Raw genomic sequence first — 56,160 nt, forward strand, 5'->3', positions numbered from 1 at the left:
CCAACAGCAAAGACTTTCTGTGCAGCTTTCCTCAAAATAGGAAAAAAATAGGTAAAACTATGATACAGAAGCTGGGTTTGAGCAGCAATAGAGTATAGCTCTTGAATCTGCTCAACTGAAAGGTCTCTGAATCAGGGTCAGTCACTTCATCTGTGCTTATACACAGATTTATGAAACCTAAATCCTCCACTGATAGTTTCCTACTAAATCACACAATTATTTCACAGTGCTGCTATATTTGAAAGTCAGCTACTGTAACAATAAAGGATAATGCTGTCAGACAGCCTGATGTTAGAACTATTAAAACACAACCTTCTCATTGATAAATATGTGAATTTCACCTTAAAGTTTTCAACTTGGTCAATTATCAAAGTTTCAGGTACATAAAGCAATTACATGAAACCACAGTGGAAACAAGACGTTGCGGTTCTGAAACAAGCTGTAAGACACTAATTAGTAGATGAGGCTGCAGTACAGCCAGACTCACCGCTGAGCTTGCAGCCCAGATACCTGCTGGACTGGGAGCTGGGGCTGGCTGTGGTGTCAGTGCTGGGTCTCCAGCATGGCGCCAGGGTCAGCCTCTCCCTGTGATCATACAGCCGTGACTGCCACCATGTCCCGCTGCACACCCAGTGCTCCGGGAGAACCAGATCTCCACAATTCAAACAGATGGCTTTTTTTTTTTTCATGGCTAGCAAAATAAAGTAATTTTACAAAATCTGAATTTGCTTATCACAAAGAAACCTCTCCAGGATACCATGTCCTCAGCTAGGCATGGTCTTGCCTTGGCCCAGCTGCCCCAGACCTCACTGAGGCTACCCAGCTCCTCTCATCGAGCATGTGGAAAAGCACAGCGGAGCTGGCTGGTGCCTAACAGGCCCCTAAAGAGCTGTTCATAAAGCCACACTACTGGACACATCACCTGAAATGGAGAACAAGATGAAATGTTTCATATTTTGTATCGTACTGCTGCAGTCTGGGGCAAAATGACATCCCATGTTTCACCCGCTGAGACAGGAGAGGACCTGCCTGATAAATGCAGGCTGTCCAATCTCTTGCATTGCATCTAGAAAGCTACAAAAGACAACTAAGAGGCCTCTACTCCAGGGTGTATTAACAGATAAATACTGCACACTTTGTACACTATATACATGCCATAACAGGTTTCCTTGGTCATTTGTGATGAGCTGTCCTCAGCTGTCCTAGTCTGCCTGTTAAAAAAAAAAAAGACAGAATATTTAAAGTCTGCTTAGGTCTTCTCACACACCACTGGTGTAAGAATATTAAACTCATCCCTTCAGTCTTGTATTACACATTCTTTGCCAGTTTATTTTTTAATTGTTTTTGTGTGCGTGCACAAATCCCAAGGCACATGTGCAAATTAGGATTCCTGTCCCATGCCAGTCTGGGCACATGCCTTGTTTGCATGCTCATTTAAAAATGTGAGACTTGTCGTTTCAATCTGTTACAGTAATTTAGCTCTAATGTAGAACCGGTGCCAGGGTTTTGAAGGGTTATTTTAGCTCTCCCTGGACAAACTGCTATACTGGAGTGGTTACATTCCTACTTAATGGCATGAAGCCACTTAAAAGAGTTAACCTTCTCTATGCAAATGTTAACAATTTTCTGCTAATACTATTCTACTTAAAATAAAATAGAAAATCAACTGCTGCTGTTACTGAAATACAACGGTACTCTGAACCACGGCATGATGGCAGAGAGCGCTCTTCAGTTTGCATCTATGTCATGGAAAAATGCTGACCATAGGCTCTGAAATAACCAGATTGCTCTGGATATGTTTGCAAGTAAAATGAGCTTACTGTAAGCTCCATGTAATTCTCTCTCACAGCATTCTCAATTCTCTTCCTTTCGTATAGTGTTACAGACAACAACACAGGAATCAAGCACTATCCACCATGGATAAAAGAGCATCAGCCTTGAAGACAGGTAGGCAGCTCTGAGGCCAAAGCAGAGGCCCGAAGCACGCCAGAGGGTAAGAAATGTGCTGGCAACCTGTTGCCATGTCTGGAAATCTAAATTCTGAGACGTGGAAATCTAAATTCTGAGACGTGGAAACCTTAATTCTGAGATGTATAACTTCATCTTGCAGATGCTGAGTTGAGTGGCCAGAGCAGTTGTCTTCAATTATGGTGAGTGCCAAAGGGTGGAGAGAAACAAAGATGGTAACAAGAACTAGATGCTGTTCTGCCAGCTCCTGAAAGATTATATGTTTATTCATTTAGTTAGTTACCAAAACACGAAGTTTTTTCAAGAGAAATCTAGACTTTGTATATGTCTCTGTGCAACACAAGTGCACAAACTAATCTGCATCCAAGATGGTAGTTAGATACAGTGGATGGTAACAATACTGATGTTTACTATTTATAATACCCTCTTGGTCAAAATCCAGGAATCTGACATGTGTACTGAGGCATTCTGAATTTCCCAAAAACTATCATCACAAGTAACTCAGATTATTAGCTGCAGAGCACCCAAGTATGTGGTTGGTAGCACACACTGTCCTTGTCTTAAATGCTAATATTCCAGTTCTATATGTCACTTGTCAGGAGAGAGGACTTCTAGACTGAAAAGGCTTAAGGTCAGAAATTACATGATTTATGGCAGAAAGATCATAAGTCTACTCAGCAGAGCTTGGCTCCCCTTTAGGAAATATTGATTAGATGGTGAAATGCTTAGCTTTCTTCTTTATGGAACAATTCACTTTGCCTAGGCTATTCACACCGAATTATATTGTATATGAAGGAAATGACAGGAAGAGAATGTTGACTCAGACTCAGAGGAGTCTCACCATCTCCTGCTTTCAGCATTGCCTTAAGCCATGCAAAACGTCCCTTCAAGGCACCATCAGTGCCGCCACAAATTAAAAGTTAGATCTGATTTAGCTCTGGCCGTCTCAACATCTGATGCCATTCACTGCTCCCCTTTCTATGCTGCTTCAGGTTTAAGCACAACTTATTCCCAAGACTGTGGCTCTCCCTGTTGATAGATTTTGTCACAGGGCATCACGCCTCTCTCCTGTCCATCACCTGGTGTGGGTCTGAGCCACCTTTCCAGAGGTGCTCTGCCACCACTTTCCTCAGTACAGCACTACCAGAAGACCACCTGCTGCTCAGGGAATACCAAGGAGTCAGCCCAAAGCAAAGCTGCGTCAGCCCATGTGATTTGTCTTACCTTGCAAGGGCAAGTTCCACTGCTGGAGCTCAAGCTTCTTGTGATTGATGTTTTTCCCTTTACTGTATCAGGTCTGGTTTAAGTTGTAGATGTTAATAGTTGACACTGCCCTTTTACTTCTACTCTAAGCCACCGTGAAAACTCTGGGTGGCATTAAATAACAAAGTAAAGTATGTGCAATAAAATAAATGCATTGTATATACTAGTAGGATAACATTCTTCAGATGGCTGGAATCCCAAATAAAGCATCAATAAGGAGTAGCATAACACCTTCAGAGAGAACAAATCTGAACCAGCCAGACTCTGGGTTCTTGGCTTTTCAGCATGTAAGAAATCAGTAATTTTATTTATTATCATTTACAACAGGTTTTGAATGTTTCTCTGCTTCCTTGGCTAAAAGAATAAATCCATAAAACTCATGGTGTCATATGCAAATGGAAATACTACCAGTTCAAAACAGAGAGAATACAGCTTAAGGCCTCTGTCTCTTACATTTTAAACTTTTAAATGTGGGGGCAGGAAAAAAAAAAAAGGACTAATATGATTAACTTTGCTACCAGATCCAGGAAAAAAATGGAGGTAATAGATTACAGCAAAGAGAAATCTATGGAGCCTATACCTGGATATCCATCAAATGCTGTAGGCAGCAGCGCTGCAAACTGTGCCCACAAGGTCACACCCTTCTGGTGGATTGAGGGTCTTTTGTTAAGCCTTCGAAGTTTCAAAACATGCTGTTCCAAAGGCCACAGCCTTTTGAATCAATGGTTTGTGAAAATAATTCACCAACACACACAATGGTTCAAAAGCTATGGTATATAACACAGAGTACATATCAGTCACAATCTTGGTGTTCAGGATACTGTGGGTTTTGTATAAATTGTTTAGCAAGGAGAACAGTTCCTGGAAAGAAAAGAGGTTGCATAGATTAAAGTTTTTCTTCCAGGTCAATGAATGCCTTAAGTTTGAAGGTTACTACTACCACCAAATTGTTCACATCTGCAGGGCTACATTTAAAAAAGAGACACCATTGGATTTCAAGAGGTATTAAAAAAAGCAAGAGGCAAAATCCTAGCCAAAATGATATTTTATCTTTGTAAAGACAGAACTTGGTAAAACAACTTTCACATTTTCATCAACTGATTTCTGTGCTGCTGATTGAATACGCAGATGATAAGAAACACAACAGATTGTTCAAAAGATGTCTGTCAAAGACACTTATTTTTCTGCAAACATAAATGCAGCCTGTGATTTGGCAAATGAACACAACATTTTTATGTTTTGATGGTTGATTTTTCTAACTCTGACCATGATGAAAACTTCAAACAAACCATGTATAAGTTATACCTGCTTAACGTAAGAGTGATTTGCTAGAACTAGACCTGTTAACTAGAAACAGCATTTATTTCTCCTTCTATCTCCTTCCTATCCTGTTTACAATCTGATAATCTGTTTTAGAATAGTTAGCTTATAGATTTATAAGTCATATGTGGTCAAAGAACACACCCTTCAAAAATATATTTGAAGTATTGTCCCAAAATAATAAGTTATGTTTATTTACCTAAAATCTATCTCACACATGCAAAGTATCAAGAATCATTTGAAACTTAAAGATCCATAATAAAATTCTGAACAAGAAAAATAAAGGCTCTGAATGTACGCTTACAAGCACTCTGTAATTATCAACAAGGCTTTCTTTATGAAACTCTTGTTTCTCTTAGTTGCTGCTTTAGTTAAATCCACACAGGCCTACAGAAAGGGAAACATCTCAGTTCCTGTATAAAATACAATCTTTTCCCTTGATGGCAAGAGGAAAATCATGATGCATAAGAATTCTTTAATATGTTTGCCTTTAGAGTTTATTGACTTTACTTCTACTGGTATTTTACCATGTAGGAATAACATTTAGTTACCAAAACTGAATCCTTGCTAATTTAAAACCCCATCCATTCAACTACATTTTTGAACAAGTTGAGTTAATCTAAGCAGCGCAAACCTAGCTGGGCAGAGAGAGCTAGGTCAACCACCTATATTTTAAAGGTTTTATTTCTTAAAAAAAACAATCAAGTCTAAAAATGAACAGCATAAATCAGGATTCAGTGACTTAAAGGTGGAGCAAATATCCCTCTGGGATAATAAATCAAGTTAGTACTTGAATTTGTATCATCTGAGGACATCTTTCAAATTTATTTATTAGGTAGCTGAATGATTTTATCTTATCCATGTGTAGTCATCTAGTTCTGCCTGTATCAAGCTGTTCCAGACTGCATCTCCCTGAGCAGTAGCCTGTGCTGTGTTGGAAAGAGGCTACCATTGATGAATATGGTTTTGATTTTGGAAAAGTGAGCTGTCTGTCTTTATCATGGATTAAGGTATCATTCGAAGGTACACAGTACGCTCGGCTCGGAGCGGGCCAAGGTTGTCTCCATGCTTGCCAGCCCTCCAGCCAGGCTCTCCATCTGGTTCTCATAATGCTCCACAGCTACATTTCATCTCGTAAGCTGAGGAGACGACGCTCGATTAAAAGCAGGCCCAGCAGCGATAGGCTTCAGAAGTCAGGGCAGGTATTCTAATTATGTAACACATGTAGTCATTTCTGGTACATAAATTGGCTTCTTACCAGTACGTATTTTATTGGTACCGATTTCTTCAAGAATGAGCACTTTAAGGTAAGTTACATCACCCTCTACCAACACACTGGGGTAAGGAAAACTTCTGCTTGTGTTTTGCCTCTTTAGTCCACTTTCAACTACCTTAAACCACTAGAACACAGGTAAATACCAAGTAGCCTGAAACCCTTCATAAAGATGTCCCTCCCTGAGCAGGAGGTGCTGCAAGAAGGCTCACATTTTCTGGAGTCTGTTTTGTCACTGCATTTTCAACACCGCAGCCTCCAGCTCGCAACAAAACTCACCCCAGTGCAGATCCTCAAGCTCACACAAAGCCCCCGGAGTTCATTGGGATTCGGGGGCTGTGAGCTTCCGAAGTGGCTGGTCCTGTTGCAGCACCAGGGACAATTGTACCAAAAAATCTGATTTACAGTTACCATAAGTACTATTTCAAGAGCAGCATACAAAGCCACACAGCAAGCATTACACTTGCTCAGCGATATCCTTCTGAATACTGGTTGAGGTTATTTCCATTGTTTCTGAAATAAAAGAGATTTATTTAGGCCCACATTCAGGAAAGCATTCAAGTATAAGTTTAAATAAAAGAGCTAGAAGTATAATAAAATATATCGTCTAAAGTACACTAAAATATCTGGCATGGAAATTTTCTGAACCCTTTCTAGCAGATTTTTGACATAGAACAGAATTCATGAACATCCTATTGCAAGGAATCACGTGTTTCTCTAGTAAATAAAAGGTAAATAGCCTCTCTGGGTTGAAAACCAACAATTTAAAAACACAACCCCTCCAAAATGAAAACAAAATCACTTTGCTGAACGTGTTCCAAGCCAGAGGTGACTGCGTAAGCTATTTCTCTACGCTAATGAAACAAGTATCAAACCTTTATGTGTTCAGCAGGTGACTGAATTTATCAAGCAAATTGCTGAATTTCTATTGATTTTGCTGTAGCAAAAGCCACCACCTAGTGCTAGTGTCAAGTCAGGATCACAGGAACAGTTACATTGTTCCATAGACATGGTGGCACATACTGCTGCAAGGCAACCTATTCAAAAGCTATTGATGAGCTCCACAACTTCTTTTTCCCCCAGCTCATGAACACTCAGTGAACTAGCAAACTGCTTTGATATACAGCAGTCTTGAAAAATCCCCAAGTTACCTCCAGCTACTAGGGACGTTTCAGTAGATATCTTGGATTTGTTACTCTTACCTAAACCAGTGTGTCAATAAACAGAAAATACCTTCATGCTTGGTATGAGTCTCTTATTTCTCCTGAACTGTCCTGGAATCCTAAACTTCCACCTGTCCAACATGAAGGGAGCATCTCACAGAATTTACTGCTTAGTGGAATTTACCCCACAGGATGCTTTTCTTTTTTTCTTATCCCACAGGAGGGTAAGGCTCCAAGACTGTTGAAAAAGTTCAGCAGAGGCCAGCATTATACAACCTCTGTGTGCATTGTGGCCCTATATTTAAGAACACATTTAGTTACAATTTATTTCCATGGCCTGATTTATTTTTTAGCAGCCCATGCGAATTCTTCCAGGATGACATTAAATCATTCAGCTGCACCCATGGTGTTGGATTCAGTACAGACTGGACCAAAGAATATATAGGCTGAATGCCACTCTGTCTCTTAGGAATTACATGCTTGCTAGAAGTAAATTATGGTGTATTATAATACAAAAACATCGTTGTGAGTTATTTGTGGCTAAACACCAAAACAAAGGAATATGTGGCAACATCTGATACACAACTGACTTAAAGCCATTTGCTCCAAGGAATTAGTTACTAACCAAAATTATTGCCATTAACTTGTTCTGTAACAAAACTTTGCACAAAAGAAAAACAAAAGCCCTTCATGTGGCCACAGAAAGCCCCATTTTTAGGATAATGCTCAGCTAGATGTTGGGCCATCCCTCTTAGGCTCATCCGTTCCACCTAAACTGAATTAACTGGACATTTTACTTTAAACTTGGTCCTCCCCATCCAGGCTCCAGCTCTCTGTTGATCTGTTCCTGCACTTGGTGCTGCAAGCCAACTTTGCACACGCAGTGCTCCCCACACACTCTGAACTGCTCTCATTTACTTTTCCTTTTCATTTCACCCAGTTTGTTTCCCCAAGCCCTCCAGAGTCATCCTGATTGGTGTCTCTGGATGCTATCACAGCACAAATAATTTGAGGTGAAAAAGGCTCCATTCTGAAAATGGAAGAAAGTGAACTCCTGGAAAGAATTTGAACATTTCTAGAATAAATAAAACATTTTAAATGTTATTCAAATAACTTGCCTTCACCTCTCTTTTTATTTCCTTAAAGTTAATTGGAAAGAAAGAAAGAAGTCACCAGGACACACATTCCAGGAGTCTCCTTGGTATAAATCAGGCAGCACACACACAGCACACCAGTAACAATGAAGTGACCCCTTAAAATACTGCATTTCTTGCCAAGCACAACTTCTTCGAAGACTTTAAACTTCACCACTGGCCAAAAGTTGAACACTGAAAGTCCTTCTTTTCCTAATTGAAGTTGGGGCACAATTCAGAGAAAGGGAAAGGCAATCCATCTCAGCTGCTATTTTCAGTTGAAAAGCAGGCCCAATAGTTAAGATAGAAACTATCTCAGACTCCAAACCCCCAAATTCTCCTCAGGTACCAGCTTACCGCTCTCCCATCATCACTAATTCAGGTGTATCTCTTTCTCAGAATGCCTGTGGAAACCACTCACACTTGCTGTGTTTGGCCCATTCACTTCCAGACAAGATCCTGACCTGGGGTCCCCCACCAAGACGCAATTTGAACTGTAGGACAGAGGAGCAAGGTCAGAAGTGCCTTGTGATGGACCTTGTTTGCTGTGCTGTAACAACCCATCAACACATGGAAATCAGAATCACGGAAGTTGAACAGTTCAGTTTAAGAACGAATGGAAGGCAAATACCGCAGAGCCTTATTCCTCCCACAAGTTTACAGCTTTGTTCCTGTGACTCCTGTGCACTTGATAGATTGGATACTAATGGGCCACAGGAAACAAAACCAGATGACTAATGTTAGCCAGTAAATCTTAAGCACCAGGAAAAGCCAAAAATAGGCTGTGTTTAACTCCTCCCATGTTATCCAGCTATTCAGAATAAGCACAAACACTGAGAAAGTTATTCATAATTTGCATTTAAATAGAATCTGCTATTAGAGGGTACCACAGCACTTTATGACTATTAAATATTTGTTATTAACAGTATAAGTGCCTGACACTCATCTGCAGTGAAAAACATGTCGAAGAATAGGAGACAAACTGCATATTGCACACACCACTGTGGGTCTCACTCAAAAAAAATGAAAACCTTTAGAAGCAAAAGTGAAAATAGCTGAAATATAAAATCCTTTATGTCAAAAGACTTCAGAAAATAGTTTCTCTCGAAAGTTTTTCCTTCCACTGCTTTCTGTTAGGAGAAAGAAAAAAATCCCTCCACAATCTCCCTCTTCAAAAGAAAACAAATGTTTGATTCAACTGAAAGAGCTCAGTGTCATGAATCAGATCTCCCTTTTTCGAGGACAGAAAATCTAAACAGTTTTTCTACCTCTTCTGCTTACAAAATTCAAGTTGTTTTGGGCAGTTATTAACAAAATAACCACACAACGTGAAACACTTAAAAAAAAAATGCAAAAGATGCCAAGCAACCCTGTTGCTTTCCCTGTATCCTGCACACTTAACCCCTGCAAATGCAAAAAGTGCCATTTGACACTAATAACTCACTTGCACAGTTTGCTTTTAGCATTTGTGCCTGTATTTAGAAAAAGTAAAATCAACACTGCACCCAGCAACAGAAAATGGTTTAGCACATAAAGTAAGGTTCCCAACTGATCTATATGGGGACAATTATAAGGGATATGAACCAAGCAAACAGAGATAAAGCCTATGAAGACTGAATGCCTGTTACGAAGCACTTCCAGCAGATACCCTTTCACATCAGTCTCCCACTCCAGTTCACAAAATAGGCTGCTGCCATCTTATGGAAGAGGCCTTGAAAAGCATTTGATCCAAAAATAATTCAGCTCTTCTTCCTTTGCTGCTTTTCTTCATCCCACTTGCTTCACTCTGCGATTAATAACTTAGAAAAAAAAAATAATGTACTTGCTTGGCAAAGATCTGCCTATTGTGCAAGTTTTTCTTAGCTGAAGTTACTTTCTCACCTCTGATTTTACAGTAACTTTAGAGCATGCAGGAAGTCAGACAGAGCAGCGTACTGAGAAAGGGAACACACCAGCCAGGCTGTGAATCCTGACACCGCCTCAGACAGAGGTTTCTTGTATGATACAACAAAAGCCAGCTGGAGCCATTCAGCCACTACGGGATAAAGTCATCATTTTTGTTCAGTCTTAAGGCAGTCATTCTGTGTGCTCCATCTCTGGCCTTCTCTATATGGCCAGCTTGAACCAGTTTAACTGAAGGTGTAACTGAGGTAAATGCTTACTGAGGTAAATGAAAATATACCATCTTAAGCCTGAAGCCAGAATGTACACAAGGACTCAATTTCTCCATCTGTAAGGCACAAATTGCTGCATTTCCAGAATGTCAGGGAGCTTTGCTGAGAGATTTTGCCTTTGATCCAAAAGGGAAATCCCTCCACAAGTTTCCATGTTGCTGCATGACAGAAATGCAGATTTGAGACAAGGACGGACTGCCCGTGAAAGGAGAGTGGCCAGCAAGGCTGAGATACTGCATTTGTGTGAACGTGGGACTCCCGCAAGTTCACAACTCTTCTTGTCACTTAGGACACAATATTCAACTTGAATATTTAAATCAAAAACAGTTTTGGAAGGAGTATGATCAGCACGAGAAGCAGGATAAATGCATGAGAGAAGTCAGGTGCTCTCCTCACCTCCCACACCAGCAAGCACGGACCCACTACCAGCAAGCCCGAGCTCCCCAGCCCTTCTGGGGCTGACACTAAATGGTAAAATGCAAACCCTGGTCAACCACTTAAGTCTTTTTATCTAACATGGCCTCAGTTCTTCATTTTCCTTCTCACCCTGAAAGGGTTTCCAATTCACTGTTAATTGAGGAGAACATTCAAGAATTCTTGCTGAGAATAAACAGCTCTTAGTGTCTAGATTTTTAAGCAATATTAGCTAGATTTAGGTGACTTGCATCCAAGAATCCTATAAGAGTTAATGAAGAGATATCTAGTCATTTGATAGCTATGTCTAAAAAATACTGAATTCCACTGAAATACCACAAAGGAGAGAAGTTACGGTGCTGTATCAGTATCCAAAAAGGCAAACAAGAAGCTATACAGACATTAATCTGGAGCTGTATAGACATTAATCCCAGACAATGCAGTAGAAAGATTATACAGTATGTCATTAATAAAGAATGAAAGCATATTTCAATCACTGTGCTTCTAGGAGGCATGAACCAGAGAGAACTATGCTAGGGATTGAAAAGATTGCTAAGGGCTTTTACAGCCTCCAGAGCTGCAGGTAGCTGCACAAAACAGGTTGGGTGAGGGACAAATGGCAGCAAGACAAGTCAAGAGCGTAAGTCTTTAAATGAGACTGGCCAGAGGGCAAAATAGCCAGTAAAATTAAACATTTTTAAACACCATTTATTGGAAAAGGGTCTCATCAGAAAAATCTTCTTTTCTTCTTTGAGGCAAACACAAAGGAAGTGGTGAGGAAAATGGCACAGGAGTTTGACACTTCATGATCAGACTTTCTAAAGAAAAAGCCCACACCACATGGTATCTGTAAGCTCCGTGCTCAATAGATTAAACTGACATCACTCAGAAGGCAAATGTCAGCCAGGAGCCTCAGACAGTAGCACGGACGTGACACTGCAGGCACTCCATTTTCATCAAGAGTTTGTAAGAATTGTGAGTCATTGCTAGTAACAGTAAAAAATCCCCAAACTTTGACAGACTGATGAGCAGAAAGGCAAAGAAGCCCTAGAGAGACATCAGGATCTTCTGGTAAGATAAGTCCGTTGAAACAGCACATACATCCAGCATATTATTCTTTCCAAGAGCAAAATCATAACTGAAATCAGCTCTAATCCAGAGGAAGTATAACGGTGTCCTCTCTCTCTCACCCAAAGCCATAGGGCTACAGCAACCTGGCTCCTGGGTCAGGCCATAACCTCTATTTCCCCATACTCCCAGTGCACCTAAGCAAAGCTTATAGATAGGATCACTGAACTACTACAAGCAAGGTATGACTTCTGTACTATGGGGAAAGAAATGGTTGGGGTGAAGAACATGAGCTGGGAACTCAGGCATGCTAGTTCAAGCTGTGGGTTTCTGTCTCCTTGTGGGATTTTTCACAAATAATCTGTGCCCACATACCCAAAGGGAATTTGCTACCTAAATGCTTCCACAGAAATCAAGACCCATCTTGCAGTGACTCAGGGAGCCCATCTCAAAGCACTGCAGAGGGCTTATGATTGCAGAGAGTTCACATGCCCTGGTAATAGATAGCCACAGGTACCCAAGGCAAACAGACTGCCTTCTTTCATATCAGCTTGCAGAGTCTCATTTAGCAGCATTTCTTAGTTATGCCTGCAAATATCTTATTATAATGTTCACATTGGCCTTTAAATAAAAATTCCAGCACTTTCATGGCCCCTTATTAACTGAGAGATATAAAATTTCAGTAAGGAAAGAAATTGTGGTTTCAAGGGTCCACTTAGTCTCTAATCAGAGCATTAAAAAAAGACCTTTTAAAAAATATGTACTGAAGATATGAAAATCAAACTGCCTTTTGTGCTTTTATTTCTTTTACTTTTTTACTTTCCTGAATGGCTCCTCCAAACAGCTGCGTTTCAAATGGCCTTTCTACAGTGCCTGGTGTTTTCTTTGGCAAATTTGGAGAGCTGGGTTTTGGGATAAACTAAATTGCACCAAAAGACCAAAACAGGATTAGGAGATTCGACAGGACTTCATAAAAATCAGTTGCGTGGGGGCAAAGAAGGAATTTTTCAATAGGTCACTTTAAAGATAAAAGCTCTGGAGGAAAGAGTTGTGCTTGGTGGCAAACTCCTCTAACCCTTGCAAAGCCTACAGGAGAGCCTGCAGGGGAGGCAGGGGTTACAGAGCACGAAAACACAAACGCTCACATTTTAAAGTTATTTTACAAAGAATTGGGTATCATTTTTCAAACAATGCACACATGCACTTGATCAACAGCATAGTCCTAAAGATGGACCTTTCTGTCAATCTGTCTTGCAGGCATTTTGAGGCTTGGGGAGGCAGAAAGGAGCCAATTCTCTCTTTAATATTCACAGGCCTACATTTTTATTTCCCTGCCACCTCCTAATTTGCTGCCTTACTTCCCCACATCAGTTATGCTGTAAATATACCTAGGGATCAATGGAAATAAAGTGTATGCTACCTGCAAGGGTAGATGCAGGAGACTTTGCCCCCGCTACAGGTGTCGGTCAAACTGCAGAGCTCTATCACCAACAGCTCCAGCAGCGCAGGATGGGAACTGCAGGAGGAGACATGACACTCCTTCAACACAATGCACGTTTCTAGAGCATGTTTCGAGCAGTGAAACACTCAGAAGATACATAACCCCTTGCTAATAGATGGCAACTGCTTTATTTAATAGTTACTCCATTAGAGATATCGAAGTAACCCCTCTAGCAATGTGGGCAGTGTTTGCAAGTAATTGCAAAATATCGTGTTATGCTTCAGGATAAGCTACCACTAAACTATGCTGCTGTCTCAGCACCATATAATTTTTTTCCTTTCCAATTTCAGCCATGCCTGTAAGATTGAACATCCCTAAAATATTTCCAATCTAATCTCCTTTTATTGCTAAAATAACATCAGATCTAGAACTCTCCACCAAGTATAAGGAAACCACACTAACGTTAATCACTTACACGTGGTCACTAACACATTAATAGCAGTCGCTCTAAGAGATTTCAAGCACACAGTGCTGCCAGTGCTTAACAGAGCAGGAAAGTGCACAGAGCCATCAAACACTGGCCTGAGTCAAGAGAGAAGAATAAGCATAGAGCAAATGAAAGAACGTGATTTTAAATTACTGAAACAACACTCAATTGTATTATTTACCTAGAGACAGAAAAACACACTCAAACACTATCTGCCAGAAAAATTAGGGGGTCTTCAGCATTTGTTTTCATGTGTTTCCAGGTCCGCTGACTTGACTCGTGCCGCTGCAGCCAGGCACAGCGGGGGCTGATCACCCCCAAGGATTTGTCTCAGCTCAGGAGCAGCTACTTGAAACACCACAGCTTTTTAGCACTCGTCTAGGAGGCAAAACTCCAAGCAGACATTCTGACATATGTAGACTACCACAGGATCATTAAACTAAAAACCCGGGTTTTAGTGAACAAGGAAAGGCTCAGAGGTGTTTTCCTGTACACAAATAGAGACACAGAGCACTTAAGCTGCTTTCCTCAGAGCCACACTGAGAGCTAAGTCTATTACTACATTTAAGCTTTTTGATATGGTTCACTTCCACAGACACTGATACATTAAAAAAAGAGGTACAGGCTCAGAGAGGGATTTCATTACTAGTTCCATACTGTATTACTGAAAAAGGGAAAAAAAAATTGAAAAGGCATCACTTTACAATGAGCAGCCTTCCTGTCCAGCAGGAAATGCAACTGCTTCTTTATTTTACACATCATAAATGAAACAATCTTCAGCTTGGTTCCATTAGGCACACAGGCATCACCTGGCAAATACAGGTTTCAGTAGAACCCCCAGCTAAGGAAGCATGTTCTCATTACAGCAAAGGAAATAAAGATTAAACAGAAGGACAAGCTTTCCATTACTAAGGTTCCAAAAACACTGAAAAAGGTTGTCTGCGGAGGCAATAAAATCTTTGTTTGGTTTCTTGTAAGAATATTTTAAATACATGAATGGTTTGAGTGTACTTGATTGTTTTGCAGGGTAGAGAGAAAGACTACTGTGGTGTCTTAAAGCCCTTTCCTGCTCTGTTTTCCCAGACTAAGTCTGCAAACAAAGGATGTATTCAGACTTGAATCTAGTACAATAAAATGTTCCAATCTGTTTACTGTCAAATAATTTTGATTTCTCTGGAGGGCACAGCAAATGCATTTCAAGGACTTTATTGCTTCTCACTACTACTGTGAAATATGTAGCAAATCATTTCCACTAAGCTCAGGAGACTGCTACTCATATTTTGAGGATCACAAGAGAAAGGAAGGGCATCATTGCAGTCCTCCAGGTGTCACTGGTCTCTAGCTGCAACTTACAGGAGAAACTTCATTGCACATCATTCTGATTGTTTCAGCGTCACACAGTTTGCTTCTCCTCTCCAGGCAAAAGGAAATTACAAGACTAAAATATGGCTTTTTCTTACAGTTCAAAGGGAGGAGAGAAGCAGCCCAGATATTTCCAGAGTGAAACTCACCTGCTGGCTCAGTCCATAGATTTTCTGTAAGCCTGCCCATCATATTTCATCATGTTTGCCTGTGAAACAACAGAAGTTTCCTTCATTCCATTTGCCAGCGAGCGTGCAATCCTACCAGAAAGCAGGAGTGTGGTAGGAAGGTGCTCCTGCCTTTGGAGCAATATCAGACAGTTAAACCTCACAGCTGGAGCAGGTCCGTTCCCAAATATGCTCCCTATGGCACCAAAGCAGAGAAGACCCAGGAAGCAGCCTGCTTTCTGGAGGAGTACATTCAGCTATTGAGCTCTGTGTTGATTCAGCCAGACTGCCATCAGTATCTGAACTACCTCCTGCTTCTGCACCTCATTAACAGGTTATTGATGCCTTCTACACCCTTACTCACTCACCACCCTTCTACCTGGACTGCTAAATATACAGAGGAAGGCACAGGCATTCAGACCTGACACAAAAGGGTGCTGCTGTGTCTTTTGGTTCACACCAAGTAACAGAAACGTGCTGTGATAACAGCATTATCGCAGCCATTTTGTGGACCTGAAAAAAGACCTCTGCGCCTTAACACTCGTCTCTTCCAAACAGATCTGCTAATTTAGTAAGTCCTCTCCTACAAGCTTTGAGTCACTGTGAGTTACAAAAGGGCCTGTATAAATAACACCTGCAGTCTTGAAAACCAACAATTCGTTAATTCAAACACAATTGCGAAAGCTTGAATGCTGTCAGTGCTCCAGCAGATTGCATTGGAAACTGAAAGACCATTAACACTTCACTAAAAACCATAAGGTCCTGTACTGAGTACAGGGTTGGCTCTGCAATTTTCTGGACTCTTCCCTATGGCCACATTTAAACTCTGCTACCTGTGAGGGCATTTTAGCACCTGTGTCCATACAGCCCAGCCGCCCTCTGGGATGAAGCCTGTGCCTTGTGCCAGTGATCCCACTGGAAGGACACCAGGGTGTGCAGGCCAGACAGGAGCCGAATACCATCCCTGTTATCTCCTCAAGGGAGTAGCTGGTGGAGCAAGACCCCAGCACAAGCTGTGGGACAGACCTTCTCCACATCTTCAAGGCACACGCGCAGGGTCCCTTAGAGCACAGCTTAAAGCACTAGAGGAAGGGAAAGGAAGCTGCTCTCTGTCGAACTCTGTACTAGGAGAGGTGATCTGCTGCTGCTAATGAAAGTACATTTTTCTCTTCCTACCAGTTCTAATCCCTCCAAAAGAAAACTGTTCAAGCTCATTCTAAAACAAGTACCCACACATCTTCCAATGCTTATACAGCTCAGTTATAGGAGGATTTGCCAACAAGATTGTCAGCAGCACTCAAAAGCACAACCTTGCAGAGATTAACCTTCCTAAAAGCAGTTCAACCATTTTCAAGCAAACATTTTGTTGTATTTGCTTTTGGTGGATTTGCTTTACCAAACAAACAAAAAAGGCTAAGGTATTAAAAGACAGTTTTCTTCTGTCAGGAAACCAGACATAACCAGGTACAGATTCACTAGCTGAAGAGAACTCGGCTCCTGTCATGTTTCTCAGTATTTCATAGCCTTTGGTGTCCATCAATACACAAGGGCATACAGAGTAAAAGGCCCCACCTTTTCCTGGCTGGTGAAGGACAGTGAAAAATACATATGCCCGCTACAAACTGAAGTTAACAGTGGTTTCTCTGAGGTAGTGCACCTTCAAAACACAAATCCACAAGTTTCACCATGAAATCTTTACTGTTCATTAAGACCTGCCCAAGAGGGACATCATCTCCAACCCCCAGTTCCCAGACACAGTGAAAGCTCTGCAGTCAGCATCTCAGATGTCTCTCAGTCCATGTTCTGAAGTTTATCTGTGTTTTGCTTTAATTGCATTAACATTTACAGCCACACAGGTTTTTGGACTTCTTATGGCCATGCCCATGAGCACAAAAAGCACATGGCTACTGCAGGGCCTTTCTATAGCTTTGGCTAGAGAAGCAGGACTGCTAACCCACCTTGAAGTCCCAGCAGATGGCCTAGAGTGACGTGACCCCAAGCCCTCCTCTACGGAGGGAGGAACACCTACTTCTTCAAATCAAAAGAATCTCATTTTCACACCACACAGGAGCTAATAGCATTTCTTCCTCTCCCCACATCTCTTACAGCATTCTGACACAATAACACATCAGGTTTGTCACAGCAAGGTGTCAGCAGTACCAGTTGTCACTGTCCAACACATAGATGCACCACCATCAGCAGTTATCAAACACAATCAGGAATTCAGCTCTTCTGAAAAAAATGAAATACTGCACATCAGTCTCTGTGGCGCAATCGGTTAGCGCGTTCGGCTGTTAACCGAAAGGTTGGTGGTTCGAGCCCACCCAGGGACGAGCTCCCTTTTAAGGACCAAAAGGAACTTCATTAAGTCCGACAAGGGAGAGTGCCAAGTCCTGCCCCTGGACATGAACCACCCCCCGCACCAGTAGATGCTGGGGCCTACCCCACCAGAAAGCAGCTTGGCCAAAAAACACCTGGGTATTCTGGTAGGCACCAGAATAAACAAACCAGCAAAGTACCCTGGCAGCCAACAGTCTCCCGGGATGCGTTAGGAGGGGCATTGCCAGCAGGTGAAGGGAGGCGATCCTTCTACTCTCTGCAGCACTGGGGGGGGCACATCTGGAGTGCAGTGTCTAGTTTTGGGCTCCACAGTACAAGAGAGACATGGACATACTGAAGCGAGTCCAAAGAAGGGCCAGAAAGATGATTAAGGGACCGGAGCATCCAGCCTATGCAGAAAGGCTGGAATTGTGAAGTCTGGAGAAGGCTCAGGGGGTATCTTGTCAATATATATAAATACCTGAAGGGAGAGCGCAAAGAGCATGGAGCCAGGCTCTTCTCTGTAGTGCAAAGTGACAGGACCAAGGCCATGGGCACAGAATGAAACAGAATGTTTCATCTGAATATCAGGAGGCACTTTTTCCACTGTGACAGTGACCAAGCACTGGAACAGGTTTCCCAGGGAGGATGTGAGTCTCACCTCCTTGAAGACATTCAAAAGCTATCTGGACACAGTCCCAGGCAACCAGCTCTAGGTGTCCTGACTTGAGCAAGGAGGTTGGACCAGATGACCTCCAGATGCCCCTTCCAACCTCAACCGTTCTGTGATCCAGGATACTGCTCAGGAGAAAAATCTAAGTCAAATCAAATTCAGGCAAATGTGATCTCTGACCTCTGGCACCCTGAGAACCCAAGATAGCACATATGGGCTACATGCAGCACCTTGAACATTTATATCAAACCTCCATAGCTAAATAGCAGTAACCTGTGTAGATCACAAGCTGCCCAAGTTTCCCAGGTGTGTGAAAAAAAATGCATCCAGTTCAGCCTCTAAACATAGAATTATTACACTAAGCTAAGGGGCAAGATCAGCAGGATTACCGTAGTTCACTACACATCCTCAGGTCACTGGCAAGCAAGGGAACTAACAAAACAAAGCATACAGAGCAGCTGGCACCATGGTATGTGATGGCAGTGAGAACACCGCTGCTTCCCGAAGTCATGCCAAGGTTGATGAGGCAGTCACTGGTATTATTCAGGGACTTACTGAACCCATGTTTTTCATTTAGTTAAGACTTAATTTGAGCAAGCTGCTGATCTCATTATTGCAGTACAATAGGAAAAGTGATGCTGTAGTTTGGATAAAAGCCCCACTAGCAATAAAAAATAATAATTAAAAAAATCATGAAATCTCCAGCAGAAGCCTGTCCCACCTCCCTTTTTAAAACTGCCAAAAAATCCAAGACAAAGCCACACCACCACTTAGTAGTACTGTTCCATGCTAGTGTAAAGGCTATGGAAACAACTTCAATTTTCACCATCTTTCATGATCATGTAAGACTTCTCACTTATCTCATTCTGGTTTAGTATTTCCTAATAAAACTATCTGCTACAGAAATGGATACATTCTCATCACACGATGAAGAGCAAACAACAGCTATCCCCATTACCCTTCAGCTACCTACTGAGGTAGACTGGAGGATCTCTCCTGCACACTTCTCCAACTGCAATGCTCAATATTGCACATAGACATAGGCTTAGGTCAGCATTAAGCAGAGGTTACAACAGAGCTTGCAGTATCTTCAGATATGATTGCTTTACAGCTACAACAGCGAGAGTACGCTTAGAGGTAACGGTGACACAACTCTGACCTGCAAAGAGGAAAGTCAACTTTGAAAGTACACAACCAGTCTTATTTGAAGGGGCAGGTTCCCCCACCCAACCTCTCCCCTGAAAAAAAAGAGAGAAGGAGAAGTAAAAAATTAAAAAAAAGTAGCAAAGCAAATTTGCTCCAACAAATACTGGAAGGACAGTGATCCAGTCCTCCAGTACACAGCTTCTTGACAGAGCAATGAGGAAAGGACGTGAGACTCCAGGAAAAGCCATTCCTCAGGGATGTAACCAAATATGCCTAAACGACAAAGACAGAAAAAGCTAGTTGCAAGTCAACTGGCTCTCAGTCTCACTAAATACGCTCTTTCAGGCTCCTCTGTCCCCAGAAACATTCTGCAGGGAAAGAAGGCGAAAGTGACTTGCTTCTTTTGCAGAACAATACCCACTATTCAGAGTACCCTGCAGTTCCTCCCTTTGACAAGAGCTGTCAGATCTCGCAAAGGCAGAATGAAAGATGAATCCAAGTCCTGTGATAAAAGGAACTTTTGTGAGAAATTGAAAATTAAACTTCTTCCCAACATAGGGATACACCCAAACTAGGGGGAAAAGAGGTATGGAAATTAATTACAGGCACCTGCCAGCATTATGATACCTGCCCAATATTACCAAAATAATTAAGTTATTCAGAGTTTTAATGCTCCTACAAGTTTCCTCTATTGTTAGACTACAAAAACCAGAAATCCTTTGACCTCAATGCCAAGAAACAGGATTTGCTGAGCCCATATATTCTGCATGGAAGAGTAACGCAAATCTAACATCTTCATACAATATGTTCATGTTTAATATTACATATATTTAAATTAACCTACTACATTAATAATACTACAGATACAATATTTTGTAAAAACAATTAGCACAGTTAAGTCTTCAAATGTTGGTATTGTTTTCTAGCAAGTGTAAAACAGAATAGAAAACAAAGTTTGTGTGAAGAATAAAGTGTATTTTAACAGAAGCAGCCAAGACCTGCTGCAAAATACAGATCATGTATGCTGACATTTACACAAAACCTTGCAGTTACAAAAGGTACTGTCATTCACTATATTTACAAGAAACCGCCCAATAGTTCAGTTATCAATTGCACTATAGTGATTATTAAAAAAAAAAAAAACAAACAAAAAAAAACAAAAAAGAAAACCCAAACCACAGCATCCTTGTCCTTCACAAACAATTTGTCTGTAAGAAGTGACCTTAGAAAATATACAACTCTACAACAGGAAGAGGTTAGAAAAGTTGAATACTGTGGAAAAAAAATTTATTGGTCTATACAAGTCTTCTGAAACAAACCATTGGCTTTGATACAATAAATTCAAGTGAATGCTCATTGCAATAGTGTTTATCCATACAGAGATCAAGAAGCCCTATAGCTTCTCATTTAGTGTCTGTGACATGAAGTTTTATTTCTGAACAGGTAGTCGCACAAAGCAGACGTGATAGAGATCTTCACAGCCACAGTGAGCTATAGTTTGAGATATATTACAAACATTTAGGAAAATGAGGCATCTGTACCAAAGTGTGGCAAATTTATTCACAATGAAAGAACAAAGATGTCATTGAAACTCCTTGCCAAAAACGAAGACTTTCTACAGCAAGTCCAGAGTAGATTGCATCATAAAAACCTAGAGTGCAAGACTACCACAAATTTAGTATATAAATATCACAGGATTAAAACTCCAGTTAAGCCATCAACTGAAGTGATGTTTAAAAAGAAAAAAGGGCATCCCTCAGCTTTGCAAAGGAAGCTTTCAAAGCATCTCTTCAAGAAGGTGCTGAAGCAACTATGGCCTGGACCAACTTGTATTTTAGACAGCTCTGCTGGAAGACAAAAACTTAGCAGATTTGTCTAAGAACTGTACCATCTTATTGTTTTTAGGGCCATAAAAAAGCATTTACTAGAAGAGATGAAATGTAACATTTACAGCTCACACTGTTTTCAAGATCTGTGCACACTATATAGTTCTATAATTTCAAGAGTATTTAAAAAGAAGACAAAGAGCAGACAATGCAGTAATGTATTTTTGTTAGATGGATTTGTTTAGAATAGTTACATGATGAATGTCTACAGTCATAAAATTTTTAGTGCATTTGTTCTTGCACATTATTGAATGCTACTTATAAAAACCCAAAGATTGCAAATTGGGCATGCTTACCATAACATTTTCAAACTGGGAAAGCTGCACAACATTTTTCCTACCAGTGTTCACTGCCATGATACAAAACAAATTGTGCAAACTGCAAGGTCCCTAAAAATAGCATTTAATGAATTTATATACAGAAAGATGTCATTATCTGTTTAAATATGCAAAGAATAAGCTTCCCAAAGTTTATAACATAGAACAATATCCACCACATGCTCCTCCTCCTCCATGTCCATCGTCCCTGTTTGATAACTTTACACCTCTGTTTTGGCTCTCACTCTCCCACAGTCCAGGAGTCTGAATGATCTTTTCAACAAGTTCTTCAAAGGCACACTGTACACCATCGCATGTTTTTGCACTTGCCTCTGGAGAAGGGACACAAGAAGTCAAGTGTTAGCATAGCTTCTAGTAACATTTCTCTTTCGGTTAAGTCTCAACTTACAAACTAGACTTCCAACTTCTACAATATATTCTACAATATATTCTGCAACAACACAGTGGAGTCAAAATTAGCAGGTATGTAGAATTCTGTCACCACATGAGGCAGCACCTCGAGAGACTCTTAACAGAAGAGCTTCCAAGTTGAACATAACTTGAATATCTGGAGACAACTATAGCTTAGCCTTGTTTTTCTATGGAAAGCACTTCGGCAGGAAGAAAGAAGGGTTCTACTACAGATGTCTGATAAAGCTGGTAGTTGTTCTGTATTTCAGTTCGGTACATTAGTAAAAACTGCAGTACCAACATACTGTAAGAAGCAAGGATCCATATGGTACACTTCTGGATCATGACACAACTCATCTGATTAAAAGTTATCAGGGATTTCATTTCTTCTGCAGTTAGCAGAATTCCAGGTAATTCCACTCAGGAGCATTACTTGGGCTAAGCCCAAGAAATCTGCTCACAGGGTGTATTATGAGAGTAACAGATACCATCTGAAACTGTTCAGTCCCACTGAGGCTGGCACTGCTCTTCTACACAGCCATGCAGATACTTAGCACATGCAGCATGTATATATATATATATTTATAGTTTAAGTTTTAAGTTTCTTTTAATCTTCCATGCATTTAAGATCTTGTGCCTCAATTTTGAACTTCTTTTTCCACATCTCACACTGAAGCCAAAACCAAACACAGTAAGGTACCACACAATGGCACGCCATTAGTCAGAGATGGGAACATATGTCTAAGCACAGGACATGTCAATGAACTGCTTTGCTACTGGACTCATCCTATAAAGCAGGATGATTCTTAAATGAAACATGTAATAAACTTATACATAAACAATCATTTCACCACCCAATTTATCATCACGAGACTTCATCTACAAGACCCATCTCATTTTGCAGCAAGATGAGACCAACATATTTGCTGCAGTCATTATTATGTAATCATTCACTCCCACCCACCACTTCTAAGGTAATTATATTCCTGCTTATTTGTACATCCCAGTTCTAACACAGATTTCTGTCAAGTACCAGCACTTTTGCTATGCTGAAAGCTGGCCACTAGTACCTCTTTCATTTTGCTTCTGTTATTAATTTAGCAAATTGGCTAGGAAAAGAAACCAAACAAAACTTGAAACCTAAAACAGGTTTTGTAAGACTACAGTAGAGTCTGTATTCCACCCTTAATCCTTAGGCATTTCAGTATACTCATACACAGTTAAAACAGATACCTGGACATATTTAGGGACAATTTTAAAAAATATGTGAATACCTATTATCTTTGTACCTACCGCAGCTGAGGAATATCATTAATTGAATTACATGTATAAAGACTAATCAGGCCTACAGAAGTGGAACTTTTCATTATGTAACAAAAATCAAGTAACAACCCTGCAAATTTCTATAACATACCTATGAACAACATGGAATGTTTTCTTGCAAATTTGAGACCTTCATTTCTGTCAACTTCACGGTTTTCCTATAATAAGACATAGCATTAATATGCATTGTTAGCAAAATACACCAACAGATTACTTACTGCAGTTAAATTCAGTTTACCTTATCAATCTTGTTTCCAACTAACATTTTCACTATGTCATTTCTTGTGCAGTATGTTTCCAGTTCATTTAACCAGTTATCCAGCTTGGCAAAAGTATCTCTTCTCGTGACATCATAAACTGAAAGACATTAGTAATATTATTTCCACAATATTTTTTACAAGAAATGCAGCTTGTGTTACGAAAGGAGCAAAAATTATGACTTTTTGAATTAGAAAACTGAAGGAGTCCCAAGGATTCCAATTTACTTGCTACAGTAAGATAATAATGAGAAGAAAGACTTGAACATCCACCAGCTCAAATCACTGATATTATACTAACACAGAGCAACTCTAAGATTCAGTCACCTGCTACTCTCAGACTATTTTATTTTGAGACCTCCTAGTTCCCAGGCTAGAGACTATAATTCTCCTTTTTACTAATTAAATTAATGTACACTCTGAGGAGTCCGGTTGGGATTTTTTTTCTGTTTGTGTCTCCGTACTGATGAGATGTTACACAGTCAGAATCACTTGAAAAAGTATCAGTCTGCTCTGTGTAGGAGAAACCCAGGGCAAAACCCATAATTGCAACTTCGCAGTGAAGTCTCTCTTGCTTTTCTTTCATATATGGAAACCTGTTAACTAAGCACTGAGCTCTGACGTGCTGCTTCTGCACTGCTAGAAGTGAGGAGCTAACCAAATTAAGGGTGAGGAAGGAAGTAACAGAGAAAGCTGATACAGAAGGAATACACTGAGAAGAGAAAAATCTTTTGACTCTGGGCTTAGTGAGCACAGGCAAAACCCAAAAGTAATAAATAAAAGGCAAACTGGCAGCACAGGGACAGCTCCACCCTATCTCTTCAAATAGCAGTAGCTTTTAATCTCATACCTAAATAAATAAATAAATAAATAAATCAGTGGTTCTCAGGCTGGTGAGACTGACTACATCAGAAGAGGCCAGAATACAACAAATTCAAGATCCTTTTAATATTAGAGTTGTTCAACATGGATACAATGATTTTTAATATCAATTAGATATTACAGAAAGGTTATATGAGTTTGTGTAACTCCAATGCACAAGAAAATCACAAACTTCTTCAAAATTGCACACAAAGCTACACTTACCTAGAATAACACCTTGTGCACCTCTGTAGTAACTGGGTGTTAATGTTCTGAACCGCTCCTGACCTGCAGTATCCTAAAAAGCCATTCAGAAAGTTCCATTATTCAGAAGTTGAACAGAATCTAGTTTAGCTCTCTGGTATTCTGCTTCTAACAAACACACAAAATAAGATTCAAAGTGTACTCAACTACCAGATTAACTGAGTTTATATCCTACTGTTTCACTGCACATTAACTTTGAGATTTTATGTAGTCTGCCCCATGAAATACCTTTAACCTGTTAGGTGTAGTGAAGAGCTGGAAAATACAGCAGTAAGATAGCCATTTCTGCTGAAGCATTTGTTCTGCAGCTAGTACAGCAGCAACTGGCAAGAAAAAAGTATAGCTGCAACACTAAGATTTTGTAACAAGCATAAAACCCATGGCAACAGAACTAGTTCCTTCACTTCAATCACCTTGGTCCAATTAAATTTGATTCAGTGCCAGGGTAAATGCATTTAACTTGCTATGAGAGAGCAGAAACAGAAATAATTCAGAGGCTTTTCTGGTTTTAAGTACAGTTGAATTTACATCCTCAAATTTAAAGTGTCAACAGCTCTGCAAAAAACCTAAATTTTAAAACGCTGTTTTCTTATCAGAAATCAAGTTATAGCGCACACTTATTCCAGAATTTATACATAGAATATTTAAATAACTTCATCCGAGTCACCCCAGGTTAGAAGCAACACATGAAACACTGTGGATTCAAAACAATTCCCTACCAAAGAACCTGGACAGCTCAACTGGACTTTCCAACATTCTACAAGCCACTCAGTCAATCCCACACATTTCAAACTGTTTTTGTCACAATACACCCTTCTAAAGTTTTTGTTTCCATTTTACCTCAGAATTATTTATTCACCTTCACCAATATGAATGAATATAAATGCTAAGGTAATCCTATGTAACATTTTTCCAACCCATGATCACTCATTGTTCTGTTATCAGTCTGGTTCTCCTCCTATAGCTGCTGCAGTTATTTTCCTTGTCAAATCCATTTATTTTAGCAATTATTACTGTTGTCACACTAAGACATAAGTCCTGTTTGTTTGTTGAGATATGTAACACCATCAAAGCAACAGAAGTATATATATTTAGTGTTTCACTATTGCTTCCCAAGGAAGTAAAGGTCAGGTATCTTTCTTATATGAGAAACAAGGTTTTATTCCTGCTTGCTACAAGAAGTCACAATTGAGCCTGAATATTCAAAAGGTGCTTCAGGTCACAAGTTTGCAGGCTGTTTTGCAGGATGTTTTAAAAAAGAGCTTGGAAGTACTACCTTTTCCTTCCTCGCTTGCCATGAATTTAAGAGTTCTGCTTTTAACTAGAGTAGATGTTGAACACTAAGGCTAAGATTACAAACACTGCCTGTCCTTCCTTCAGCTGCATCTGCTACAAATAACACTAACCTCAAGCCTATGAAAGTCTCTTTGTATGAGGGCTATGAAGTTTTTTAGGCTAAAAACTGTTTTGAGAGGTAACATTTCAGCATAAATTGAGCATACAACAATAATTCTTAACCTATTAATACATTTCTGGATTTTGTCTAAAACATTCAGGTTAACTGCACCCTTTTAAAAACCTGTCAAGTACATACAAGAAAAACACATGCAGGGAAGTCTCAGATTGGCAAGGGCTAACTTCAGCAGTTAAACAATGAATTACACATTAAAACAAAAATAAAATTAGTAATGGCCCAAATCACAGTTTTAAAGTCTGATTGATTTAGTGTCATTTTATTTCTCCTTTTCTCTACTCCTACCCCAACGAGACCTGGAATCAGTGCTGCAGAAGCAGCTCACAGACAACAGAATTGCTCCATTAGCCATTGGTCACACAGTTCATTCCACCTTCTGAATGGTTCAATATTAACCTCCTGCTCCTCCAAATCACCTTCATATCAAGAAGGATTCTATACAAACTGTACATTATACAACTATCACTATTCCTAAAGCAAAGCAATACACTAAGAATTTAGGCAAGACTTACCCATATTGCCAGTTTAGTTTTGTTTCCATCAACTGAAATAGTTTTCACCTTGAAGTCCACACCTAGAGGAGGAAAAATATTTTAGTTCTTCAAACATACTACAGCTATTTTTGAAAGAGAAAGCAAAGAGGAAAGAAAAAAAAAAAAAAAAAATCAAACTCAGAAAACACGTTGGGTTTTGGCAGGAGCAGAAGAGTGAGTTTCATTGGCTGTTTATGAAACTTACTCTCAAAACTCAAGGTTTTGTCCCTGCAGGGCTTTTGCAAAAGGTTAAGGGCCTGAAAATATTTTACGGTGAGGCATATACTACATTTCCTGTATTGATGCACATATTCCAGAACAAATATTGAAGTTTATAATTCAAATACATTAACTTTCTATTCACTACTCACATGTGTTCTTCTTGAGTACATCAGTGGTCTTGAAGAACAATATGCTTTCAAAATAGAGAAGGAATCTGCATCCAAGTAGCTAATTGTTCTGTTTGTTTCCCTATCCCAATCTTACCAAGTCCTGTCAAGGTGGTTATGCAAAGATAAACTGACAGAGACACTCATCTACTACACAGTCGATATCCTGTGAGAAATAACTTTAGATGTCAGTAATTCCTCTAACATGTCAAGCTTTGGATGATTTGAACATGCAGCATATCTCTTACAGGATTCTGACAAACTCAGGGACTCACTGATACCATGCTCAGCGACCAAGAAAAAAACTTGACAATATGGTAACAGTTCTGCTGTTGATAACAGTTCTTCCTCTCCCTCAACATCTGACAATTTTTTTTTTTTTTTTCCCCCCCCAATATACAGGAACTAGCAACCTATCACTTTCCCAAGAACAACCTGCATAAAACTCAAGCCAAGGAGGACAAGATCTTAATGACTGTGCAAATTTAAAGTATACAGCAACACACATCAATTTGAAATGCTGGGTACAGTTATGATCCATTTTACTGCAGTTTAATCATTCGGTTACCAATCGCAAGTAACTGGAAGCAGGTTTAAATTATTTTGGAATGACTCCCACTCCCCACCAGGCAGAAGCCCTGCAATGATGTAGCAATGTGGAAAGTTGATACCTTTATATGAACAACTTTCAAGGTTAACAGCAAACGTTTTGCACTTTGACTTAAAATGACAGTCATCATACTTACTACAAGAATAAGAATTTCTCTTTCAACTATTCTAACACAAAATGTTTAAGTAGGGCCTCATGATAAGTGTGCTGGACTTTATTTCCAACGACCTGCAGGTTACAAACAAGCTCAAATAGCTGCCACAATACATTCAACTTACAAAGCCACAGAGGGTATATAAGAAACTGCACGTTGCAAGCAGATTTACAACTTCACTACAACTGAGGTTTAAGAGCTTTATTTAAACAAATACACACACACAAAATTTTTATTCAACTATTTCACAGCTTCAGCTCACTAGTATTCCCTGAAGCGTCAAGTGATTTTCAGACTACACTCTACACTGGACAAAGCCTATACCCTTTATTTCAAGCAAAATTTTGTCAAAGTAAATTAACTTTTGCAGCAACTGAACTCAGTGTTTTCAGGGACTATGAGTCCCTAACACAGCAGTAATATAATGCTCTGTGCCATGCACAAGGATGGTACATTATTCAAGAGTTACATTCACAGAGCAATCATTATTAACTTTGTTTTAAACACCTGTTCTTAGAACTTTACCTAGTTCACCGAAGACTGCTACGCTAGCAAGTTGACTCAAATTGATTCTAAAGAACATCTTGTCCTGCCAAATTTTCAGCACTGAGCAGTAACCTTTAGACTAACAGAACATCTTCTTCCACTGTAATTGCGTATTTCTTTCCCTAAACTGTAAAAATCACCATTGCTCAGCCAGGATGCCCAACAGCTCACAGTGCATTCTTCTATCCATTCTTCTGACATCAAAACCTGTAACTCTGGATATTACAAGTTGATGACATACTTTACGTAACAAGCCAAAAGTATGTAATAGTAGTTTCAAGAAGGAAAACACTTTTTCCTTAGGACAAACATAGTAGGTGTATTTTAAAGCCACAGTATCCTTCTCCCATCCAGTAAACAGATCCAGTATCTTGTCCCTGCATAGTTCTGCAGTTTTCATTTAACAGAAAGTGAATATATACCTTTATGTTTGCCTTGCTGTTTGCTTAAAATTAAAAGATAATGCTTTAAATTCTGCATGAGAGATGCAAGTAAATTAAGAAACTAAAAAGAGATGTGAGATGTGCGCAATCCATTGTTTCACTTATGAAATACAGATTGCACTGAACACCTATCTAGTACCTCTCATACAAAGAGCAAGCAAGTAAAGACAAGTATTAGTAGCAAGAACAACAAAAAATACTGGGGAATATATAGTCTGATAAGATCCATGTGATGGAGCGCAGTGAATGAGTTAGACTCAAGAACACAAGGAGAACAGGCTTCACATACCATGCTATCGGACTTCCATAGGAGGGGTCACAGTAGCTCTACTGCACAACCCTACTACAAATGTCAGCTAGAGAGGTCTAACAGCCAGGCTGATCTAGGCCAGCATTTGTTCAGCCTCCAGAAACTTCCTTTTTCTGCCAAATATAATTTTTATTCTGGATTTACATATTTGTTTCAGATCTCAAACTCTATTCAAAGTAATGTTCATACTATTATTCCTTTTTTTACACATACGAAACATAGGAGGGTAGGATCTGACAGTAGTAAACCTTGAGTTGTTGCTATTTAACAGCCAACAATTAAGCTACGACACATGCTGTTACGCATTTTGACAAATCCAAAAGAGGAAGAATGACTTCAGGAAATAATTCCTTAGTTTGCCAAATAGTGCACTGCTGTCAGTTTCTGACATTGGTAAATATTATTAGATAGGAACAGCTGAATGAAAAAAAATAAACACCACACCACAATCAAGTTGCCCACACTAAGACTGAACTAGTCTGTTGGTATCTAAAATGTCATGAAATCTAAAGTACCTAATCTGCACTGATTTACTGGCCCACATGGTAGACATATCAAGAAAGTTATGTGACTTGAAGTATACACAGTGCCATCTTCACCGCCTGATATATTTCATTCCTGCTACCCTTTCCTCCCTCATTAACTGAGGTAGGGTTATTTGTACAAGTTTGTTTTTTTACAAGAAATAGAATTAACAAAAATAGGCCACATTCCTCCCCTCAGCTGCTCAATGCTTTGCATTGAACAGTACTCCTGTATGTTATTAACATGACTGAAAAATAACCAATTACACAGAGGTGGCTTTGTTTACCAACAGCTGAACTTAAAAAAAAAAAAACAACAACGGATACAAGTCCTTAACCAGAATTCTAAAATGCGCTGTGTGGAAAAGTCATCTCTATTTCCCATTACTTCAGTTATTAATTTGGCACAGAGCTGCATCACATGCTTAGAAGTTTCATTTTGCTTCCCCTTCGACAACCCTCTAGGTAGTATATCCTGCATTCTGGTTCACTGTCCTCCAGCACAACTGACTTCACTGTTGGTGCATATCACACCAACATAGCAATGACACATCACTGCTTTTTTTGCCAGCAGCTCTGGATTCTTGGCTCTCTTTGATTTTTCTCAGGAGTCTAGCTGCCAATGGACTGATTACTCAGTAGAAGAGAAAAAGCCACATTGTAATTTCCTCCCTATAGAGCAAAAGCAGAAACCACACAGAGCCCAGGACACGCTAGTATTGTCAGGAGTTGCAAGAGCTAACATCCCCTATTAAAGTGGGTCTTAAGTCTTCTTAAGACAGCTACCAAGTATCATATCACAAAGAACGCAAGTTCTGGACAGCAATATTACTATTCAAAAAACTTGACAGCTATCTTGCACAGATAAATTGTTAAGAGACATAACAGTAGATCTTACATTTCACTTTTAGCCTGAAATGCCTGCAAACAGTGAGCAGCAGATTGTTCCACTAGCACTTTTCACTGCCTGTAGCAATGATTTCCATCTTCATGGCGAAGGGTGACATTTTTATCTGTTTTCCTAGCTACAGATATATTTTTGTATAAAGGGGACAACTACAGACCAGGCAATGCTTTACACCAATGAGCACTACATGCTAAAACTGCATCCACATAGTTCTTTTCTTACAGAGAAGAAGATGTTTAAATTTCACAACCGGTTAGGCAAGTCTGAACAAACTAGAATTTTGTACTCAAGTTGGTATAAATTTTTCTCAGGTAGAATCAGCACATACTTACCAATTGTTGCTGCAAGTTCCGGGTCAAATGTGTCATCTGTGAACCGCAGCAGAAGGCTGATAGGGAGGGAAGAAAAATAAGAGTTACTATTATTGCAGCATACCCATAGCTTGCCAGGAGCCTATAAATTACAAGTCTGAAAGTAACAGCAAGATCACATAGCTAAATAAAAATACATCTCATTTTTCCACAGTTTCTCTCCTACAAAAAACAAAAAAAAAAAGAACATGCAAAGAATACAGTAGGCATGCTCTGCTAGAAGAGCCCAGCCCTCTTCTCTGCATCTATGACTAAGTATATCTCTGAAAACAAAGTACCACACAAGTTGTCAAATCGGTTGCATGAACAGTCACATGGTCTACTTCTCAAAGCACTTTGCTTCTATCTTATTCTATTTTCGTTCTCCCAGAATTCAGTACAAAAGACTGTTTTGGTTTTATATTGCCTCACATAGTATTTCTGTAAGCTTGAGAAGAAAATTCCAAGTCAGCTTTTCACGCCAGAAATAACTCCTTGAACTGGCACACAGAACAGTAAGGACTACACCCATCAGAAAAACAGATGCAGAGTTTAAAAACAGAATTAGCTCACCATTGTTTTATGATTTTGTATCCTTTTTGCACATAAAGACTTCCAAAAACACACGTTCCCCTATCCTTTGCTACCAATAGAACAGCTACAACTAAGATTTACCAGCACATCACACTACAGTAGCAGGGTCCCTCAAAGAAGTGCCCATAATGCCACAGTACTTGTGTCAAATGTAAATATTTAGGAAAGAGACAAAGAGTCTCAGCATGCAGTTTTTTAAAATCACCAGTCTTATGCATCTGTGGCAAGTCTATATTACCATGTGGCAGACAGCTGTTTGCTATGACTGACAGCTTCTATTCATTTCCAGGGCACAGAAACAAAACAAAGCCCTATTGATTTTTTAGTCTTTTCCCTCCCTGTTTTTTTTCTCCTCTCTTTTTGCATGTGAATTTAGCAGCCGAGTCCTTTTTAGCATTCGGACACAGTCCTGCATTGACAAAAAACTGACTGCTGAAATTCCTTCAGTAATTCTGGGTGACAACTCTGAAGTTAACCACAGACCAACTTTTTTTTTCCTTACTCCAGAACCCCCAAGTAAAATGGGAGCTTTATTTACCAAAGAATAATTTAAAAGAAAGCCCATCAGTTTTTAGTGGTAGCTTGAGACAGTTGAATCAGGATGCTATTTAAGAGCAGCTATTTTTAGTTACAACCAAACCTATTTAAGGTCATAGTAGAAGACTAAGATTACTGTCATAAAACCATCAAAACTTACATGACTAGTGTGGCACTTTCCTGCATTTATATCTCACTTGCTTTACTAAAATCTATGGCACTAACAAAAAAACAGTAATAAAAAAAAAAAACTAAATAACAAAAAAGTAGCTTCGACAAAAGCCATGAAAAGGGCAGGGGGTGGCAGGAAGGGGGCAAATCAACCTGAAAGGACTTAAGAACGAGTGTAGTCAAAAGGATCAGTGGTAGAACTACTTCACGGCCTGCCTTAGGTGCCCGTCTCCCTACACCCAGTGCTGGGTCACTTATGACTCTATATGTACGTATTATGGAGCAGTTTAACACCAGAGCGCTATGGAGATGTACAGGCACTTTACTCTTTACACGACAACAGGCTGTACAGGACACAGGAAGGCCCGGATCCCCCCGGACAGGCCGGCACGGCTCCGTTCGCCTCAGGCAGACACACCAGCTCTCCCCTCGCCGCCGCGGGGCCGGCGTCTGGGGAAGGGCTGGGAGAGACGCGGGCAGCCCCGCGCGGGGACAGCCCTCTCCTGCAGGGGGGCTGGCCGAGAAGGAGCGAGGACGCTCCCCGCGCGGGGCCCAGCCCTCCCCAGGGCAGGCCGCGCCGAGGCCGGGTGTCCAACGCGGCGCCGCGGGGGCCTAGGCCAGGCCTGACCACTGCCCCGCGTCGCGGCAGGAGAGGCTGGGGGTGGCGGGCGCCCCCTCACCTGGACTTGCCGACGCCGCTCTCGCCGATGATAAGGATCTTCAGGGTAGTCAGCACGTCCTCGTCCATCCCGGCACTGCGCCCGGCGCGACCCCGACCGACGCTCCCTGCGCAGCCTACGACGGCCTCACCTGCGCCTGCGCGCCGCGCCGCCCTGTGTCACTCGCCCCCTCGACGCCCGCGCATGCGCCTCAAGTGCACGAGCTGCGGGAGGAGACGGGGAAAAACACCCCCGCCCTGCGCCTAGCGCATGCGCACAAGCGCGGGAGCGGAGCCACCCGGCGTTTGTTTACAGCGGGCGGGGGAGGGCCCGTCCGTGCCGCCAGCGCGCCTGCGCGGCGGCGCGGGGAGCGGGGTGCGGGCGTGTGGGAACAGCGTGTGCGGGACCTGCTCTTGGGTTTTCAGATCCTGAGTCAGGATCGGTGGAGAAAAGAAGCCCAATAAAATTGCAGAGGGGAAGGAGGAGGCTTTAGCCGCACAGCAGTAGCTCACCAGCTGCCTGTGCCCAAGCGGAACAAGCAGTGACCCCTCAAACCTACCGCCAGAAACATGGGCTCAATTGATCACAAACCCCGCTGTGCCCAGTGGCGTAAGCCAGTTGATGTGTGTCACTACATTTCTGCCACCAGAATCATCTATTCCTCGTTGAAAGCCCTACATGTTCTAAAACTAGTGCCAGTGAGAAAACCTCTTTATAACCAATTCAGCTGATGTACTATTCCAGCTCCATACCAACCTCAGACCATGTGTGTGCAAGCACAACCCTTCATGAGGTGCACCACTGATGTGGGTCTGAAGTTGTCCTGGGCCTGTGCTGCAGCCCCTGCGCCAGCCCGGCAGCTCCTGCATCTCCAGAGACTGACTCACACGTGAACGGCCTCAGCCTCTTCCGTGGCCACACCAACTGACAGAGATCAAGCCATGTCAGCAGGTTGCACAAGGCAGGTGTACTCAGGAGACTGGTGTTCTCTGTCAGAATGGTGGCTGCAAATGGCACAGTTCTAGCAGAGTCCTGATTTTGCTGGGCACTTGCCTTCATCTGTATTACAGGGTCGACAGCGAGCATTCTTTTGTGTTTGTGTGGTAAACGTCTCTGGTGCCTTCCCCTTCCGCTTTCTCCTGCCTCTTTTACCTCAGAAAACTGACTCCTGGGCTGAGTACAATAACAATAATTATCCTATTAAATTATGGAGGCATATTCTATAATTTAAAATGTGCTAATGGCTGGCTGTGCTTGTACCAGGACTATGCCCGTTTATTAGTAATAATCTGAGTTTTTTTAAGATGTGATTTGTTTTTTGTGATTTGGATTGTGCTATGCACTCATACAAGAAAGCAATATGTTTATACTCTGTAGTTTTTGTTGGCGTGTATAGGAGCTGTGTGTCTTAGCATGGAACAGGATGAGAATTTGAATAGTGGACACAAACAGCAAAGTATTCTACTGAGGATACTGAATCCCTTGAAGTCAGAGAGTATTTATATTCTAGGATTTGATTTTTTCCATTGTAGCCATAGAATCACAGAATGCTTAGAGTTGGAAGGGACTTTGGAGATCATCTAGTCCAAAGTGTTCAATATGGGTATTAGTATCAGTATGAGTATTATATCAAACTATTCAATATGGGTATTAGTCCTGATTCAGATTGTAATTATATACCTCACTCAACAGGAAGGGTTGGCCAGGACAGCATTCATATACTTGACCTTAATGATGAGCAGATGCAAGAAAGGAAGTAAAATCTGTCCCAAATGAGCAATCCCACAGCTCATGTTTACGGACGTGGTGCTTCAGACCTTCCTGAGCATGCCGTTTGAGAATAGGTGTTTCTCCATGTTGTGGTCCTCCAGGTGGAACTATGTAGTCCTCCTGCTCTGAGATTGGATCTGTCTGCTGCAGTTCACCTGTTTGCTCTCTCTGTATCAGTTTTAACTCTGGAAAGCCAGACCGTGTTGTGCTTTTTCCATTCCTATTACAGGAGCCAGTAGTAACGGATAATTCGAGTAGCTCAGGCCTAGCTCCTTCAAAATCATATTATTTATTCACTGAAAGATGTAGAACAATCAGGGAAAGCTATGAACTTGTTTTCTTATCAAGCTTTTGTAGGGTCTTTTCAGCGAAGCCATCTCTGAGTTGGGAGAGATATCTAGCCTGCTGTAATTCATGGGTATCTGTCTGTTTTCTTTTATGCTTCTCACTACTCATCAGGAGTCCTCGGATACTCCTGGCAACTAGGCAAATCGCTTTCTTTAATAAGGCTGGAGCGCTTTTTGTTCTGTGTTTTTGTTTGGTTGGTTGGGTTTTTTTAATCATTTACTATCCCATTTGATCCCAACCTCAGATGTAGGAGAGTGAAGCCATAACAGCTTGGTTAGACCTCCCTGGTAATTAGTCTTCCTAGAAGAACACTGGAGATATTTTGACTGCTTTTTTTGATGCCATTATGTTTTCTTTTGATTTCTTCCCAGCGATCTAGTTGAATTTCTGGCAGAATAGCATGAAGCAGATCAACTTGTCCATATATAATGTTTGTAAATAATTATGCATATACTTTCCTGATTCTGGTCTGATGGTAGAAAACTAGCATAATTGGTTCCTAGGAAGCTCTCTGCCATGTATGGAGATTTCTATAGGGAGAAGTGAAATTTGCACCTCAGAGTTTCCCCTCCTGCCTTTACAGTCTTGGATGAAGGCCGCCTGGTTCCTGACCTGATACAGGGCTCGGAGAAGTGGAAACATGTCAGCTCCATCCCAGCTGGTGCAGATGTATTCAGTTGGTGTTCCTGAGGTTTTGATTACTTCAGGGTTGTGACAAAAAAGGGAAAACATCTTAACAGTGATAGCTGCTGTAACTGTATTTTCAGCATCAAAATTCCCTGTCCATTGTGTTATGGACATGGCTATATTCTTGATCAAGAAAACAGGTCATTGGGACTGAGTTACTGTGGTTACCTTTCTCAAAAGATAGTGAGATATTTACAGTCCTTCCGTTAGGGCTGGGATTTATAGTGAAAGGTGTGAGTACGCGGCTGAGGAAAACATGCAGGCCGACTCAATGTGAGTGATAAAGCATGATTCAACTTTATTGCCCGAGATAGCGTGTATTTATACCAAATACCATAATTATGCATACTTGTCTCTATCTAATAGGCTAAGCACTAAAAGGTTACATTTACTTACTCCACCTACTTGGGTTTAGCTAGCTATGCGCATCCCGTATTCTTCTGACTCTTATCTCTTCAAGGATATCCTGACCCTGCCTTAGTCAGTACTTTTGCATTCCCCCCTTTCCCACGGCCTAATAGACAAGCTAACTAAGGCCTACTTATGTCAACTAAAATGGGCTCTGCTCGTACAGTTGCTCGGTGGACTCATGTCCACGCCCCTTGAGCCAATCCCTGACAGAAAGGGCCATGGCACTCCATGTGTCCTTAGGGGACCCTGGACCAGTTGCACAGCGCAATGCCCTTAGGCAGCCACCTAGAGCAAGCAAACACTAGAAGGACCTCCATCCAGTTTGTGAGATAAACTGAACTTGCTGCAGCATAACCTTTGCAACAAAGACGAGTGTGTCAGTAATGAGTCAGTAAGGTGAGAGACAACCTGCAATAAACAACAAAGGGCTCTCTCAGTCTCATTCTGTGTCCGAAAGAAACCTGGGAATCTTTGGTGAATTCACTTGAACCATCTGCCTTAGCTTCCACAGCTTAAACATGGGGATAATGGTATTTGTTATAGAAGACTGGAGAAACAGCAAGGGCTGATATATGCCACGGGAGCTAAGGTTTTGTGTTTTCGCTGCCAGAAGAGAGTTTAGCATGAGCTGTGAAATTAATGGTGGGAGAGTGGCTACATAACTGCATGGCTGTCCTCCTCTCCCTCCCTTCACCAGTGCCATCACAAGTAAAACCAGGCCTTGAAATGTATAGGGCCTGTTTAGATTGTTTAAGTACACGAAAGTCTCAGGAAGAAGCACATCTCCAGGTGTCAAAGTTCTTAACTCATTGGTACTTTCAAAAATTTTCTCAGTTTTACCAACTACACACAATGTGCAGAGGAAGCCGAGATGCTCAGCCACTTCAGAAGGAGGTTGACAGCAACCTACAGCTCTCCTGTTGCAAAGACTAGTCCTGCTGTCCCATTTCCAGATTGTGAGGCTGACACATTTGATGTGGCAGTGAGGAATTATGATTCACAGTGAAACAAGCTTGACTGCTAAGCACACCAGTCCCTCCTAGCAGAAGTGACACACATACGCTTGCTCATTCTTTTTTTCTTCATCATGCAGTAATTTGCAGAGTTTGTAAAAGTGACTATCAGCATGTGTGTCAGATTCAGGGAGGTTCCTTTTCTGTGTGACGTCCTTTAGTGCAGTCAGCACATCCATGGGGTTTCACATTCAGCAAATAATAGCAAGGAGGGAAAATGCTGCAGCAGTCTCAGAACTCTGGGTAGGATTTCTCTGAAGACCACACTGCAGTGTAAATGATCCTGCTGTGTCTGGCCACTCCTTTTCTAAAGAAGCCAACCTATTTTTATGAAGCTGTTAAGTAATGATATTTCTCTCCTCCCTCCAACAGCAGCCAGATCTGGGCACTCCCATCTGTTGATCCTCTCAGTGCCTGCTCGGTTTCTGTGAACATTAAGGGGAATTTAAGACTATAAGAACGTTAGCTCTGGGCAATTAAAATACACTGCTTATAGTCAATGCAGTTTTAAAAAGTAGATTACACACAGCATTGGGTTGTAACAGACAGGAATCAGCTATTTGGGAAAGAACAACAAGAAAGAGTGATTTTGCCACTCAAAAAGCTATGGTTGTATATGAGACTGATATATACCAGTATTTTTTTCAGAGAAAACCAACATGCATTTTGAAGATCATTGACTGAGTCTTGCATAATGATCATGAGTAGATTCCTGATTTTGTGCTAGAATACTTTGCTTGCTGGAGATAATAAGGAAAACTTAGTTGCATGCTTTAAAATGTTATTTTGCTAGATATGAGGTGTAGCACGCAAGAGACACCACATCTTACTTCTCTGCTGGAAAATGGTGAAAAAGGCTAGCCACCTCCTGCTTACATTGTATTTTGTTCAGATAAATTGATTAATCATTTAATCCCAACTGATGCAAGCAGTAGACTTAAAAATGACAGCTTATCTTTCCGCATTATGTCATGAACCTTAAAACCAAGGACAGCTTTTAAGACTGGATGACCTAAATACTCTTTTTTAACAATGTCTCTAAAGCAACCATTGTAATATGTAAACAACAATGATGCAGAGATAGATTCCTGTTTAGGATTGTCAGATTCCTTACAAAATGTTAATTACATTTTAAATAAGAAAACAGCTTTGGTATTTGAAGTACATCTGTCATCTACTGCACATCAACAATGAAAAGGGTGAGACAACAGTTTTCAAAGAGCGCGGTAAGAACAATGAAGTTTGGACATTAGAGTTTTCCCACGGTTGCACTTCATGTACACTTCATGAACATACTGAACAGTGGGTGCTGTGAATTGTTCTTTTTTCATGGCAAGTATTTTTGTATCCAGAGCAGCACAGTATATAATATAATTACCACTGAGATCAGAAGACAGAAAAAAAAATCACAGACTATTTGACAGACCAGGTTGATATGAAGTGTTTCCTCTGGGTCTTAATGAAATAAAAAGTCATAATACATTTCCAAAGCATACTGTTTTCACATTGGTTCCTCAGTTTTTCAAAGGCCACTTTAGGTTTTGCTTTGGACTTGCTGTGTTGGTGGGAGAGCTAAAGGTCCATTTTATGAATATAGTAAACTTGCTAAAGGAGACAGAAAAGTCATGCTTCTTTGTGCAGTGCTTTTGTGCTTCAGTGAAATCTGTATTTCTCACAAACAAGATAGCTTGGTTTCCTTCTCAGAAAACAGCTGTTCTGAAGTCTTCCAATTTTCAAAGAGGGTGTACTTAAAATGATAATTTAAAGGGGAGAAAATTGGGAATGGAGTGACATTGTGTGTAATAAAGAACACTTTAATTTCTCCACTTGCTTTCAATACTTAACATGGTTAATGTTCAGGGGGGAAGGGATAACTCCTTTCCTGCTGTGCAACCGTCTTATCCATAATCCCCTCTGAAGGGATAACATACCTCATCTAGCCTTAGGTGGCATGTGCCTGCAGGATTAGCTGTTAGAACGGGACGGAAGGGATTAAGTAACCCCTGTCATTGGTATTTCGCCCTTTGCACAACACTGTGTGAAGCAACCCTGGTAAATCAGAGTGTCTGGTGGGCAAAGGACAGAGACACAATACCAGGGCAGGGATTGCCAAGTAAGCCAAACAACAGTCTGTGTTAAATCTGTAACAATCATCAGAAGAAATGCACACAAAAATCTGAATTCCAGTGGGGGCAAATCAAGGCCTACTGTGGCAACCAGTTTTACCAGGTCAGAGCGAAGTCTGTCTGTCACTGGTGACAGTGAGGACCTCTGCCCAAGCCACAGCACATGAACGGGGACTGATGGATTGATACTTGCCCAGGAAGTTACTGCAGACTTCAGCAGTTTGTGGCCTAAGGCTTTTTGACACGATAGTGATGATGTCTTCATGTGTAATAACTATAGTAGTCTTCAGTACCAGCTGTATTTCTCTTCACAGAAGATAATTTCTCATCAATGTAATTTGAATCCAAATAAATATACATCATCTAGGGCTTCCTGTGACAAAGGAGTTGCACACCATCGCTCCATATACATCCTTCTTTATACTTTCTACTTTCTCCTTCCATTTGATTTCCGTTCTCAGATTAGACCAAGACAGTGAGCAACTCCTCTCTTTGCTTACCCTGTGCCAAACACGATTTTTTAGATCTCACTTATATCCTCCTGTGGTTTGGGGTTTTTTTAGGTACTGGATTTTCCTCCTTTTGTCTCTTTTGCAAGGCTGTTAAGTACAATTGTTACAGTAAGGCTTTTTCACAGTTACATTTTGAACCACACTGTCCCTGCCATCCAGGACAATATCAATGTATGCTCTTACTACTCTCCTGAGCTACCTGTTCAGTGGAGAATTTATTTTTGAAATCCAGACCTTAATTCCTAGCACCATGTCTAGGTGTGATATTTCATCTAACTTACCTTGGAGGTAACTGAAGTTTTCATTATTATTGGAGTTTCCTCTCCTCTCAGCCTCTCTGAGAGCCTCACCATGGCCAAGAGGTGCATGTCATTGTCTCATGGGCACCTTGGCCAGGCAGTCCTCGCACACTCCCAAGCCTGTGTTGTTGTTGTTTGCATGTTAAGTAACCAGTTCCCAATCAGGAAAAGCTTTAGTACTAATAGTCATAATAACCATGTGGCTCAAAGGTTGCTCCAACACAGAAGCCAGCTGATAAGATGGGAATGTAAAAACCTATGAGAGAATCCGTGTAGCAGTTCCTTTATAGTAGCATGAGTGTGGCAAAGGGAGGCAGTGGAAATAGGCATCTGGCACAGGATGGGCCATCTGACAATACCTCCAGCATACAGAGTACCTTCAAAGTCTGGGCATCACCGTGAATGCACGGGCACTAAAAAGAAATACAGCACAAAGAATGTGACGCCCTCTTCTCCTTCAAGAAAACAGCTGACTTCATCCACTGACACACTCAGCAAAGGACCCTTGTTTCTGTGTCCAACAGAGGCCTTACGCCAAGGGTAATGTAACTGTGCTGTCTTTATTCGACTCTCTCTTGAGCACGTCCCTCGCTAGGTGGCCATGGCAGCACAGTAACAAACATTGTGCATCCTTAGATCTTCCCTTATAAAAACTGCGGCACATGAGGGTTTTGGAAGGATTTGCAGTGGTGTGGTTGAGTAACTCTTTTGCACTTTCATCACATTTCTCTTTCACTTAGAATATGCCATTATTATGAAACATTCTATTGAGGCATGCTCATAATCTGTTGCAACAGTGTATGTAGTCAGTATTTCTTGCTATCAAGTCTATAATTTAAAAAATTACAATGATTTTACAATATATTTGTATAATCCCTTTCTCCTGAGTGTTATCTGTAAACTTTATAGGAGGCTCTTTAACAACCACTAAAGTGCAGCTCTTTGAGGTAGAAGCCAGAACTTGTGTAAAGCATCAACCTTGAAGATCAATTTAGAAGAGAAAGCAAGGCAAAATACAATCTCCATTTGAAACTGAAGCCAAAACATAGATGGACACTGTTAAAATGTAATTATGCTAATAATACCCTTATACTGTTGCAAAAATTGCAATGGGAATCTACAGCTCATATTAATAATCTTTTTCCTTCTCATTTGATATGAAACAGTGCCAGTAAATGAGCAAACCTCCATAATACCAAGATGAGGTACTGATTTCCTATTATTTCTATATTTCCACTGCACAAATGCCTGCAGAGATTAATTAGAATGAGGTCCAACCATATTCATTTCTGCAAAATCATGGGGCTGCTGAAATTGTTGAAAGAGAAAATTAGACCTACTTATGCAGGCAAGAATTTTCCCTATAACATATTGAGTTTTTCTTGATGGTATCTGTCTCCAAATAGTGATCAGACTTTTTGTCGTCGATGGCAACATTAAGTATAATCTGCTGTCATCTCCTCCTGACAACATGTAAGCCAAAACACTTGCAAACAAACCAAAATACTTTCTTCTGGATCAGGAGTTTGAATTAAATGACTGAATTTTCCTGGCATGAGGGGATTATTCCTTGTCTTTCACCTAATCCTCCTCTGTTATACAATATATATAGTTACACATAGTTTTTTGTTTCCCATGGGTTTGGAAAGATTACTTTTCCACTGGGTTTCCTGCATCACTATAATACTTCCCCTTGATTCTCTGGTTTCGTCTGCTCAACTCTGTGTTTATAGTGTGTCCGGTAACCTGAATGAAGTTACAGTTTTCAGGTCTGTCATTTAGTCTTTGGATATACTGCTAGAGTCCCCAAGGTCTTGTATTCAACCTGTAAGATCTTTTGTTCCGTCATCCGCTATCCATTGTGTCTAAGTAGTTTTTCCCACAAGTGTTTCAATTGTGAATTGATATCTAGTATTTGCTAAGGACTTTAGAGCCTTTGGTTTCCATGTGTCACTTGAGCTTTCCACCTCAGGTCCTAGAAGCACACTGAGCTTTGGAAGCACTTTTGCAGATCTTCTCGTAAGTATTTGATCCTTTGATCTTATGTGTCCTTTGCATTCACAGTTGCTTTTACAAGAGAATACAGGTTTAAATCATCTCCATTACAACTTGAGCTGATGAGGCACAGTATGTTCACCTCTGTAAGGAGATCTAGAGGAGATTTTGAAGTCCTGCGGTATGAGTAATTTCCTGTTTTCTGTGACTTTCTAATAATCAGTGCACCAATGTGCAATACCTGTGCCTCTGTCTTGAATAATATTTGACAATGCATGAATACTTACTGCTATTGCATTTCAGCAAATGTGTTATTTGGCTTTTCCATGGGCAGCCAGGGGTTCAGGGCTTCTGTGGACTTCAGAGTTTATTTGGTTCTTGCGTTTTCCCATTAATTTCAGGTCCTTAGTATTATCAGTTATTAGTAGACAATACAGTGGTGCTTTTCATCTTTATTACTGAATATAAAGAGTTACGATCACTTCACATTTTGCCATTTTTTCATCTCCTGTTAAGATCAGTGAAATTAATCTCTTCTTGACTGAAATATCAGCACAACAAAGTTCATATAAAGTTTTTTTACTTGCAGATCATTCCTGAGTTTACAGTCAGTTTCAATAGATTTACATGCAACTGTAGTTTGTGAAATTGGATCAATTCTTCACATGGTAGTAAGAAATTACTAGATTTTTTTCTACAGTGGAAAAAAAACCCTTCATGTTAAATTGTATTCCAGGAACCTAGCAACTCTTTATAGAACTGTTCAATCATGATCTTTTGTTATTCTGAATCTGTGTATGTCATAATATCTGAATGCACACACTGAGCACAAGAGGATGTGAACTGTTAGCAGTCCAGTGCCAGACCTCTTGTTTTCATTCACTACCCACTTACACAGGGTTTGGTCCTTCTCCTGGGGAACTACTAATAAATCTTACAGTGATTCCTGTATAAGCAGAACTAAGTCATAATGGTTTCCTCTCATCTATCATGCACTCTGTTTCCTTACACTCTGCAGTGATTCCTTGCACGTAATTCCTGTTTTTCTACCATCTCCTGCTTATTTTGTCTCTTTCCTTTTTCTTTTCTTTTTTTTTTTTTTTTTTTTTTTTCCAATTCAGTCTCAATTGTGGTTTCTTGGTGCATCACCTTACTTTGCTTAGAGTTTTAAGACTCACTGGACAAGCAATTGCAACCACATGTTTTCAGAGAGTTTTTATTCATTTAATCTGATTCAATGTCTTGGGTTGAATGGAGAACACCTAATGCTATACATAAGGAAGTATTTTTACATAAAGTTTTGCTATTCAGGGGGTGTTTATGGACTTGCATAGGCAGAAATGGCCCATAGTTTTCTTTATTTTCAAAAATAGCTGGAGACTAATTTATTAATTATAACCAACAGTCACCATCTTGAGCTATTTGAGATACTCCGCTATTTACCTGTACTTGTTGAGGAAGGATGATGTAGTTTATCAGGAAATGTTGGGTTCTTAGTACAAAGAAACATGAATGTAGGAAAGAATTAGGGTAGAGCTGTTCTGAGGGAGGTCTTGGCAGAGCTCACCTGGCTGCAGGGATCTTCAAAACAGGGAGAGTTGTGGCCTGAAGTCAGGATACAAGGGTGACTGTGGAGAACAGTTTGTGAAGGGCAGATAATACAGAGGAGGTTAGTCCTTCAACCAGATAGAAAGGTCTGAACAGATCAGAAACTCCCCCTGTCTTGAAATCTAAGCAAAAACCTAATTTCTAGCCAAATAAGCAAGCACAGGTTTTATATAGTACGTTTCCTTTAAGTACATGTCTAAATCAACAGCTCTTAAAATTGCCTAGAGCCTTTTCTTATTTTACCCTTTCTGCTTAAAATACATAATCTCTCCCCGAGCATAGCTACAAGACATTTCATGAAATCTGACTTTCCGGACAAATGATAGCTATACCACTCCAGCTAAGCTGTGTACACACAGGGAAGGCCCCATTACATAGCGGGTAGATCACACCATGGGGGTTTGGGGGCCAGGGTTCAATTTTGAGGCACTTGGCTGGATGACCTATAAAAATGACATTATGTATTTATGTTATTATTACCTCCTTTTCTTCATCTGTAAATTTGGAACAAGAAAATAAGCTCCTTCACGGAACATTTCTAGTGATGGAAAGCATCACGAAAGAACAAGACATCGCTATAGAGCCATACTGCGAGGCAGAAATTGTGTGAAACTTTAGCTCCACATGCTGGCTTGTAGTTTACAAGCACTACAAAAGCAAAGAAAGCTGGTATTAGAGAACTTCCTTTTGACCTTTAGACACCATAATCGTTCTGCTTGCAGGGCGCATTGGCAGATGGCTGCTATCCGACATGTGAAAGGCACTTCCCATATTACAAGCATTTCTCCATAGCTTCCTTTTATTCTAAAGCTGCATTCTCTGGTCTCTTTAGCTTGGAGAAGAGGAGACTGAGGTGTGACCTCATTAATGTTTACAGATATACAAAGGGTGAGTGTCACAAGGATGGAGCCAGGCTCTTCTTGGTGACAACCAATGATAAGAAAAGGGGTAATGGTTACAAACTGGAACACAAAAGGTTCCACTTAAATTTGAGAAGAAACTTCTTCTCAGTGAGGGTGACAGACACTGAACAGGCTGCCCAGGGAGGTTGTGGAGTCTCCTACTCTGGAGGCATTCAAGACCTGCCTGGACGCCTTCCTGTGTAACCTCATCTAAGTGTTCCTGCTCCAGCAGGGGGATTGGACTAGATGATCTTTCGAGGTCCCTTCCAATCCCTAGCATTCTGTGATTCTGTGATATTCTAGTCAAAGTCAGATCCTACCTCTTCCTCAACACAAGCTGAAGGCATGGCCCTGCAGTGCTGGCTGTGGCATCTGAGGAGCAGCAAGAGGAGATCCTCCATGATCTCAGTGCTTTGGGAGCAGACAGTGCAGGCACACACTCTGCCAGGTGTTGTTGCTGCTGGGGGGAAAAGGGCAGCCCAGACCTGCCAGCCATTCCCTCACTAACTCTGTGGAGTTGCAATAGATCAGCTGCACAAGCTAATGTAACCCTGAGACTACTAACAACATAAAATAGGTTCATTTTTTCTCCATGGCCCTTCCACCAGTTTGAGTAATCAGGCTTAGTGCAAAATCCAGGATTTACCCTTTCAAGAAATAAGAAGAGTTTTTCTTTCTTGCATAAAATGTGCTAAATTGAGATGTGTAGCTATTACTAAAAATATCCTATCAGTTCCACTAGTATAAACACAATGAGCTTCATCTTGCTGTGTAATTCAGATACTCATATGTATCGTGAAAGAAGCAGGTAAGGTCTGCCTAGATGGTGCAGGGAACTACAGGCTTTAAATGGTTATAGAATCTTAAGCAAAAAATAAAGCATGGTTTAATTATTAACTTGTAAAAGAGATTGAATAAGTCAAGAGCAAAAGTTGAGATTATAACCATCTATATTTTTGGGAGCATGTCGTGTCATTATTCTCTCACTTCTCAAAATGAAGGCCTCCTACCTAATCCATTATTCCTCAGCAGCACTTTTTCAGGAGAAAAGCTTACTTGCCAATTCAACAAATGAGTTACATGATTCAAGTGCTATGACATGAAGAAAAGAGTTTGTGCAGCTGCTAAAATCTTGTTTTGACCAAAGTTAGGGGGTGGTTTAATAGCCACCCGAACAGTCTTGATATATCCTCCAGAGCACAGGCACTTGGGGAGCACTCCACAGGCTGCAGAAGCCTGTCTGGGGCTGTACTGCTGCCAAAAACAGGGACTTATCTTTGTTCCCACTCTCAGCTCCATGCTCCCACTGCTGCCTGATCGTGTGGTAGGGGGAAAGCTCCAGTTCCTGGGTGAGAATAAACCTCGCAGAAGGAGGGTTTCTGTCGGTCTCGCTGCCCCATGGCTGCACAATACGGGCAAATCTGGGCAGGTGAAGTGGCAGCAGCACAGCCCCAGAGGGGTGACAGGTTCCCCCACTCTCAGTGGCAGCAGCACAGCCCCAGGGGGGTGACAGGTCCCTCCACTCTCACTGGCAGCACAGCCGTAGGTCAGCTTGAGCCACTCCTGCAGTCCTCTCAGTATCACTCTAGAGGTTATGCAGGTAATGGGAAATGGTAAGCTCTATGTCAACAAGAAAATACCTTTATTTCCACAGCAGCCTGCTCACAGGGTAGCTTGCACTTCTTCACCTTAATGATGTAAATGAAGCACAAAAAAATAACTTTTTATCTCTACCAATTTTCTTCCATTTTTACTTTAGCTTTATTTCTGGGAAAGTTTCTGCAAATACTTATATGAGCAAATAGTTAACACCGAGACCTATCTTGATTCAGAAATAGAATTTCTGTCTTGTGACAAAGAGTTTAGCCATCTGCTTGGAGTACCACTATTTTAGACTCAGCAGACAAGTGATAAAAACAACCTCTTCTAATGGGAGAGATTAATTCAACCACGCAAAGGTAATTTCAGCCTAGGAATTCCACCCACCAAAACTGAGGAAACAGGATAGAAAATTGCAAACATTACATCATCAAAATTAAATTGCCTAATGATACCCTTGTGTACATGAAACAGGAACCAGCAGCTTTGGGCAGTGGATGACATCTTCTCTAGACATCACATACACTGCTGGGCTCATTGCAGTGTCCTGGGAGTTCATAGTGAGCAGATCATATTAATATATCCACAGGTGATGTAATCTGCCATTGTTTCTAAATTGCTTCGGGGGTATATACAACTCCAAGCTTATTGTCTAGTTTAATTTTTCTTGAGTGGTGATGTGGACATTGGTACTATCCAAGTAGAACAGTTTTGTTTAAGGAAAAAAAGAAATGTTTTTTTTTAAATTGTTCAAAGACTGATAAAATCTGACCACTTGCTAACAACACAGATCCTTTTCACCACTGTGTACTAAATCATTAACTGTTGTTTTAATAATAGATGTCAGAAGAAGAATTTCACATTGACTGTTCAAATATTTCAAGTTTAGCAAGCATCCAAAATTTAGAAACTTTGAACTAATAAACCTCTGTGAAGGATCACAGATTATTTTCTGCTACAGCAGAACTCCAAAAGTATTAAAAGTATAGAAATTGCTTGAACTTTTTGAACTCTTGAGGAGTAATTGAGGAATGAATAACAAGTACAATCAAAATTGTCATCTTGTGGTAGTGTTGCTTTTTTTATTGTTTCTACAGCTTTTGGACTTTGCACTTTCCTTCTAAAGCTGGTTCAGCATGCATATTGATCATGCCACAGAATACATCTTCGATTGGCCTGGATGTGTTATGATTGTGTGTGTTTGAATGAATGACAGAAAAGTACATTGCCCGAGATGAGATGTGGTCTGTGTATAAATTCTATAATAATTCTTCTAAGTGAGCAATTAAGGGCTGGATGGACCTCTTTCCATAGTTCCTCTAGCTTCATTACAGATTAAATACAACACAAAATATTTCAGTAAAAATATATGGGCTTTTCCCCCTAATTATGTGAAGTCTATGCTGCTTCCTTTTATCAAAAATATTGTAATGTAGCTTTTTCTACCCTATCTTTTAAAAGTCTGGGTGTGTAGTCCTCACTCAGTAAACCTTTCACTGTATAAACAGTATCATCTTTATGTTTTTTTTCTGCCCTAAACCTTTGCACATCTGAAATCCGGCTGCTGGGCACATCACCGTCCATCACATCAAGCGGTATGGATGTGTGGGTGAAGAAACCTGACCACATGCTGTCTGTTCACTCAGCATTCAGTCTAGTGGAAAACTGAACATGATAGGTTCATAAATTGTTTCCTATGATCTAAACTGATCTGTCTGAAGTCTGCTCTTTGGGATTGTTTTATAATTGCTGTCTGGAAGCTTCTTTCCTGTTTGCTTCCTCCTCAGCCCTGGCGTGAGCCCCATTTCCTGACAAATGTCCTCCCAGCAGAGAAACATTGAAGAGTCTTTCACCTTTTTCTCTCAGCTTCATGCTGAGCACAGAAGGTTGGCGGAGGCCGCTGAGGGGGAATAGAAGCCCTTTCTTCTCCCCGGTTGTGTCCTGTCCCTGCAGTGCTCCCACTGGCTGGCATCCGGGAAAAATCAATGGCTCTGCTGTGCATCATGGCACAGGGGTGCAAATACTGAGCTGCAGCTATGTGAGTCTAATCCTGTGTAATTTACCCTGTTTTCTCTCCCTTTTGTTTGCAGATCAAGCTAGGCTCCTGCAGACTCTGTATGCTAATAGTGTACGTATAGATAACCTCTGAACTCAGCTGCCAGACCCCGTGCCTGGTTTCACACTGGCAGAAGCTTGGAGTCATTTTACTGAGGCTAAGGAGACACTGAGCAGCAGCTAAAGAGGCAGCTGGGGCAGCCACAGGACCTGTCTGCTCATGTGGGGAGCTCAGTTCTCTGCGTTGCACCAGGGCTGACCAGACAACCTGTAACACCCGAGTCCAGATGGCTAATTGTCCTCTACTGCAATCTCAGCCTGAATTTCCATACATCAGATTTTTTTCTCTATATTAAGCATTCAACCCTATGGGCAAAAATTCCACAAGTTCTTTATGCATGTGCTGGGCCCTCTGCCTTATGGAAATTCATGGTGCATTATGAAATTGCTAGCGGAAGCCATCCAGAATCAACAGGAACAACAGGTGAAACTCACTATTTCCCTTGTTTTACTGCTCTCTTATGATCTCTCCTTACTTTCATGATTAACACTGCTATTGATCTCTTACTGGCTAGCATGAAGGAAACACTATTGGAGCTGGCAGGTTCTAGTGGTATATTTGTCAGTCTGCCAAAAGCTCTGCAATAGAGCAAACCCACCAGGTTTGGGGTTTATAGTGTTTTTTTTCAGTGGTGCTAGCCCATACCCCATCAATGTGGTACCAGTAGGACAATAGTAACGATAATGCTTGGGAAGAGCACGTTGACTAGAGACTGGTATAGGAATCATTTTTATATCAGTTGCCTTTTCTGCAGTCCTGCTTGTGAGGTCCTCAGCTGGTAGCAAAGGGCTCTGCTGGGAACCTGATGGCAGCGGTGTTGCTGGTGACAGTGAAGCCATGGAGCTCAGCAGCAGTGGGTGCAGAGCTCACTTCTGCAGCACCCACTGGGTCGGCCCCCCTCACTGCTCAGATAAATCTGTTTACAGACTAAAACTTTGCAAGGTCCTTCTTTGTACAGGAAGGAGCTCACCAACTTGAGGTGTGTGCACTGACCTTCATCTGGGGTTTTCTTTCCTGCCATCCTTCTGGTAATTCAAAAAATCAAATGCCAAGACATAAGTCTTTTTGTAGGATTGGAAGTTCACAGAAGTCTGTGTTCTCCATACTCCATAATCTGGGTGCGATGGAGCTGCTCAGGCTGTGCAAGCTGCAAAACAAGTACCATGAATGCATGAGCGCTGTCAGAGCATGTTTTCAGGCAAGGCTGTTTGTCTCCTCACAATTCCAAGGATGTAACTCAGTATCTCCCATTTCTTTCTTACATTCACTTGTGCCACAGAGAAGGTCAGAAGCTGGCCCAGCTTTGAGATCAGGATGAGGCTTTTACACTCACTTCCTTGTCCTTCTCCATTGAGAAGCAGGACACTAGTCCAACTTTTAAACAAGCAAGATGAAATTATGCCTCATTATCACAATTCTCAATATATTATTCAGTATAAGGTAACATTACTGAAGTTGTTGCACTGAAGAGGAATATATGTGCGATTTTTTGACACCCAAGGCAAACCAAGAGAGAGACACATGGCTGGATGATTGAGAACTTTTGCTTTCTTAGAGCAGTGGTGTCTTAAGCAGTTCCTTCCCCCAGAACCATTCGTGATCCACCTCCCCGGCTACATTTTGGTGGTAAGGGTTTGTTATGGCTGACAGCTGACAGAAAGGAATGAGGAGAGGTCTGTGGAAAGGAAAAGCCAGACAGCACATTTACAGCATTGCTTTTAGAGTGCTACCTCCCTTATACACTTTCTGCATTGAAAAGGCCCAAATCTGCCCAATACGGCAACATCCAGCTAGCATCAAAAAAAACCCCACAAAGTTTTAGCCCTAAGCATCAGTCATACATTATAATATTTACCATCATATATCATCATCATACCTCTTAGAAGCTTGTGAATAGAAAAGTCCAGCAACATTGTAGAAACCCTTTTACCACAGGAACAGGAAAACTGTTAATAGATGTGTGCTCCAGAAGGTTCTACAGACCATCTGCTCCACTGTGTGATACAAGAACGGTACTAAGCAGAGGAGGCTTCCCCATCAGGGTGGCCAGGTGAGGGGTTAGTGTGGATTTCTCCTGCTGCCATGGACTTTGTATCAAAGATGTTGTGGTATAGAATGAGGTCCTGCTATTATCAGTCTGTCCCAGTACCCCTGATAGCTTTGATAGCTCGCTGATGTCAGCTTTAAAATGTGGCAAGAAGGTGATTCCACGAGTGGTCCAGCCTGTTCCAATACAAACAGGTGGCTTCAAAGCAGTCAGAGGTCTGGTTTCATCCTCAGCTGTCTCATTGAATGAGAGTGCCTTCATGAGATATTCTTCAAGTAGCACGGATTTGTGCACCAGGTGTGACATTCCTCAGCTTTTCCTTTCACCCCTTCAGTGGTTCTTCACAAAGGCACCCTGAATACCCACTTTTTTCCAGAAGCACAAGGTGCCAGGCCTCTGTGTGTTGCTGTTGGTAGAGATGAGTGGCATGGCAATCCTGGCAGTGCTTGCTGACAGGTTCGAGTGTGCTCTGATATGACGCTAAGAGCACGCCACTGCCAACAGGCTGACCCGAACCCTGCACCAGCGTTTACACAGGGAACTGTCATCTGCTCAGCCTCAGCTCAGCGCGGCGTTGGGCACAAAGGGCAAGCACATTGGGCAGTCCTCGTGCAACGCCGGCGGGGCCAAGCAGCAGCTGGAAATGCATCTCCTGAGCCAGAAAAGTTGTAGTGATCTTACTGTGCTTTGAAAGATCAACATTGAACACATACCGCCTTGCCAGCTAGTGGCATTGTGGTGCCGCAGGGTCATTTCAACACCGCAGAACTGGGCTGAGTAAACCCCCTGCCACCCATGCAGGAGAGCTGAGGAGGTTGGCTTTGGAGAAGTTGTAAAAAAATGCATCCTTGGAAAGGTGTAACAGATTTACTCATGATCAGCATTTTTGATACAGTAACAATCTGGTTGCATTTTTTTATTGTAGCAGACACTACTCAAGCTCTAATTCTCACAATTTGTTGCAGACGTTTTAATCAGCTTGTGGAAATAACGGCCTCTGGACCCTTGGTGTTCCTCAGGCAATGAATGGCATTACAACACACACAACATCACTGGTAAAATCTAAGCCATGATCAGCTTCTGACATACTGTGAAAATGTTTGTCGATAGAAATATATTAATCTGTAGTAGTAAAACATTGCTTTGTACAGCCCAATATTCAGGATTATTTAAAAATATTATTAAACGCAGGATTGATGCAGGGAGGAAAACTACACTCATTTCTTTGGAAATACTATGAAAGTTAAATTTTACTTTCCTGGGCTTTTGTTTGTTTGTGTTTTAAAAGACTGGGGGATTTTTATCCTTTATTTAGATCTTGATATTGAACCACAGAGAACCAAGGGATCGAGCCATTATTGCCTGGTGAATCAGTTCTGTACAGGCAGATTTTTTTAATACAGTTAATTTTCTTTTTGCAGAAGCTACTTATGTCTCTGCTTGTGGGGTTTGTTTGATTTTTGTTTTGTTTTTTTCCACATTCCAACTCCCCTATAAACCAACTTTATTTGCCCAGTGTTACTGATATTCTGCTAGTTCTGCAATTGGCCATAGAATCTCTCAGGAATAGCAGGACCACTGCATAATTCTATTTTGGATATAAAAATATGCAGAAAAGATCTACACCAAATGAAACATTTTTGTATTTAATTGTCTGGCCATAGCTCCTATAGCCATCATAAAATTTTGATCTCGAAAGAAACAGCTGGTGCAATAACCTTTAACTAAGCTAGAAAGGGGGAATGTGAATGCAGCCTCATTCTTAGAAAAGATGGTGTGAGAATTGTCCTGAAATTGTACACAGTGTTAAGGTATTTGTTTTTTTCCAAGTGTGAACCAAATGAAATATTTAATAAACATTCTTCCAGTCTCTCATGAAATCTGAATTTTGTTTGGAACAATTGAATAGACCCCTTTCCTGATGTCTGCAGAAGGAGAATAATCCAATTTTCTGACATTATAAAGAAGTGTTCACAAGCCTTTGGGATCCTAGGAAGATATTAGTTTCAAGCAGGACCTTCTAAATCCTAGAAGTTCAGAGGGCATTGAAGTAGAAAGATCTGGGCACGAGCACAGAATTCACCCTGTCAGTACAGTCAATTAATCCAGTGCTACAAAAACTCCTGTTTCTTTCCACTGACTTAAGGGATGCCCAGCACAAACATAGACATCTACACCAGAGATGGTAGATCAGATGCATCCCCACTGCAGAGCCATGGGGCATGAATCGCCGACCCACCGTCCCGGCCAGCAGGTCCCAAACTGAGGATGTGACCCCACGGGGGCTGCGGCAGCCTCAGGGGGAGGCACCAGCCTGGCAGAAATGCTGGTGTTCACACTGGTGTTTTGTGATTCTGAACCTGACAGAAGTGGAGCTGCAGGTGGAAAAGTTGAGTACTGTGAATCCGGTCCCAAATAGTTGGTTACCCTGATCAAACACAATTGCCCCAACAAAAATGGGAATTTTGTGGCTAACTTAGAAAACAAAAAGCCCCAATTAGATTTCATTGTTGTCCGCTTTGTCCCTCAATGCTTTTGTGGTCATATATTACATGGAAAGAAGAAAACAGTGGCAGCAAGATGTTGAAGTGAGCTTTTGTCTAAAGGAAAATGTCTCCTCACTAAAATATTCACACAAAGAAAGGGGAGGGAGGCATTTGAAAGCATACAGGGTACACTGAACATAGAATAATGGGACATAAATGGAAGAAAGAAAAGCCAAAGCTATTAAATTATGTTTTGTCTGTCCTTGATGTTGAAAATTGTTATTATTCAGCTGAGTCCAGTCCGTATTTGTTTTGTTTTAATGTCTGGAATACTTTGCGTTTCACCCTAATAATCCACTCTGTTCTAAATGTTTATACAGCATGATTTACTACAATGTGGATGTGTAATTATAGCGATGATTAGACAAAACATCTTTGACAAGAAAGGAAAACAGTAGTTAATAATGTTTTCCATCTGTTTGGTAAAACCTCACTTAAAAAGAAGGAGCCCCTCAGCATATAGCAGGGTCCAAGGCAACACCTATGCGAGTACATGACAGCAGTATAAATGCCTAATGAATTCATTCTGATCATTGCTCACACATTTTTGAAAGCACTACCATCTGTTTTATAGATAAATATTACAGTAATTAATGTCAGCACATGTTTATATTATATCATTTCCAGAGTCTTATTTTAGAGTTAAGACCTTTTTCTTTTCAGGGAGAATAACAGCATATTTTAAACTATTGGCAGGAAATGCAATGTTATTAGGATAAAATGAGTGAATTTCAATAATGGCTCGCTTCTTTATTGGAAAACTTTAGAGCATTTAATGCTTCTGTTCTTCATTAAAGGCCAAATACTGGGTCAGTGCCTACTCATGGAAAGCCCAAAAGAAACTTAAGCACTGGTGAACGAGGCAAAACTAGAGCAGATAATACCATGAAACCCCTGAGCTCCTGAAACTGGTATTTTAAGTCCCTGTGGCACTCTCATGATGACGGGGAACCAAGGGTTTTCTGATGCATCACACTGGGCACTCTGGCTGCGGATTATCAAATAATCCAGGTTTAAATTAAATGCATGGGTTAGCTCTGGTGGAGTCACCTCCCCACAGAGCTTTATAATTTCTTGCTCTTTATAAGGTCCTGGCATTGTTTTCTTCATCACTAACAATGCATTTGCCTCTGATGCATTACAAAAAAGCAAAATATTTTCTTTAAAATGTTGCTGCTTCCCCATCCAAAATACTAGGAAAGGTGTCTGCAACAGTGCAAGCCAAAATAATTAATCTGATTCTCATTTAAGGCTTCTGCTTACATGATGTGGCATTCAAAGGCTTGGTGAAAAACCCACCGAAGTCAATGTAAAGGCTTCTGTTGACTTCTTTGGGCTTCAAATGAGGATTCATCTCTACTTGTACTCCAAGAAAAATATGTTCCAGGTGCACAAAAACATGGATGACAGTCCTGAAACATAACTGCTTTCATTGTGTTCATTATAACTTTCTCTCCAAGTGAAATTGAGTCACAGCTGAGCTTCACTTGCTCTGTTGCCAATACTCCATGCACCTGTACAAGGACCTGCTATTTGAAAACCTCTGCTTAGTGACCAACATTGGTGAAATTTGATTCTGATATGGTTTCAGTTACATCTCTTGTTCCCTTTCTAGATTCCATGCTGCCAGTCCCACCTTTTGTATGATTATTCACATTTCACTTTTGCATGGTTTATTAGCATCTTACATTTACTTGACTTTCTTTTTTTTCTTTTTTTTTGAGTTTTTTAACAAGAACCACAGCAGATGCTGCAGTTGCTGAATCTAGCTGAGATTTAACCATCTCTGGAGAGACTTAAATCTTCTAACACTACTCAGTACACTCTGAGCCGCCAATAGATTTTCCTGGATGTCTTCCACCATGGATTCCACTTAAGCAAGGTTCCTAAGTACCCATCTAAGTTTCCAACCAAGTCATTGCTGCTAAGATGTCTTGCAAAGAAAGCTCCTCCATGCTTATTTCCATAAGAAATAACTGGAAAGGGTGAAATAATCACAGACTAAAAGGGGAATGAGAAGTAAATCGCAGCCCTCTCTACTTGGAGAGTGAAACTGTTTTCCCCTGAATATCAGTTACCTGCTGGCTAAACTGTCTCTAATTGCTGGGTGCTTGGAAGGGCTTCCTGTGGGATTATGTTCTCCTGGAAGACACGGTGTCTAAAAGTTCAGTAAGGTATGGCTGAAACACGCAGAACTCAAAGCACTAAGTGGGAAAATACGCACAAGGATCTAATCTTCTATTCTTGAAAAATCAGAAAAGTTACCATAATTTTTTTTTAAAAAAAAAGGTCAAGAAATCTAGCAGCACTCTGCCAAAGGCCACTGAACTAGCCCATTGCTTTCATCCCTCTCACATGCAGTAAGAGAAAACAACCAGCTTCCTGTCCCTCTGTCTCTTCATTTCTATAGTGGTGATGGCAAGTTTGGAAGAATAAAGTCCAAAAGGACTGGAAAGCCAGTCTAAACTTCAGAGGGGCTTTTCTGTACAGGTACAAAGAAGAAGCCAACATTATTTTGAAGATCATTTTACAGTCAAGACAGTGTGATGTGGTTACTGGTGACACCATGGGACTGGATTCCACGGCCTAGTTGTCTCCTTTTATTCTTCCTGGATTTGTGTGCAGAGAGACCAAACCACAAAACTCACACTCATACCTAGAGCTGACCTATTTTATCTTCTGAGAGAAGGCAAGGGAAAACATCAAAGTTTCAGGAAATGGGCTTGTGTCACAACTGTGAGTCTTCTGCAACATTCTGCTCAAGATTTAAACTGCTGCCAGCCATGAAAAGCATTCAGCTCTGGAGTTATGGAGCAAGCTTTTAAATACACATTCACCTACCGTTTATGTCCTTCTAAGTCTCTTTCATTTAAAGGAAGTTGAAACATGAAACATTAAATGTCAGACAGTAGCCCCAAGAGTTAGGGACTCCCACCCCAAGAGGGGGTGCAGCAGCTGCTTAACAATGAACAATTTTGAGCACAAGCTTAGAGTTGGGGTTAGAGAAGGGTGTCATGTACCACCAATATAGCTGGGAGATTTGGGTAGGTGGAAAGTAATGACATGCCTGGCTTTTGACTACAGGACTGGTGTTGAGAGTACAAATGTGGTTTAAGCTCTCTGATAACCACAAGCAGGGAGGGTCTCGGTTTTAAGTCATCTAAAATACCGTGAGTGCCTTCCTCAGTACAGGGCTCCTCAGCATAGGCCTGGGATGCTCATTCGGGCTGCTCTGATGTTGGAGCTCGATCTGTCAAATCACCTGCGCCATTTCCTAAGCCTGTTCTCTA

General features: G+C 41.0%; 1 protein-coding gene and 1 non-coding gene across 2 annotated transcripts; one reads left to right on the plus strand and one right to left on the minus strand.

The window, feature by feature from the left end:
* Nucleotides 1–17,492: 17,492 nt before the first annotated feature.
* Nucleotides 17,493–17,566, plus strand: TRNAN-GUU (transfer RNA asparagine (anticodon GUU)). The gene has a single exon. It is a non-coding gene; the product is annotated as a tRNA-Asn (tRNA).
* Nucleotides 17,567–20,165: 2,599 nt separating this feature from the next.
* Nucleotides 20,166–33,110, minus strand: RAB18 (RAB18, member RAS oncogene family). The gene is made up of 7 exons (XM_065050681.1): nucleotides 32,913–33,110; nucleotides 30,913–30,968; nucleotides 26,677–26,738; nucleotides 24,652–24,724; nucleotides 23,547–23,665; nucleotides 23,400–23,466; nucleotides 20,166–21,906 (listed from the first exon to the last, which is right to left on the minus strand). The coding sequence occupies exons 1-7, from the start codon at nucleotides 32,978–32,980 to the stop codon at nucleotides 21,728–21,730; spliced, it is 624 nt and encodes a 207-aa protein (XP_064906753.1). The 5' UTR covers nucleotides 32,981–33,110; the 3' UTR covers nucleotides 20,166–21,727.
* Between the last annotated feature and the right edge of the window lie 23,050 nt (nucleotides 33,111–56,160).

This window comes from Columba livia, chromosome 2 (assembly GCF_036013475.1).
Source record: "Columba livia isolate bColLiv1 breed racing homer chromosome 2, bColLiv1.pat.W.v2, whole genome shotgun sequence".
In the NCBI taxonomy this organism is placed as follows: domain Eukaryota; kingdom Metazoa; phylum Chordata; class Aves; order Columbiformes; family Columbidae; genus Columba; species Columba livia.

Excerpts from the sequence above, each read along its gene's own strand:
- RAB18 (XM_065050681.1), bottom strand. The coding sequence starts at position 32,980 with ATGGACGAGGACGTGCTGACTACCCTGAAGATCCTTATCATCGGCGAG. Across the intron at positions 23,666-24,651 it reads TGCACAAGGTGTTATTCTAG|TTTATGATGTCACGAGAAGA; the intron begins GTAAGTGTAGCT and ends AATGTCTTTCAG. Across the intron at positions 21,907-23,399 it reads ACATTCCATGTTGTTCATAG|AGGCAAGTGCAAAAACATGC; the intron begins GTATGTTATAGA and ends TCCCTTCTCCAG.